At 40.8% G+C, this 72089-nt stretch overlaps 2 protein-coding genes across 2 annotated transcripts; both read left to right on the top strand.

Moving 5' to 3' along the window:
- Window positions 1-42871: 42871 nt before the first annotated feature.
- LOC308304142 (nucleotide-binding oligomerization domain-containing protein 2-like) lies at window positions 42872-43866 on the top strand (the record flags this gene model as incomplete). Its single annotated transcript, XM_080748702.1, has 2 exons — window positions 42872-43610; window positions 43856-43866. 2 exons carry the CDS (start codon window positions 42872-42874, stop codon window positions 43864-43866), a joined length of 750 nt encoding a protein of 249 aa, XP_080604828.1.
- Window positions 43867-49617: 5751 nt separating this feature from the next.
- Window positions 49618-66637, top strand: LOC308304141 (uncharacterized protein). The gene is made up of 15 exons (XM_080748701.1): window positions 49618-49955; window positions 50829-51254; window positions 51888-52322; window positions 52937-53359; window positions 53956-54378; window positions 55086-55520; window positions 56845-57267; window positions 57617-57880; window positions 58234-58485; window positions 58609-58788; window positions 58917-59177; window positions 60796-61116; window positions 63629-63898; window positions 64633-64716; window positions 66238-66637. The coding sequence occupies exons 1-15, from the start codon at window positions 49849-49851 to the stop codon at window positions 66356-66358; spliced, it is 4425 nt and encodes a 1474-aa protein (XP_080604827.1). The 5' UTR covers window positions 49618-49848; the 3' UTR covers window positions 66359-66637.
- The last annotated feature ends 5452 nt before the right edge of the window (window positions 66638-72089 follow it).

Genomic DNA, 72089 nt, shown 5'->3' with positions numbered 1-72089 from the left:
GTGGAGGGTTAGTCAAAGTATCACTGAAACCAATTTTATTCCAATCGGCCAAAGGGGGGCGCTATACGAAGCGTCTGAAAATTCAAACTTCAAACGGGCATAAGTCATGACTCGTTTCGTTTGAAGACATGCAACTTGTTACACGCGTGCTTTGACTCAAGCGGAAGACATCTGTGTCGTTGTTAAGTAAGCTCCGCCCTTCGATTTTCCGCCACTTTGAGCAGTTTGTAAAACGCGTAAACCCGCTTTTATTCTGGAATTTTCGCGTCACGTGCACAAAACATTTTTTACGTGAACTTTGGACCGATATCTAAAGATCTGTCAGATCGGATTTCTTTAACATTGAAACATGCTTTTTTAAATAATTCAAACAATATTGCATTTTTATGCAAATTATTCTTCTGCCTCTAAAACATACATGCAAAGTCACATTTTCATGACAAAATAGTGTAGAGGGTTAGTTCAAATATCACTGAAACCAATCTTACCCCAAATGGCCAAAGGGGGGCGCTATATAATTTTGAGCAGTTTGTAAAACGCTTAAACCCGTTTTTATTCTAGGATTTTTTTTGCAATTTGCATGAAACATTCTACACGCAATCTAAGGACCTTTATCTAACATGCCTATGAAGTGCACACAAAAAAATTATAAAATAATAATAATAAATATAGCTGCAAGCAGCGATAAAGTGTCCAAAGCCAAAAACACCTCAAATCATGAACACAGCCTGGGATGTGCGTGAAATCTTGCAAGCACATTCCCAATAGGTCAAGGAACAGATACCAACCTTCTCACATTGGCCTGTTATAGCGCCACCAGCGGGTCAACTTTTGCACAACACATTTTTGGAACAAAATGGACCAATCTTTGACGTCAGTAACGTCAAAGAGAGCACTGCCTGCGATCTTGACATTTTGTGCTTTTATAGCCATTGTTTTCTGGCTTGAAGCGAGCCCACAATTGTTTCGAAGGAACAATATTTTTCTAGTTGTGGGCTCGCCTAAAGGCGAGCACACTTTAGATATTGTCATTATTTATTTATTTATTTATTTATATACTATATCAAGTTTTCCTCAATACTTTGGCACCTTTCTACTCCTACATACTTAGTGAGAAAATGAAAATAAAAACATCAATGTGTTCAGCTTACAGTGGCGACGTGTGCTATTACTTTATACAGCAATCGGCCAAATGGTGGCGCTGTAGGAAGCCTTCGAAAGTGCGATCTTTGAACAGGTATAGCTCATGCTGTGTTATACATACAGCCATGAAACCTGTATACACTTATGCGTCTCCTCATGCCGAACAACTTTTACCCTCTAACTTTTGACCTCTGACCTTTAGGTCTCCCACAATTCGGAATTATATGAAAAACAGTAAAAATCTATCTCCTCCTGGGTTTTTTTCGATACGCGCACGAAACTTTTTTCACATGAACTTTGGACCAATACGGTCAGATTTATCTCGGCGGATTTCTTTTAAAGTGAAATATCATTTTTTAATAATTCAATAAATATTGCGGTTTTATGCAAATTATTCTTCTGCCTCTAAATCATGCATGCAAAGTTACACGTTCATGGCATTTGGCAAAGATGTGGAGGGTTAGTCAAAGTATCACTGAAACCAATTTTATTCCAATCGGCCAAAGGGGGGCGCTATACGAAGCGTTTGAAAATTCAAACTTCAAACGGGCATAAGTCATGACTCGTTTCGTTTGAAGACATGCAACTTGTTACACGCGTGCTTTGACTCAAGCGGAAGACATCTGTGTCGTTGTTAAGTAAGCTCCGCCCTTCGATTTTCCGCCACTTTGAGCAGTTTGTAAAACGCGTAAACCCGCTTTTATTCTGGAATTTTCGCGTCACGTGCACAAAACATTTTTTTACATGAACTTTGGACCGATATCTAAAGATCTGTCAGATCGGATTTCTTTAACATTGAAACATGCTTTTTTAAATAATTCAAACAATATTGCATTTTTATGCAAATTATTCTTCTGCCTCTAAAACATACAAGCAAAGTCACATTTTCATGACAAAATAGTGTAGAGGGTTAGTTCAAATATCACTGAAACCAATCTTACCCCAAATGGCCAAAGGGGGGCGCTATATAATTTTGAGCAGTTTGTAAAACGCTTAAACCCGTTTTTATTCTAGGATTTTTTTTGCAATTTGCATGAAACATTCTACACGCAATCTAAGGACCTTTATCTAACATGCCTATGAAGTGCACACAAAAAATTATAAAATAATAATAATAAATATAGCTGCAAGCAGCGATAAAGTGTCCAAAGCCAAAAACACCTCAAATCATGAACACAGCCTGGGATGTGCGTGAAATCTTGCAAGCACATTCCCAATAGGTCAAGGAACAGATACCAACCTTCTCACATTGGCCTGTTATAGCGCCACCAGCGGGTCAACTTTTGCACAACACATTTTTGGAACAAAATGGACCAATCTTTGACGTCAGTAACGTCAAAGAGAGCACTGCCTGCGATCTTGACATTTTGTGCTTTTATAGCCATTGTTTTCCGGCTTGAAGCGAGCCCACAATTGTTTCGAAGGAACAATATTTTTCTAGTTGTGGGCTCGCCTATAAGGCGAGCACACTTTAGATATTGTCATTATTTCTATACTAGGCAGGCAGTCAGTGCAAGTATCAAAAAACTTCGGTTCCTTTCTACTCCTACATACTTAGTGAGAAAATGAAAATAAAAACATCAATGTGTTCAGCTTACAGTGGCAAAGTGTGCTATTATTTTTTATAGCAATCGGCCAAATGGTGGCGCTAGAGGAAGCCTTCGAAAGTGCGAACTTTGAACAGGTAAAGCTCATGCTCTGTTTGAGGTACAGCCATGAAACCTGTATACACGTATGCGTCTCCTCATGCCGAACAACTTTTACGCACTGACTTTTGACCTCTGACCTTTAGATCCCCCAGAATTGCGAATTATATAAAAAACAGTAAAAATCTATCTCCTCCTGGGATTTTTGCATTACGCGCACAAAACTTTTTTCACATGAACTTTGGACCAATACGGTCAAACTGTCTGGTCGGATTTCTTTTAAAGTGAAATATAATTTTTTAATAATTCAATCAATATTGCGGTTTTATGCAAATTATTCTTCAGCCTCTAAATCATACATGCAAAGTTACACGTTCATGGCATTTGGCAAAGATGTAGAGGGTTAGTCAAAGTATCACTGAAACCAATTTTATTCCAATCGGCCAAAGGGGGGCGCTATACGAAGCGTTTGAAAATTCAAACTTTAAACGGGCATAAGTCATGCCTCGTTTCGTTTGAAGACATGCAACTTGCTTACACGCGTGCTTTGACTCAAGCGGAAGACATGTGTGTCTTTGTTGAGTAAGCTCCGCCCTTAGATTTTCCGCCATTTTGAGCAGTTTGTAAAACGCTTAAACCCGCTTTTATTCTGGAATTTTCGCGTCACATCCACAAAACTTTTTTTACGTGAACTTTGGACCGATATCTAAAGATCTGTCAGATCGGATTTCTTTAACATTGAAACATGCTTTTTTAAATAATTCAAACAATATTGCATTTTTATGCAAATTATTCTTCTGCCTCTAAAACATACATGCAAAGTCACATTTTCATGACAAAATAGTGTAGAGGGTTAGTTCAAATATCACTGAAACTAATCTTACCCCAAATGGCCAAAGGGGGGCGCTATATAATTTTGAGCAGTTTGTAAAACACTTAAACCCCTTTTTATTCTAGGATTTTTTTTGCAATTTGCATGAAACATTCTACACGCAATCTAAGGACCTTTATCTAACATGCCTATGAAGTGCACACAAAAAAATTATAAAATAATAATAATAAATATAGCTGCAAGCAGCGATAAAGTATCCAAAGTCAAAAACACCTCAAATCATGAACACAGCCTGGGATGTGCGTGAAATCTTGCAAGCACATTCCCAATAGGTCAAGGAACAGATACCAACCTTCTCACATTGGCCTGTTATAGCGCCACCAGCGGGTCAACTTTTGCATAACACATTTTTGGAACAAAATGGACCAATCTTTGACGTCAGTAACGTCAAAGAGAGCACTGCCTGCGATCTTGACATTTTGTGCTTTTATAGCCATTGTTTTCTGGCTTGAAGCGAGCCCACAATTGTTTCGAAGGAACAATATTTTCTAGTGACAATATCTAACCGTCATATCAAGTTCTCCTCAAAACTTCGGTTCCTTTCTACTCCTACATACTTAGACAGAAAATGAAAATAAAAACATCAATGTGTTCAGCTTACAGTGGCGAAGTGTGCTATTATTTTTTACAGCAATCGGCCAAATGGTGGCGTTGTAGGAAGCCTTCGAAAGTGCGAACTTTGAACAGATAGAGCTCATGCTCTGTTATACGTACAGTCATGAAACCTGTATACATGTATGCGTCTCCTCATGCCGAACAACTTTTACGCTCTGACTTTTGACCTCTGACCTTTAGATCCCCCAGAATTTTGAATTATATAAAAAACAGTAAAAATCTATCTCCTCCTGGGATTTTTGCGTTACGCGCACAAAACTTTTTTCACATGAACTTTGGACCAATACGGTCAGATTGATCAACCAGATTTTTTTTAAAGTGAAATATAATTTTTTAATAATTACCCCAATATTGCGGTTTTATGCAAATTATTCTTCGGCCTCTAAATCATACATGCAAAGTTACACGTTCATGGCATTTGGCAAAGATGTGGAGGGTTAGTCAAAGTATCACTGAAACCAATTTTATTCCAATCGGCCAAAGGGGGGCGCTATACGAAGCGTCTGAAAATTCAAACTTCAAACGGGCATAAGTCATGGCTCGTTTCGTTTGAAGACATGCAACTTGTTACACGCGTGCTTTGACTCAAGCGGAAGACATCTGTGTCGTTGTTAAGTAAGCTCCGCCCTTCTATTTTCCGCCATTTTGAGCAGTTTGTAAAACGCGTAAACCCGCTTTTATTCTGGAATTTTCGCGTCACGTGCACAAAACTTTTTTTACGTGAACTTTGGACCGATATCTAAAGATCTGTCAGATCGGATTTCTTTAACATTGAAACATGCTTTTTTAAATAATTCAAACAATATTGCATTTTTATGCAAATTATTCTTCTGCCTCTAAAACATACAAGCAAAGTCACATTTTCATGACAAAATAGTGTAGAGGGTTAGTTCAAATATCACTGAAACCAATCTTACCCCAAATGGCCAAAGGGGGGCGCTATATAATTTTGAGCAGTTTGTAAAACGCTTAAACCCGTTTTTATTCTAGGATTTTTTTGCAATTTGCATGAAACATTCTACACGCAATCTAAGGACCTTTATCTAACATGCCTATGAAGTGCACACAAAAAAATTATAAAATAATAATAATAAATATAGCTGCAAGCAGCGATAAAGTGTCCAAAGCCAAAAACACCTCAAATCATGAACACAGCCTGGGATGTGCGTGAAATCTTGCAAGCACATTCCCAATAGGTCAAGGAACAGATACCAACCTTCTCACATTGGCCTGTTATAGCGCCACCAGCGGGTCAACTTTTGCACAACACATTTTTGGAACAAAATGGACCAATCTTTGACGTCAGTAACGTCAAAGAGATCACTGCCTGCGATCTTGACATTTTGTGCTTTTATAGCCATTGTTTTCCGGCTTGAAGCGAGCCCACAATTGTTTCGAAGGAACAATATTTTTCTAGTGACAATATCTAACCGTCATATCAAGTTCTCCTCAAAACTTCGGTTCCTTTCTACTCCTATATACTTAGTGAGAAAATGAAAATAAAAACATCAATGTGTTCAGCTTACTGTGGCGACGTGTGCTATTACTTTTTACAGCAATCGGCCAAATGGTGGCGCTGTAGGAAGCCTTCGAAAGTGCGAACTTTGAACAGGTATAGCTCATGCTCTGTTATACGTACAGCCATGAAACCTGTATACACGTATGCGTCTCCTCATGCCGAACAATTTGTACGCTCTGACTTTTGACCTCTGATCTTTAGATCCCTCAGAATTTGGAATTATATGAAAAACAGTAAAAATCTATCTCCTCCTGGGATCTTTGCGATACGCGCATGAAACTTTTTTCACATGAACTTTGGACCAATACGGTCAAACTAGTCTCGGCGGATTTCTTTTAAAGTGAAATATATTTTATTAATAATTCAATCAATGTTGCGGTTTTATGCAAATTATTCTTCGGCCTCTAAATCATACATGCAAAGTTACACGTTCATGGCATTTGGCAAAGATGTGGAGGGTTAGTCAAAGTATCACTGAAACCAATTTTATTCCAATCGGCCAAAGGGGGGCGCTATACGAAGCGTTTGAAAATTCAAACTTCAAACGGGCATAAGTCATGACTCGTTTCGTTTGAAGACATGCAACTTGTTACACGCGTGCTTTGACTGGAGCGGAAGACATCTGTGTCGTTGTTAAGTAAGCTCCGCCCCCCGATTTTCCGCCATATTGAGCAGTTTGTAAAACGCGCAAACCCGCTTTTATTCTGGAATTTTCACTCCACGTGCACAAAACTTTTTTTACGTGAACTTTGGACCGATATCTAAAGATCTGTCAGATCGGATTTCTTTAAAATTGAAACATGCTTTTTAAAATAAATTCAATGAATATTGCAGTTTTATGCAAATTATTCTTCTGCCTCTAAATCATACATGCAAAGTAACATGTTCATGGCATTTGGCAAAGATGTAGAGTGTTAGTCCAAATATCACTAAAACCAATCTTACCCCAATTGGCCAAAGGGGGGCGCTATATCATTTTGAGCAGTTTGTGAAACGCTTAAACCCGTTAGGATTTATTTTTGCAATTTGCATGAAACATTCTACACACAATCTAAGGACCTTTATCTAATATGCCTATGAAGTGCACACACACAAAAAAAATAATAATAAATAATATAGCTGCAAGCAGCGATAAAGTGGCCAAAGCCAAAAACACCTCAAATCATGAACACAGCCTGCAATGTGCGTGAAATCTTGCAAGCACATTCCCAATAGGTCAAGGAGCAGATACCACCCTTCTTACATTGGCCTGTTATAGCGCCACCAGCGGGTCAACTTTTGCACAACACATTTTTGGAACAAAATGGACCAATCTTTGACGTCAGTAACGTCAAAGAGAGCACTGCCTGCGATCTTGACATTTTGTACTTTTATAGCCATTGTTTTCTGGCTTGAAGCGAGCCCACAATTGTTTCGAAGGAACAATATTTTTCTAGTGACAATATCTAACCGTCATATCAAGTTCTCCTCAAAACTTCGGTTCCTTTCTACTCCTACATACTTAGTGAGAAAATGAAAATAAAAACATCAATGTGTTCAGCTTACTGTGGCGACGTGTGCTATTACTTTTTACAGCATTTGGCCAAATGGTGGCGCTGTAGGAAGCCTTCAAAAATGCGAACTTTGAACAGGTATAGCTCATGCTCTGTTATACGTACAGCCATGAAACCTGTATACACGTATGCGTCTCCTCATGCCGAACAATTTTTACGCTCTGACTTTTGACCTCTGATCTTCAGATCCCTCAGAATTTGGAATTATATGAAAAACAGTAAAAATCTATCTCCTCCTGGGATCTTTGCGATACGCGCATGAAACTTTTTTCACATGAACTTTGGACCAATACGGTCAAACTAGTCTCGGCGGATTTCTTTTAAAGTGAAATATATTTTATTAATAATTCAATCAATGTTGCGGTTTTATGCAAATTATTCTTCGGCCTCTAAATCATACATGCAAAGTTACACGTTCATGGCATTTGGCAAAGATGTGGAGGGTTAGTCAAAGTATCACTGAAACCAATTTTATTCCAATCGGCCAAAGGGGGGCGCTATACGAAGCGTTTGAAAATTCAAACTTCAAACGGGCACAAGTCATGACTCGTTTCGTTTGAAGACATGCAACCTGTTACACGCGTGCTTTGACTCGAGCGGAAGACATCTGTGTCGTTGTTAAGTAAGCTCCGCCCCCCGATTTTCCGCCATATTGAGCAGTTTATAAAACGCGTAAACCCGCTTTTATTCTGGAATTTTCGCTCCACGTGCACAACATTTTTTTTTACGTGAACTTTGGACCGATATCTAAAGATCTGTCAGATCGGATTTCTTTAAAATTGAAACCTGCTTTTTTAAATAAATTCAATGAATATTGCAGTTTTATGCAAATTATTCTTCTGCCTCTAAATCATACATGCAAAGTAACATGTTCATGGCATTTGGCAAAGATGTAGAGTGTTAGTCCAAATATCACTAAAACCAATCTTCCCCAATTGGCCAAAGGGGGGCGCTATATCATTTTGAGCAGTTTGTGAAACGCTTAAACCCGTTAGGATTTTTTTTTTGCAATTTGCATAGATAGATAGATAGATAGATAGATAGATAGAAAACTTTATTTAGGTGTCACTCCTCAGACTGTACATTTTTAAAAGCAGACAACATTTCATTTCATAGTTTGAGGACCACTCACTTGGAGTTGTGAGACACCATAAAATAGACAAAAATTAAAACGTACATTAAAGTACATACATATAAAGAGTTACACATTTAAAACGAGAAATAAAGCGAATCAGGCAGTACAAAACAAAAATAAAATAGAAAAATACAAATGCATAAAGTAAACAAAATACATGGTTGCATGAAACATTCTACACACAATCTAAGGACCTTTATCTAATATGCCTATGAAGTGCACACACACAAAAAAATTATAATAATGAATATAGCTGCAAGCAGCGATAAAGTGGCCAAAGCCAAAAACACCTCAAATCATGAACACAGCCTGCAATGTGCGTGAAATCTTGCAAGCACATTCCCAATAGGTCAAGGAACAGATACCACCCTTCTTACATTGGCCTGTTATAGCGCCACCAGCGGGTCAACTTTTGCACAACACATTTTTGGAACAAAATGGACCAATCGTTGACGTCAGTAACGTCAAAGAGAGCACTGCCTGCGATCTTGACGTTTTGTACTTTTATAGCCATTGTTTTCTGGCTTGAAGCGAGCCCACAATTGTTTCGAAGGAACAATATTTTTCTAGTGACAATATCTAACCGTCATATCAAGTTCTCCTCAAAACTTCGGTTCCTTTCTACTCCTACATACTTAGTGAGAAAATGAAAATAAAAACATCAATGTGTTCAGCTTACTGTGGCGACGTGTGCTATTACTTTTTACAGCAATCGGCCAAATGGTGGCGCTGTAGGAAGCCTTCGAAAGTGCGAACTTTGAACAGGTATAGCTCATGCTCTGTTATACGTACAGCCATGAAACCTGTATACACGTATGCGTCTCCTCATGCCGAACAATTTTTACGCTCTGACTTTTGACCTCTGATCTTTAGATCCCTCAGAATTTGGAATTATATGAAAAACAGTACAAATCTATCTCCTCCTGGGATCTTTGCGATACGCGCATGAAACTTTTTTCACATGAACTTTGGACCAATACGGTCAAACTAGTCTCGGCGGATTTCTTTTAAAGTGAAATATATTTTATTAATAATTCAATCAATGTTGCGGTTTTATGCAAATTATTCTTCGGCCTCTAAATCATACATGCAAAGTTACACGTTCATGGCATTTGGCAAAGATGTGGAGGGTTAGTCAAAGTATCACTGAAACCAATTTTATTCCAATCGGCCAAAGGGGGGCGCTATACGAAGCGTCTGAAAATTCAAACTTCAAATGGGCATAAGTCATGACTCGTTTCGTTTGAAGACATGCAACTTGTTACACGCGTGCTTTGACTCAAGCGGAAGACATCTGTGTCGTTGTTAAGTAAGCTCCGCCCTTCAATTTTCCGCCATTTTGAGCAGTTTGTAAAACGCGTAAACCCGCTTTTATTCTGGAATCTTCGCGTCACGTGCACAAAACTTTTTTTACGTGAACTTTGGACCGATATCTAAAGATCTGTCAGATCGGATTTCTTTAACATTGAAACATGCTTTTTTAAATAATTCAAACAATATTGCATTTTTATGCAAATTATTCTTCTGCCTCTAAAACATACATGCAAAGTCACATTTTCATGACAAAATAGTGTAGAGGGTTAGTTCAAATATCACTGAAACCAATCTTACCCCAAATGGCCAAAGGGGGGCGGTATATAATTTTGAGCAGTTTGTAAAACGCTTAAACCCGTTTTTATTCTAGGATTTTTTTTGCAATTTGCATGAAACATTCTACACGCAATCTAAGGACCTTTATCTAACATGCCTATGAAGTGCACACAAAAAAATTATAAAATAATAATAATAAATATAGCTGCAAGCAGCGATAAAGTGGCCAAAGCCAAAAACACCTCAAATCATGAACACAGCCTGGGATGTGCGTGAAATCTTGCAAGCACATTCCCAATAGGTCAAGGAACAGATACCAACCTTCTCACATTGGCCTGTTATAGCGCCACCAGCGGGTCAACTTTTGCATAACACATTTTTGGAACAAAATGGACCAATCTTTGACGTCAGTAACGTCAAAGAGAGCACTGCCTGCGATCTCGACATTTTGTGCTTTTATAGCCATTGTTTTCTGGCTTGAAGCGAGCCCACAATTGTTTCGAAGGAACAATATTTTTCTAGTGACAATATCTAACCGTCATATCAAGTTCTCCTCAAAACTTCGGTTCCTTTCTACTCCTACATACTTAGACAGAAAATGAAAATAAAAACATCAATGTGTTCAGCTTACAGTGGCGACGTGTGCTATTACTTTTTACAGCAATCGGCCAAATGGTGGCGCTGTAGGAAGCCTTCGAAAGTGCGAACTTTGAACAGATAGAGCTCAGTCTCTGTTATACGTACAGTCATGAAACCTGTATACACGTATGCGTCTCCTCATGCCGAACAACTTTTACGCTCTGACTTTTGACCTCTGACCTTTATATCCCCCAGAATTTTGAATTATATAAAAAACAGTAAAAATCTATCTCCTCCTGGGATTTTTGCGTTACGCGCACAAAACTTTTTTCACATGAACTTTGGACCAATATGGTCAAACTAGTCTCGGCGGATTTCTTTTAAAGTAAAATATATTTTTTTAATAATTCAATCAATATTGCGGTTTTATGCAAATTATTCTTCGGCCTCTAAATCATACATGCAAAGTTACACGTTCATGGCATTTGGCAAAGATGTGGAGGGTTAGTCAAAGTATCACTGAAACCAATTTTATTCCAATCGGCCAAAGGGGGGCGCTATACGAAGCGTTTGAAAATTCAAACTTCAAACGGGCATAAGTCATGACTCGTTTCGTTTGAAGACATGCAACTTGTTACACGCGTGCTTTGACTCAAGCGGAAGACATCTGTGTCGTTGTTAAGTAAGCTCCGCCCTTTGATTTTCCGCCATTTTGAGCAGTTTGTAAAACACGTAAACCCGCTTTTATTCTGGAATTTTCGCTCCACGTTCACAAAACTTTTTTTACGTGAACTTTGGACCGATATCTAAAGATCTGTCAGATCGGATTTCTTTAAAATTGAAACATGCTTTTTAAAATAAATTCAATGAATATTGCAGTTTTATGCAAATTATTCTTCTGCCTCTAAATCATACATGCAAAGTAACATGTTCATGGCATTTGGCAAAGATGTAGAGTGTTAGTCCAAATATCACTAAAACCAATCTTACCCCAATTGGCCAAAGGGGGGCGCTATATCATTTTGAGCAGTTTGTGAAACGCTTAAACCCGTTAGGATTTTTTTTGTTGCAATTTGCATGAAACATTCTACACACAATCTAAGGACCTTTATCTAATATGCCTATGAAGTGCACACACACAAATAATAATAATAATAATGAATATAGCTGCAAGCAGCGATAAAGTGGCCAAAGCCAAAAACACCTCAAATCATGAACACAGCCTGCAATGTGCGTGAAATCTTACAAGCACATTCCCAATAGGTCAAGGAACAGATACCACCCTTCTTACATTGGCCTGTTATAGCGCCACCAGCGGGTCAACTTTTGCACAACACATTTTTGGAACAAAATGGACCAATCTTTGACGTCAGTAACGTCAAAGAGAGCACTGCCTGCGATCTTGACATTTTGTACTTTTATAGCCATTGTTTTCTGGCTTGAAGCGAGCCCACAATTGTTTCGAAGGAACAATATTTTTCTAGTGACAATATCTAACCGTCATATCAAGTTCTCCTCAAAACTTCGGTTCCTTTCTACTCCTACATACTTAGACAGAAAATGAAAATAAAAACATCAATGTGTTCAGCTTACAGTGGCAAAGTGTGCTATTATTTTTTACAGCAATCGGCCAAATGGTGGCGCTGTAGGAAGCCTTCGAAAGTGCGAACTTTGAACAGATAGAGCTCATGCTCTGTTATACGTACAGTCATGAAACCTGTATACACGTATGCGTCTCCTCATGCCGAACAACTTTTACCCTCTAACTTTTGACCTCTGACCTTTAGATCCCCCAGAATTTTGAATTATATAAAAAACAGTAAAAATCTATCTCCTCCTGGGATTCTTGCGTTATGCGCACAAAACTTTTTTCACATGAACTTTGGACCAATACGGTCAAACTAGTCTGGTCGGATTTCTTTTAAAGTGAAATATAACTTTTTAATAATTCAATCAATATTGCGGTTTTATGCAAATTATTCTTCGGCCTCTAAATCATACATGCAAAGTTACACGTTCATGGCATTTGGCAAAGATGTAGAGGGTTAGTTAAAGTATCACTGAAACCAATTTTATTCCAATCGGCCAAAGGGGGGCGCTATACGAAGCGTTTGAAAATTCAAACTTCAAACGGGCATAAGTCATGACTCGTTTCGTTTTAAGACATGCAACTTGTTTACACGCGTGCTTTGACTCAAGCGGAAGACATCTGTGTCGTTGTTAAGTAAGCTCCGCCCTTCGATTTTCCGCCATTTTGAGCAGTTTGTAAAACACGTAAACCCGCTTTTATTCTGTAATTTTTGTGTCACGTGCACAAAACTTTTTTTACGTGAACTTGGGACCAATATCTAAAGATCTGTCAGATCGGATTTCTTTAAAATTACAACATGCTTTTTTAAATAAATTCAATGATTATTGCAGTTTTATGCAAATTATTCTTCTGCCTCTAAATCATACATGCAAAGTAACATGTTCATGGCATTTGGCTAAGATGTAGAGTGTTAGTCCAAATATCACTAAAACCAATCTTACCCCAATTGGCCAAAGGGGGGCGCTATATCATTTTGAGCAGTTTGTGAAACGCTTAAACCCGTTAGGATTTTTTGCATGAAACATTCTACACACAATCTAAGGACCTTTATCTAATATGCCTATGAAGTGCACACACACACAAAAAATAATAATAATGAATATAGCTGCAAGCAGCGATAAAGTGGCCAAAGCCAAAAACACCTCAAATCATGAACACAGCCTGCAATGTGCGTGGAATCTTGCAAGCACATTCCCAATAGGTCAAGGAACAGATACCACCCTTCTTACATTGGCCTGTTATAGCGCCACCAGCGGGTCAACTTTTGCACAACACATTTTTGGAACAAAATGGACCAATCTTTGACGTCAGTAACGTCAAAGAGAGCACTGCCTGCGATCTTGACATTTTGTACTTTTATAGCCATTGTTTTCTGGCTTGAAGCGAGCCCACAATTGTTTCGAAGGAACAATATTTTTCTAGTTGTGGGCTCGCCTAAAGGCGAGCACACTTTAGATATTGTCATTATTTATTTATTTATTTATTTATATACTATATCAAGTTTTCCTCAATACTTTGGCACCTTTCTACTCCTACATACTTAGTGAGAAAATGAAAATAAAAACATCAATGTGTTCAGCTTACAGTGGCGACGTGTGCTATTACTTTATACAGCAATCGGCCAAATGGTGGCGCTGTAGGAAGCCTTCGAAAGTGCGATCTTTGAACAGGTATAACTCATGCTGTGTTATACATACAGCCATGAAACCTGTATACACTTATGCGTCTCCTCATGCCGAACAACTTTTACCCTCTAACTTTTGACCTCTGACCTTTAGGTCTCCCACAATTCGGAATTATATGAAAAACAGTAAAAATCTATCTCCTCTTGGGTTTTTTTCGATACGCGCACGAAACTTTTTTCACATGAACTTTGGACCAATACGGTCAGATTTATCTCGGCGGATTTCTTTTAAAGTGAAATATCATTTTTTAATAATTCAATAAATATTGCGGTTTTATGCAAATTATTCTTCTGCCTCTAAATCATGCATGCAAAGTTACACGTTCATGGCATTTGGCAAAGATGTGGAGGGTTAGTCAAAGTATCACTGAAACCAATTTTATTCCAATCGGCCAAAGGGGGGCGCTATACGAAGCGTTTGAAAATTCAAACTTCAAACGGGCATAAGTCATGACTCGTTTCGTTTGAAGACATGCAACTTGTTACACGCGTGCTTTGACTCAAGCGGAAGACATCTGTGTCGTTGTTAAGTAAGCTCCGCCCTTCGATTTTCCGCCACTTTGAGCAGTTTGTAAAACGCGTAAACCCGCTTTTATTCTGGAATTTTCGCGTCACGTGCACAAAACATTTTTTTACATGAACTTTGGACCGATATCTAAAGATCTGTCAGATCGGATTTCTTTAACATTGAAACATGCTTTTTTAAATAATTCAAACAATATTGCATTTTTATGCAAATTATTCTTCTGCCTCTAAAACATACATGCAAAGTCACATTTTCATGACAAAATAGTGTAGAGGGTTAGTTCAAATATCACTGAAACCAATCTTACCCCAAATGGCCAAAGGGGGGCGCTATATAATTTTGAGCAGTTTGTAAAACGCTTAAACCCGTTTTTATTCTAGGATTTTTTTTGCAATTTGCATGAAACATTCTACACGCAATCTAAGGACCTTTATCTAACATGCCTATGAAGTGCACACAAAAAAATTATAAAATAATAATAATAAATATAGCTGCAAGCAGCGATAAAGTGGCCAAAGCCAAAAACACCTCAAATCATGAACACAGCCTGGGATGTCCGTGAAATCTTGCAAGCACATTCCCAATAGGTCAAGGAACAGATACCAACCTTCTCACATTGGCCTGTTATAGCGCCACCAGCGGGTCAACTTTTGCACAACACATTTTTGGAACAAAATGGACCAATCTTTGACGTCAGTAACGTCAAAGAGAGCACTGCCTGCGATCTTGACATGTTGTGCTTTTATAGCCATTGTTTTCTGGCTTGAAGCGAGCCCACAATTGTTTCGAAGGAACAATATTTTTCTAGTGACAATATCTAACCGTCATATCAAGTTCTCCTCAAAACTTCGGTTCCTTTCTACTCCTACATACTTAGACAGAAAATGAAAATAAAAACATCAATGTGTTCAGTTTACAGTGGCGAAGTGTGCTATTATTTTTTATAGCAATTGGCCAAATGGTGGCGCTGTAGGAAGCCTTCGAAAGTGCGAACTTTGAACAGGTATAGCTCATGCTGTGTTTTAGGTACAGCCATGAAACCTGTATACACGTATGCGTCTCCTCATGCCGAACAACTTTTACGCTCTGACTTTTGACCTCTGACCTTTAGATCCCCCAGAATTTTGAATTATATGAAAAACAGTAAAAATCTATCTCCTCCTGGGATTTTTGCATAACGCGCACAAAACTTTTTTCACATGAACTTTGGACCAATACGGTCAAACTAGTCTCGGCGGATTTCTTTTAAAGTGAAATATATTTTTTTTAATAATTCAATCAATATTGCGGTTTTATGCAAATTATTCTTCGGCCTCTAAATCATACATGCAAAGTTACACGTTCATGGCATTTGGCAAAGATGTGGAGGGTTAGTCAAAGTATCACTGAAACCAATTTTATTCCAATCGGCCAAAGGGGGGCGCTATACGAAGCGTTTGAAAATTCAAACTTCAAACGGGCATAAGTTATGACTCGTTTCGTTTGAAGACATGCAACTTGTTACACGCGTGCTTTGACTCAAGCGGAAGACATCTGTGTCGTTGTTAAGTAAGCTCCGCCCTTCGATTTTCCGCCATTTTGAGCAGTTTGTAAAACGCGTAAACCCGCTTTTATTCTGGAATTTTCGCTCCACGTGCACAAAACTTTTTTTACGTGAACTTTGGACCGATATCTAAAGATCTGTCAGATCGGATTTCTTTAAAATTGAAACATGCTTTTTTAAATAAATCCAATGAATATTGCAGTTTTATGCAAATTATTCTTCTGCCTCTAAATCATACATGCAAAGTAACATGTTCATGGCATTTGGCAAAGATGTAGAGTGTTAGTCCAAATATCACTAAAACCAATCTTACCCCAATTGGCCAAAGGGGGGCGCTATATCATTTTGAGCAGTTTGTGAAACGCTTAAACCCGTTAGGATTTTTTTTTGCAATTTGCATGAAACATTCTACACACAATCTAAGGACCTTTATCTAATATGCCTATGAAGTGCACACACACAAAAAAAAATAATAGTAATGAATATAGCTGCAAGCAGCGATAAAGTGGCCAAAGCCAAAAACACCTCAAATCATGAACACAGCCTGCAATGTGCGTGAAATCTTGCAAGCACATTCCCAATAGATCAAGGAACAGTTACCACCTTTCTTACATTGGCCTGTTATAGCGCCACCAGCGGGTCAACTTTTGCACAACACATTTTTGGAACAAAATGGACCAATCTTTGACGTCAGTAACGTCAAAGAGAGCACTGCCTGCGATCTTGACATTTTGTACTTTTATAGCCATTGTTTTCTGGCTTGAAGCGAGCCCACAATTGTTTCGAAGGAACAATATTTTTCTAGTGACAATATCTAACCGTCATATCAAGTTCTCCTCAAAACTTCGGTTCCTTTCTACTCCTACATACTTAGACAGAAAATGAAAATAAAAACATCAATGTGTTCAGCTTACAGTAGCGAAGTGTGCTATTATTTTTTACAGCAATCGGCCAAATGGTGGCGCTGTAGGAAGCCTTCGAAAGTGCGAACTTTGAACAGATGGAGCTCATGCTCTGTTATACGTACAGTCATGAAACCTGTATACACGTATGCGTCTCCTCATGCCGAACAACTTTTACGCTCTGACTTTTGACCTCTGACCTTTATATCCCCCAGAATTTTGAATTATATAAAAAACAGTAAAAATCTATCTCCTCCTGGGATTTTTGCGTTACGCGCACAAAACTTTTTTCACATGAACTTTGGACCAATACGGTCAAACTAGTCTCGGCGGATTTCTTTTAAAGTGAAATATATTTTTTTAATAATTCAATCAATATTGCGGTTTTATTCAAATTATTCTTCGGCCTCTAAATCATACATGCAAAGTTACACGTTCATGGCATTTGGCAAAGATGTGGAGGGTTAGTCAAAGTATCACTGAAACCAATTTTATTCCAATCGGCCAAAGGGGGGCGCTATACGAAGCGTTTGAAAATTCAAACTTCAAACGGGCATAAGTCATGACTCGTTTCGTTTGAAGACATGCAACTTGTTACACACGTGCTTTGACTCAAGCGGAAGACATCTGTGTCGTTGTTAAGTAAGCTCCGCCCTTCAATTTTCCGCCATTTTGAGCAGTTTGTAAAACACGTAAACCCGCTTTTATTCTGGAATTTTCGCTCCACGTGCACAAAACTTTTTTTACGTGAACTTTGGACCGATATCTAAAGATCTGTCAGATCGGATTTCTTTAAAATTGAAACATGCTTTTTTAAATACATTCAATGAATATTGCAGTTTTATGCAAATTATTCTTCTGCCTCTAAATCATACATGCAAAGTAACATGTTCATGGCATTTGGCAAAGATGTAGAGTGTTAGTCCAAATATCACTAAAACCAATCTTACCCCAATTGGCCAAAGGGGGGCGCTATATCATTTTGAGCAGTTTGTGAAACGCTTAAACCCATTAGGATTTTTTTTTGCAATTTGCATGAAACATTCTACACACAATCTAAGGACCTTTATCTAATATGCCTATGAAGTGCACACACACAAAAAAAATAATAATAATGAATATAGCTGCAAGCAGCGATAAAGTGGCCAAAGCCAAAAACACCTCAAATCATGAACACAGCCTGCAATGTGCGTGAAATCTTGCAAGCACATTCCCAATAGGTCAAGGAACAGATACCACCCTTCTTACATTGGCCTGTTATAGCGCCACCAGCGGGTCAACTTTTGCACAACACATTTTTGGAACAAAATGGACCAATCTTTGACGTCAGTAACGTCAAAGAGAGCACTGCCTGCGATCTTGACATTTTGTACTTTTATAGCCATTGTTTTCTGGCTTGAAGCGAGCCCACAATTGTTTCGAAGGAACAATATTTTTCTAGTGTAGAATTGGTACTCAAACTTTGTCATGTCAAGGACCCCCAAAATGATATATGTATTTGGCCGCGTACCCCCATCTCAAAATATTTTGTTCCAGGGACCCCCAGGGCCCCAGAAGCAAAGATTTGAGTTAAAATGTCTTGCCTTAAGCTAGATGCAGAATAGATACTCTTAGGCAAGCAGCCTCCTAAACGCTATAGAGCCCTAGCTGGTTCCCAAGCAGTGGGTCGGGACCCATTTGTGGGTCGCGGACACAAACATCAAGGGACCCCCATATATGGAGTGACAATAAGGGGAAAAAAAGATGAGAAAGAGAAAACAAATATTTCCAAGCAAAAACATTTTTAAACAGAGCAAATTGGATTCAAACAGCAATCAAAAACATTATAGCCTAATTGCAAACAAAAAAAAGAAATATTTTAAATGTAAAAAAGTGTCCCAAAACATCGTGCTCGGTTCTGAGAAAGAGAAACGTTTATCAATAAGTCACTTTGCAGGTTGTAGATCCGGCCTGGGGATACGGAAACGATGTTTGAATGTATGTGTGCGTGAAAATGACCGGATACGAGAGGGCGGGCTCTAGACCGGATCACACTGGTGGTTCATTAATAAAAGCCAGGCTTTCTACAGCTCTGCCGTGACGTCAACTTAACCGCCAATGTAGACTATACCTCGCCGTGCGACGGTGTCGCCAGCCGAAACGGCAGATCTACAAGCTCACAGAGCGACGCGTCCGAGACGCGCTGTGAGCTTGTAGATCGGGCATTTTCGTACGACGAGGAAGAGGAACTTTTAGGAAGTGAAAGTTAACAGTCACATGAGGACAACTGACAGTCTGACACGATGATATGGAGAAGAAATATACTTTTAAAAACGTAAGGTTGGTTACCATTTAATATGTGAATACGATGTCATATATGTTCTGTTATTATAACTAGGCCTATAGTTTATGGCAGTTTAGTGGTGAGCTTTTTAAATATTCTTATTCAGTAGACTAGACTAGATCAGGGTTGAAGTGAATAGGCCTATACATGTTATTATTATTATGCTCTGTGTGGTAGGCCTATATCAGTTTATGACACCACATCAAAATAAAATATGTTGGTTTACCACATAGATAGCCTTTTTTCCATTCTTGATTTGTGTAAGTATTTTATTTTATTCCATCAGGATTAGACTATAACCACATATCAGAGTTTGAATAAATAGAATTACATGCTGAATAATTTGCATAGGCCTACAGATGTGAGGGAACTTGATTACATTTAGGTCTACTATATTAAACTTTCAAAGACAATCCTCTCTCAATCATGTAGTGTTAGGCTAATACTCTCCCATGGGCCAAGGTTTTTTTTTTTTTTTTTTCCCTCAAGTTCAAGAAAGAAAAAGAAAGAAAGAAAGAAAGAAAACGCACATGTTTATCAATGGGGTTTGTGCATAGAGTTAGGTTTTGTGTAGCAATGGCGCCATCTTGTGGATACTGGAGAGACATTTAGGGGTGGAATCGAATAAGTCGCTTTACAGGTTGCAGATCCGGTCTGGGGTCTAGAGCGGATACGGAAACGGTGTATAGACCTACATGTATGTGTGCGTGGAAATGACAGGATACGGGAGGGCGGGCTCTAGACCGGATCACACAGTGACTGGTTCATTGGGAACAAGAGCCAGGTGAACGTGAGGTTAACGACGTACGACGGTGCCGCGGGCCGAAACTGCAGATCTATAAGCTCACAAAGCGACGCGTCTGAGTCTCTGAGACGCGCGTTGTGAGCTTGTAGATCGGACATTTTCGGCGCTCGGCGCCGCCGTACGACGAGGCACAAGCGGAGCTTTTAGGAGAAATCTCACTTCCAGTGAAAGTGAAAGTTTGTTACACGAGGACGACTGACACGATGATATATGGAGAAGAAATATACTTTTAATAAGGTAGGTTATGAGAAAACATGATGTCAGTGATACTGTTATTAAAATATGCATAGGTTATGTGTCATAGTTTAGCCTATAGGCCTAGTAGTTGTGACTTGTGAGCTTTTTGAACATTTACAGTTTGATTGATTGATTGATTGAAGAATTTATTAGAAGTTTGCAATAGAAGAAAGTACAGTTTCATGACAGTACAAATCACTGGTACAAGGTCAACTAAAAGGAGATCCTAGAAAGCCGAGGCTTATTTCCACAGGAACCACACTTTAAGTATCTCATATAACATTGAAAGACAGACGGATAGAACATAGTACTTTATCTAGGATAATATCAGTTTCAAAAGCATAACATCAAATACAAAAGGCAGAATACAAAGAAAAAGGGGGGGGAGCAATGGGGGCTTAGTCTGTTTACAAGTCACGGGTAGCTGCTGTCTGAAGGTGACTTTTCATACCAATTTTGAAGGAGGCTAGGGATTTGCTCTCCTTTAGGGCTTGTGGAAGGGCGTTCCACATGTTGATGGTATAGCAGGAGAACGAGTTAGCGCCTTGTTTAGTGTTAAATCTACGCTGATGATGATTAGTGGAGCTGCCTCTGGTGTTATGATCGTGAACATCCTTGACCTTTAAGAAGTAGTTTGTCAGGTACATGGGAATCTTGGAGGTGTAGTGTATCTTGTACACCAGGCCCATTGCAAGATGCTGTACTCTGTCAGCTACTTTGAGCCACCCCACGCTTTCGTGGTGATGCTCGGTAAGGTGGGTCAGAGGAGGGAGACCAAGCACAACCCTAATTAGTTTGTTTTGGGCTGTTTGGAGCTTTAGCTTTAAGGCAGCTGGGGCGTCGCGATACCAGACAAGGACTCCGTAATCAATGAGGGGCCCAATAAGAGCACCTCCTAGTGTCTTTCGGGATTTAATATTGATCAGTGGGGCAACTCTTTGCAAGAAGCGAATTCGTTGATTGACTTTATTGATTACCTTGGTGGTCATTTTTTCACTGGATAGGTTAGCCTCCAGGATGCAACCCAGGTAGCAGATGTGGTTTTTTCTTTCTATCACAGTGTCACCTACTTTAATTGTGAAGTTCTCAACTAGGCTAAGTTTCTGACTAGATCCAAAGAGGATACATTCAGTTTTGCCTAGGTGAATTGAGAGTCTGTTGTCATTGAGCCAGGTGCAGATCTTGTTAAGTTCACAGTTAAGGGCCTTTTCAACCTGCAAAATGTCTCTGCCTGAGACTAGGAGAGCCGAGTCATCCGCGAACAGAAACAGATTGCAGTCACAAGCAGATGACATGTCGTTTACGTATATTAAGAACAACAGTGGTCCTAGTATACTCCCTTGAGGTACTCCACAGTTTACTGGGAGGGGGGGGGACAGGGTTCCGTTGACTTCCACCATCTGTTCCCTCCCCACCAAGTAAGAGTGCATCCATCTCACTGCTGTGCTATCAAGACCAATAGCTTTGAGTTTTTCAATCAGAATAGAATGATCGACGGTGTCAAATGCCTTCTGGAGGTCCAGCATGACCATGCCGCAATATTTGCCATCGTGAATTTCACGTTTGATGTAATCATTCAAATAGATGAGGCATGTATCTGTGGAATGGGACTCTCTGAAGCCAGACTGGAACTCGTAGATCAGTTTATTCTCTTCAAGATATTTAGCCACCTGTTCATAGACAATTTTTTCCATTACCTTAGAGATGGAACTAAGGATTGAGATTGGCCTGTAGTTGCCAGGGTCAAGTTTACTGCCTTTTTTGTGCAGGGGGGTTACCTTGGCTAATTTGAAGTCCTGGGGGACATAACCCTGCTTGATAGATAGATTAATAATATGGGTAATGATTGGGGCAATGGTGGCAGTCGGAGTTGAAGGCTAGAAATAGGCTACACTACAGGATGTAGTGTGCATAGATGTGAGGGGACTTGATTTGTATTGTATTTGTTTTTTTAAATATATATTAGCCTAAACAACTTTCTAAGTGTGCCAGTGATTTGGCTACTCTCCCCTGTGCCAATGTTGGCACCATGCTTAAGGTTGCCTACCGCTGGCTGGACTAGAGTTTCAGTTGTGGCGTTTTGTACCAGTTGACATTTGTTTTTAGTTTGTCCTTTATTTAATTTGGTCTGTTGGTGTGTGTGTGTGTGTGTGTGTGTGTGTGTGTGTGTGTGTGTGTGTGTGTGTGTGTGTGTGTGTGTGTGTGTGTGTGTGTGTGTGTGTGTGTGCGCGCGTGCGTGCGTGCGTGCGTGCGTTTGTGCACCGTGCTTGCGTGTGTGCTTGCGTGCATGTGTGCATTTGTGTGTTAGTTGTTCAGTAGAGACATGTTTATTAACGTTTTTAATTGATTGATTGATTGATTGATTGATTGATTGATTGAACATTTTACTAGCATTTTGCAATAGAAACAAGTACAGTTTCATGACGGCACAAATCACTGGTATAAGGTCAACTAAAAGGAGATCCTTAGTAAGCTTTAAGGCTTATTTATTTGTGTATGTCATATAACATTGAAAGACAGATGGATAGAATAGGATAACATCAATTACAAAAGCTGAAAAGAAAAATAATAAAAATAACAGACAGGGGCTTCATCATTTTACAAGTCACGAGTAGCAGACGTCTGAAGGTGACTTCAGACAAATTTTGAAGGAGGTTAGGGATTTGCACTCCTGGCCTGCGTAGGGCCACATGTTAAATTATTACACGGCTTGGTTGAATGCTTGATTCTGATTGGCCAAGCTCTGAAATCAGGTGAATAATGACTGCTCTGCTCTATAATGCACTGCCAATCAAATTGGCTCAGAGCACCAGGTGTGTGATATTGGCGAATATAAGGACTGGCAAATAAGACATCCGTTTTGAATGAGTTGTATTCAAATTAGAATGATAGTGTTAATGTTTTTAAAGAACATTCATTCATTAAGTGTGCCTGCCATGTAATGGCAAAACACTTATTGTAATCCGCCATACTTAAGTAAGTAATTAATTAATCCCGCCACAAATTTCTGCACGTAATAACTGCCGCACAATTTACACCACCCACGCAATATATACATCAAAACGTGCGGCTCGGCCGGGAATAGGTTGCTATTACTTTTCTAAGAGAAAAGTTGTATCGTTTAATTGATATTAATTTATTAGTGAATACATTTTACCCATTGACTTATAATGGGAATCGCAAAAACTCACATTCAATATTTTTTTTCTCGCAAACCATAGGGGCTACAGTTTCAAAACTTGGAGAGGAGATTTATAATGATATCAAGGATTAAATAAAAAATAATTTCGTCAGTTGGCCTCATGGTGGCGCTATAACAGTCCACTTTACCTTTCGGCATGTAACTCTTGAACCGTGGGTCGGAAAATTAAAATTCCTTTTTCCCTGGATTCCTTGGGTCATGACGCATCTCCTCACATAGGCCACGCCCATTTGCGTCAGGATAGATTTTCCGCCATTTTGAATTTTCTTCAAAACACACTTTTTGCTCCTTTTCCTACATATTTTCTCCAAATGTCACAAAAATCGATGCACACGATCTATGGACTCATGCAATAAACATATTTAAACGATATTTTGATAGTCGATACCGTTCTTCCGTAACAGGGTTCCAAAGTTAGCAGGAGGAGCCCGTTTTGTAAGAAGTAGACATAAATCACAAACGAAACATCCAGTCAACACCAAATTTTAACCACAAGTGGGGGGCGCTATACTGAACATATACCCAAAAGCATTTCCACTTCGACCCATAGGGGGCACCACAAACGCGCAAAACGTAACCGTTTCATGCCAAAACGTGTTTTTCAGGGGGAACGACCCTCTCAAAACGAAACACAAACGATCTCGGGAGCGACGGGACAACGTAATCGCCTTGCGGAACTTGTGGGAGGAGCCTATTTCTTAAAAACAAGAAACCATATTGCTAATACTAACACATGCTAATGCTAACAAATGCTAATGCTAACAAAGATGCTAATGTTAACACATACAAGGTTGCACACACTTAGCGAGCTGCAGGCACACTTAAAATTTCTTCGAAATTTTCTTTTCTAGTTTTAGAAATACTTTTACGATTTATGTATTTTTAAATTGCTTATGTTGGTGTACTTCTAAGTTCCCTAACAGGTTTTTACCGATTTAAATTTGCTATTAATCCCCAGCAAATGGGTACTTAGCATATGTTCCATTGAACACAATGTGATAATTGCCACACTTCCTTTCTTCTGCTGTTATCAGATGAGTTTCTGATCCTGTTTTGCACTTTATCTGGATATTGTGTTAATTTGTGTGTTTGTTAGATAGACCTGTTGTTTTTGTAATGTTTGTCCATTGTTGTAATAACGCTGCCTCTAGGCAAGGTTGCTATGGAACATTTATGTAATATTAAAGCAAACAAAGAATGATAAAACAACATCAAAATATGCCCCAGATAATAATACTAGATTGTGCAAGTGAGATACAATAACAATGATATTTATGATAATAAAAGTGTATATTATTTAACAACATACATACACCATGTAGGTTGTAGCTCACATTCACCTTGTAGCAGGGATCCTGATTCAGCCCGGGAAAAAGAGTTGGAGAGGCCCTCATTGCAGCGCTATAGAGAGAGATCTCTCTCTCTCTCTAGCGCTGCTGCTACTTTGTCATTTCAGATCATGATAAAGTGACAAGCCAGTGGACCAATTACATGAGTTATATTTCGTCGTTGTCGGGTGGAAACCTTGTATGTCCAAAACCGTTTGTTTTGTATTCATCATTTTAAAAATGATTTAAACTAGTGAAAACAGCCGATCTACAAGCACACAACGCCTCGCACCGCGTAGATCTGCTGTTTTCACTACTATTGTGCGACAGCCTTGTACGATGAAGCAGGGCTGTGCTTTGCGGGGAAAAAAATTACAAATTTGAAACTTGGAGATACGAGGTTTCTGCACAACAGTGACAATTTACTTTGTTGGCAGACCCAGCCCCCAAAATGGAACGAAGGCCGACATTTTATTTTTATTTTTTTCCCTAATGGCCGGCCTGGGCCGTCCGGGAATGAACCGGCCGTTCGGGAGCTGTCCCGCTTTTCCCAATGGCCAGCACGTCCCTGCCTTGTAGTCTAGTAAATCTAGGGAAACAATACACTCAGGTTGGACAAAATTGTATTAATTCGTTTTTCAACTGATTCTGACAGGAAATTAGGTCTACTAGCCAGGATAATCTACCCTGATCTGCTCACCGCAAATACCCACAGTGGCCAAATCAAGTTGGGCTCCCATCGACTTTCTATAAAGGAGGAAAATACCCAGAAAAAATAAATCTGCTTTAAGTAGGATGTGAGGGGTCTAACTAGGGGGTTGTCATGATGCTGAATCCATTGCAAGCATTTATTTTGCACAAAAAACATTCCTTGGGCTAAGAATGACCCCAGAAAATGATGGTTGAGTGATGAAAAGGGATGAGTCATCACCTTTTGTGGGCGTTTTCTGGGGCCAATGAATGTTTTTTTTTGTGCAAAACAAATGCTTGCAATGGATTCAGCATCATGACAACCCCCTAGTTAGACCCCTCACATCCTACTTAAAGCAGATTTTTTTTTCTGGGTATTTTCCTCCTGTATAAAAAGTCGATGGGAGCCCAATTTCATTTGGCCACTGTGGGTATTTGCCATGAGCAGATCATGGTAGATTTTTTATCCTGGCTAGTAGACCTAATTTCCTGACAGAATCAGTTGAAAAACGAAATAATACCAGACTATTGTGATAAATGGTATGATGAATTGTGTACAAAAAGGCCTCAAAAGACACAATTTTCGGACTCTAATTGTGTCCCAGCACCCCCAGCAGCCAGTCATTGCAATTTTTTTCATTTTCATTTTTTCATTTCATTTGAAAGCTGGGGATCATAGCTACAAAATGATATATTGGTTGTGGAGATTGACCCAACAGTTTTGAAGATATGGCTTATAGAATGATGCCATGCTGAAATAGGACTTTTGAGATATTCAAGTTTTAAATAAATTTCTAACCTGCAATGACCTGACTCCGCCACATGGGGAGCAATCTTCAATTCAATCTTCAATTCAAAGAAGCTTTATTGGCATGAGAACACAAACGTTTACACAGTGGTGGAAAAAGTACCAACATTTTATAATTAAGTAAAAGTATCAATTCTGCAATGTAGAATCACTCTGTTACAAGTAAAAGTCCAGAATTAAAAATGTACTTGAGTAAAAGTACAAAAGTATTGGTATCCAAATGTACTTAAAGTACCAAAAGTAAAAGTACAAAATGTTTGAAAATAGCAGATCTACAAGCTCACAACGCGTCGCACCGCAATGCGTTGTGAGCTTGTAGACCGGCTATTTTCAAATAGCCTTGGTATAACATAGGGCTAAAGTGGTTTATGTATGTTTTAAAATGTAGTTATTGCTCTCTAAAAAGATAATGCCACAACAGCATCTCAAGCATTATTGGGCTAAATGTAAAGACGCTACGCTGCGCCAACCGTGAATTCAACACAATCTGCTGTTACGCAGTTTAACCAATTTGCTACATACGTCTACACAAACGGTCAGATTACAAAGATAAATTGCTTATTGAAGGCTCACAGATGTCACCATAGGGTACGCTCCAGCAGGATGTCCCGTAATGATCGTATTATTTAATGAGGAGCATTTTAATCCGATCGGTCGTCGTTTCCTTAAAAAGGTATTAATGTATCTAAGTGCAGTACACCTCGCAACCGATGGGGTCGCATGGCTGAAAAACAACAGAAAATGGCATCTGATCGGATTAAAATGCAGTTTATTAAACAATACGAAAGATACGGGTAATTCTGCTTGAGCGTACCATACTGTGACATCTGTGAGACTTCAGTAAGCACGTTATCTTTGAAATATGAAGGTTTTTGTAGACGTACGTAGCAAATAGGATTAACTGCTCAACACGAGGTTGAAGTGAATGTATTACGTGCGCAACAGGGCTAACTGTGCTAAATGTAGCATAATCAGTGTTTGTGTAACTTTAGTCAGAAGGATTATCTGACCTGATAATAAAACACAATCTACAGGCTTAACCGCCTCGCGTTGTGAGCTTGTAGAAGAGAGCAACAATAGAGTTGGGTCACGTTTTATTTGTTTATAGCCTGCAGCTAGCGCTGCAGCTAGCGCTAGCTAACGCTAGCTAGCGTTAGCCGTTAGCCACTCATAGCCAGTCAACCAGAATAGTCTACTCTAAAGTCAACTTTCCGACGGCGAGTGAACGATTGCATTCCATCCATGTTTTCTTGGCTGTCAATTTATTGTCCAAAAAAACAAACGCCCTGAACGTTAGAATTAGATAGTTTAGGATGACACTGATCTATTGCCATACCCAATGCTAAGCTAACTCAGTGACAAAGGAAGCTTCCGCACGCATACGTCACAGACGTCTCCAGGCCGCTCCAGGCAGGAACGGATCATTCACCAGCGTAGAAGAAGAAACAGCGGAAGAACGGCGGAAGAATAATAAATAAAATAATACACTAAATCATACATTACGTGGTTAATAATTGTTCATTTGGAACACACGTGGCATTAAATTAATGGGATAAATACTGTTGGTTGCATCGCTAAGTAATGGAGTCCCGATATTACCGCATTTGGCTACAAACGGCTAACAAAGGCTGGCTAGTTAGCATTTTAGCTAATATAAACTGGGAGGACTAACAGAATTATGTACCGATCTCTCACATTAATTAAAAAAAGTCTTATTTACATGCAGAGTTAAGCTCTGGCGTTTAAGTGAAATGTAGCCTAGATATTATGAGATGCTGTTGTGGCATTATCTTTTTAGAGAGCAAAAATAAATAAAAAATCATTTTGGCTGTAGGGAATAATGACAGTCCCCGAGATGACTGGCTGCTGGGGGCGCTGGGCCACCTATAGTGGGCGCTGGACAGCAGGCGGCTCTTCGTGTCGGCACTTTTGACACATGCACTGACAAAAACACAATTAAAGGACAACTTTGTTTTTCTACAGCAAGGGTTCATATTTTAGATTGTAATTAGAGAAAAGAAAAAGTGAGTGTTAAAATGTTTTCATTTGCTTTGTTCTATTGTCTTATCATGTTTACCGTGCTAAAATGTGGGGCATGCGTACGCATGGGGGCATGCGTACAAGTGGCTAAATATGTCTTTTTAGACACAATAAGCCAGCAGTTTCTTTATTGCTATTTACAGTAACACTTCTAGCCCCCATAAGTCACATCCAACCATGAAAGGTTGCGTTGTATCTTTGGAATGGGCTTATTCTGTGTAAAATTACATATTTAGCCACTTGTACGCCTGCCCCCAACCACTGAAATAAGAATCTCTAAAACAATGGAATCAATTTAACACTCATCTTTTATATTCTTTAATTACAATCTAAAATATGAACCCTTGTTGTAAAAAACTAAAGTTGTCCTTTAAATCATTAATTGCAATTCATTTACTATTAATCTACCGATTCTCCCACTTAGCAGAGAGTGTGGTGTGGCAGAGAATGTCTCCCCGAACACTTTCGTATGTCAAAAGTGGCGACACGAAGAGCTGCCTTTGTCCAGCGCACACTCCAAAAAGGGCACATATTGAGGCCTTTTTGTGCACCTGGCTGCACTGGATGGCTGATAATCAGCCCGTAGTGTCCATATTAACACATAATGATGTCATTGCATACATAACTTGTATATAGGCCTACAGTAGCCAAGATGCTGAGTGCTGAGCAGAACAGATATGTAGTCCAGGGGTCATCAATATGTCCATACACGGATAGTCTCGCGTAGCCAAACAACTATTCCACAATCTCCAAATGCTATATGGAGTCTGGAACTACTGCTCCCGAAATCTGAGTAATGGAAGCTGGCATTTCCATTCATGAAAATATGTTTTATCATTTCATTTTATATCATTTCTGCCGAGCAGCAAGCTAAATACTTAGGTTATTTTTATTGCGACCGTCAGGGAGCAGTTTACTACCAAAACCTCCACCGGCCGTCCGTCCGTCCGTCCGTCCGTCAGTCACACGTCACACTTATCCCCAACTCATAGATACGATGACATCACAGAGTCCACAGCTGATGATGTGGCGACATCACAGAGTGCACAGCTGATGATGTGGCGTGATGTCATACAATACACAAACAAGCCCTATATAAAGGGGCAATTCTCACCAGGGAAGAGAGCATTCCTCGACTCAGACCTTATCGCCAGGATCAACTAAGCTTATAGCTTATCATCACATCCAACCATCTTAAGATACTCAGCTAGTGGGGAATGCTCTCTTCCCTGGTGAGAATTGCCCCTTTATATACCGGTAGGGCTTGTTTGTGTATTGTATGACATCACGCCACATCATCAGCTGTGGACTCTGTGATGTCATCGTATCTCCATATATGGCCATCTCCGTATATGGAGATATAAGTCGTCCATGCCCAAGTATGGGCTGGTGAGGTCAGACTTTGTGTGATGCGTAGGTTATCTCCATATATGGAGATTCAACATTCCAGGTGTAACTATGGCTGCCCGTATGACGTGAGAGGTGGAGGTTGTGGATTGGCAGGCAAGGAGTGTGTGTGCAAAGTTTGGCATGTGTATTGTATGACATCACGCCACATCATCAGCTGTGGACTCTGTGATGTCATCGTATCTCCATATATGGCCATCTCCGTATATGGAGATATAAGTCGTCCATGCCCAAGTATGGGCTGGTGAGGTCAGACTTTGTGTGATGCGTAGGTTATCTCCATATATGGAGATTCAACATTCCAGGTGTAACTATGGCTGCCCGTATGACGTGAGAGTTGGAGGTTGTGATATTTGTGGAGATAATCTCCCGATTAGGGAGTCTTACTGGTTTATATTAGGATAAATACAATGTGCGCAATGTGAAACAAAACGGAAGTGGGCAGGAGGCTTCACTTCCGCTTTAACCGGTACTCATCATTAGACCACAGATCTCCGCCAGGTCAGGTGGGTTGTTGTGTTAGGCCTAGCAAAATAATTAGTTGGGTTCCGGTAGGCGACCGACCCTATTAAATACGTGCGACCCAGATGATTTTATTGGCATTTGGAGTGAAAATAAAAAAATAAATAAAATTAAGTCAAAATCCGACCGAGTCGATCAAAACCTCTTACAAAAAATATATTTGGTGCGACCACACTCGCGAAGTCAGGACCTGTCCCCGGTTCCCGAGGCTAAACTAATGTGAGTTTACGTGACAACATGTATTCCTCCAGACACACACGCGCACACACAATCGGGGGACAGACTGAGTGGCGCTCAGTCAACAAGTGGCAGCGATGCTAACAACATTAGCAGCTCAGACACCAGTACAGCTCAGCCCTGCACAGCCACAGAGAGACGTGATATGGAGACTAAACATTTATGACAGCGTGGCATTCCTCTGAAAGACTGCGCGGCAACAGTGCTTGTGTTGCGGACCCCATGTGTCTCTCTGCCTGGGTTACGGTGCGTCTGCGACTATCACTGCTCGCTCGCTCACCAAGCTGTGTTCCTTTGTCAAATCTAAGCTGGAAAATCTAAGACTTCCGGTGGCCGATCTCTTCAGAATAAGATATGTTGCTTAGCAGCAATAAGACTTCCAGATGGTGGTCGATTTCGTAATGCAATTATACTTCCAGACGGTGGTCGACTTCTTAATCTCTTCAGAATAAGAGAAGACATTGAAATATGTTTTCATTTGTATAATTCATTAAAACTGTAAATTAAACATTAAAATGTAATTCAAAATTGCTGTTTTAAATGATTAATTAAAACTGTAAAGAAAAAGAAAAAAAAAAAACTACCTACCCATTGTGGTGGAAATTCACAAAGGACTAGATACTAGACAGGTATCATGAAGAAGACAAACTCAGAACAAGTTGAAGGTCAAGTGTATAAAATAAATTTAATCCAAGAAGTTGAATCCAAACTGATCATGATCAGGGTCAGAAGCGAGAATGGCAAATGACAATCTGATGCAGGGTGAGCAGTCCTTATATACGATCTCTCAGGACTGTAGAACAAAGGTGCACCTGCATGGGAAACATCCTGGGTGGAAATGACAGATGTGGTATGGGGTCAGCATAGGTCATAAAAATTGTTTATCAGAACGGAAGGAGTGGAGGCAGTCCCAAGGGACAGGGTGGGATGTTGCGGTTTTACCTGTCGTCTCATATAACATACGACTTGGGATTTCACCTAAACAGGCGACTCCGGGGGTCCGGGGGTGAGTGAGAGACAATGTTTTGTTTTCTTTGGAACAGTGCCAGATGATCTACAGGGGAGAAAGCATTTTATCCGGTGACCGCTGCCAGCCCCTACTTCAGTGTCTCAGTTAACCCAATCTGGGAACCCATCATCAAAGAAGTGTGACACCCCTCGGTCTGTCTCTCTTCCTTTGACATACAGTTAACATTATGTTGACACAGTACACTATATTTTGCCACTACATTCCCTCCTTTTAAACAATAATATTCTTATTGATTAACATACAAAATATAGGTTGATTAATACGTATGAGATAGATAAACCAAATGATAACAAAACCAAACATGCATAATAACCAATGTACTAATGACTAAATAAAATAACTAGAATGAATAATATAAATCATACATTTTCAGGAAAAACACCTGTAATATCATTTTATCAAACACATCACACTTAATACAAGTTTCAAGACATGTCATCATTGGAATACAGAGAAATAGCAAGGGCTGTTTTTCTGAGGGGAACGTCCCTCTAGGTTATAGCAAGCTTTATGAATATATAAAGTAAGGAAGCTTTATTATGGTTTTACACTAGATATTTACTGAGAACATAAAAAGAATAAAAACAAGAAACAAGAAACAACCCATTTGGAAGTAAGAGCCATACATTCGGACAGATGTAATTCTAAATGTTGCAGTTAAGATGTTGACAGAATGCTCACACAAGTGTCTCTTTCGTGAATCAGAGAATCGCGTGACATAGTCAGGTACATAATTCAAATGGCATAACCACAGACTGTCCTTCAGAGCCTCGGCGATCCAGTTGGCACCGAACGGGTTGAGGTGGCCTCCGTTTAACCTTTGGTCAAAGACAGGCAGGTTGGTAGAGCGTTTGCTGCCTACGGGCCGTGCCACTCCTAATAACCTTGAGTGTCACGGGCAGGTCTTTTGAGATGTACAAGAAAAAGCAGTGTACAGGTTAGGGTAGTGGTAACACCACTTAGCTGTTTATGGAGGGACGGTGATAGGGAGGGGCGTAATGCAAACTGCGACTTGAGAGCGCTGTCCTCACGTCATCCGTTGTTGTGTTGCCAAACACAATTCATCTAGTCGGTGCATGCCAATGCACTTCATCTACTTCTCATCCTTGTGTGGGCACGTGTCAACGTGCTTTCATCTACTTCTCCTCCTCACCCTCCTTTTGTCCTTCCACTGGTGGCGGTGGGCAGTAGCACTTTCAGTGGGACGTGTGGATCCTGGTGTTCCTCTCAGCTACCTTGACGGCGATGTAGGTGATTAACAGCACCTGGAATAGATTTTGAACAGAGACATAGCTGCCGATGGCAGCCGAAAGCAGCTTCCAGCTATTACCGGACCCAATCTCTGAGTCCCCGGAAGATGAGCCGCCACAGGCCAATTCTAGGTCAGCGTCTAGGAGGGGGTTGTCCCTCAGGTCAATCCTAGGGATGCAAGCAGCGTTAACAGTTTGGAGACAATTATGATCAAGCAATTCTTCGTCAACAGTGAATTCCTGTTTAACAACGATGCAGATCTCTATGTTAACAGAGAATAGGAAGCAACATAGCAAGTTTAAGAACATTGCAACATTTCACAGTGATATATGCAAAGCAACAGTGTGTTATAGCATAGCCAACATGGCAGTGACAGGTGGCACATTTTAGAGTCATTAAGCAACAGCAACACAGCATGGAGTGCATACCCAGTCAGGGTGACTGCTCTCCATTCCGACATGTAACCCACAGTCAGGTGCAAATAAACCATGTGAGGCACTCACAGGCCGTCCACGCAAAACAACAATACTATCTAGGTCTGCCTTTAAGGCAGTGTTAAAGAAATAAGGAACGTTGCAAGAACCCTTGGCTAAACTTAGTCCAGGTATTACCTTGGAAGATGAACTCAACCCAGTACTGACTCGCCTCATCCGCTGGACGCTATGAAAAGGATTCAAGAAGTTAATGGTACAACACTCTGGTGTTATTTGGGCGAGGATGGTGTATGAATTTGGCTTCACAGCCACCCTCTCAAAGACGACACTGCTTACATCATGCGGGTCCTCTCAGAATCTCCATGCGGTGGGTTTCTCCCTCGACAGGTGCCTTATAGACAAGTAAAATTGATTGATAGAAGATTCATCACAAGGAACAATCACTGCTGCAGCTAGAAAAGATTGAAAACAGGCCTATAAGTGCTCTTGGGTGTAAAGACACCCGGTTGTGTAATTTTAATGAGGCCAACATCATATTTGTGTTTCGCCAGAGTCCCTCAAGGATCGTGGCAATTTAGAGATTTCAGTGATATCACATTTCGCCATAGTTGTGTCCAGTCCAGTGTCACAGTCCCAACTACCATGTACCCATTTTGAAAAACCTTCTGCTCTAAGATTGTAGCTGTTTGTATTTTAGGGTGATCTAGTTAGTGAAATGTTAAAAGTAGTCCAACTTTACTTAAGTAAGGTATCAACACTACAACATATAAGTACCGTACTCTGTACTGTTACAAAAATAAAGTTCTTCAAAATTGTATGGATGTGACATATTCACATACTAATAGGTGCTTATTGGCATGGGAGCATTGATAAACATAAAGGGATTAGATCCTGTATAAAACATGCACTTCCTGCATCTAAATATAGATCGGCGGTCAGAATGAAGAAATACATTTTAAAACCAAGTTATTCATTGTTACACATTTTTTTTTTTTTTTTTTTTTTTTTTAAAGCATTATTTATTTACCGTGTGTGGTTATTCACCCTGTCAACGTTAACCAATAATCTACATTTTGGGACATGGTTATTTCAGACCTTCCATCTAGCATAGGTCCCCTGTTCAGCGGTATCATCATTTTGAACGTTTCTTTTTCTTTTTAAGGCATCAATTACATCACAGAATTACTTGGTCAATAGTTTCCTGGCTTAAGTGTGTTGTTTGCATGGCTGTATGTTTGTGTTGTCACCTGAACTTTCCCTGTCGCAGTGCGAAGCAGAAAGGACTTCCCCAGGCCCGGATTGCAACACCTGGTCAGGCCATCAATCAGCCTGGACACACCCACCTCTCCTGTCGTCTCTGTCGTCTCTGCGCCCCTCTCTCCTCAATCTGGCCCGGTAACGGCGAGGATGTGGAGGCTCTGGGCATTCGTTTCGCCAGTGGCCCTGGCGACCGCAGTTGCGGCAGCACCCTGGCTCCCACAGTTCTTCAGTGTAGTCAGCGTTGTCGCCATTGTCGGGGCCGTCATCAGAGCTATCATGGCCTCTCCTTTTCCAGCCTCTGTTTTCCCTGCCTCCTCCGCGGACGGAGTTGTGAATCAGCTGGAGCATACCCTTCTCTATCGTGGCCTCTATCTTCTTCTTTGCTCTGACAGCCTTGTCATTAATCACTTGTTCATAATGTTCAGCATGTGCTACACAATCAGCAAGTGTCGCAGTAGACCAGCCAACAAATCTTTGTTTAATTTCAGTTGAAATGTCCGGACGGAGGTTGGCTATGAAGTGGCTTCTCAAATGTGCCTCATATGGTGTAATCGGAATGACCCCCAGCTGGCCAGTAGGAATGCCACTGTTGACCCTGAATGCAGTTGTCAGACGGTCGAGGAAAACTTTGACTGGCTCGTCCTGTCTCTGTAGACAACCAGTCACTGCATTCACGTCCATCCTAGCTGGGTATTTCTCCCTAATGCTGTCACACAGAGCTCTCAAATAAGCCCTAAACTGGATGTTGTGGTGTGAGTCATAGTCGGCTTCTCTCAGGCGGACGTCTCGGGCTGGCCATCCATCTGGCCTGACAGTATTCCAAATAGTTCCCCCCTCTCTCTGTACGATCACACGCTGGAGCTCGTGAAGTGTGGGTTTCACATAGCGTACAGTGTCTGCGAGCTCTGTGGCATATACCTCACCATTGTTCTCAAGTTTAGGCAGGTGGGAGAACACTTGGGCCATCTCGTTGATTGCCTGTGCACGATAAACAAGAGAGACACCTACCGGGCCCTGTACTTCCACCATAGGCATGGTAGTGCGAGCTGGAATTATGTCCTCACCTTCTTCTTCCTGGCACATCTGGCTGGGAGCGTCATCTCTCTCGTCAAGCATCTCACTCCTCCCTCCGACGGCACCTTTCAGGAAACACGTGTTCTGGTCCCATTGTTCAGCGCTTGGGCGATGCTGCATTCTCTGTCTCTCTCTCAAACATGTGTGTCTATAAGGACCAGAGTCAGGGCTGGAGCCCCAAACTGCATCAGCATAACCAGGAGGGGCTTGGTAGTTGGGGGGTGCCCTGGGGAGTGACTGCAGAAGTGGGTGTATTTCTTCTCGGCCAGGCGGGGCAGGGGTCATGACCATAGGCACTGAGTCATGACGTGTTTGATCCCAACCTGGGCTGCTGGGCGGTGGTCGAGACAGCAGTGGCATGAGGGGGGTCTGGAGTTGGGGGGTGCTCTGGGCAAAACCTTTTCTCAGCGTCTCCATCATGCTGGTAATGTCTCTCTGCAATGCAGCACGGAGGTCAGAGGGGTTAGGAGCGGATGCCCCTGAAGCCGACGCCCCTCCTTCTCCCGATGATGTGGCAGTGGCTATGGCTTGCTGTGCGTCGGCATACAGGCTGTTGGGGGTGGAGGCCGCTACGGGAGGCTGCTGGGGAGGCTCTTGGCTGGAGGAACTGGACGAGGAGGAGGCTGTTGAAATCGTAGGTGACGGTGATGGTGGTGGCGGCGGCGTTGGAGGGCTGGCTCTTGGCTGGGCAGCAGGTGGGGGTGCGAGCGGCGTGCAATCCAGGTCTGGGTCCACCCTTGAACAAGAAAGCAAAGCAGAACCAGTGCTGGGGTTACTTGCTCTTTGATAACCCCCTCTCAACATGTTTCTCTCCCTACTCTCTGCGACCTCTCTCCACTCAGAATAAGCCTTCCAGTTTGCAACAAACCTTTTTCCTTTCTCTCTCTCTCTATCATTCAGTCTGGACTTGAGTTTGTCTAGCTGAGCTAAACTAAAACTTCCTCCCTCAGGGAATCCCAGGTCATCAATCCAAACCTTTATTTGTGCTAAATTATTGGGGTCCCTGTCCCACATGAGCTTGAACTTTGGGTTCGTTTCAATCAAATCCCTTTGATCTTTAGATATGGATTTCCCCATAATGAACAGTAGAGAAATACACTTTATAAAACAGCAGTACTTATTTTATTTTTTTAACAATTAATAGGACAACAATAATGTTGAATAGCAGCAGTACCTATAGTGGTGTTTTGGACAATAATAGCAGCAATGTTTTTTTATTATTATTATCTTATTATTATTTAATAGTAAATGACTAATTAGACCATTTGAAATGTCTAATAAAATGTGAAAATAGTTTTTTTTGGCAGAATTATAACTCCAGATAATGGTGGCACTAAGAATAGCCCTAGATAGCACCCCACACTTTTTTTTCTTTTTTTTTTTTTCTACAATAAGTCAGACAAATAAAAATGTCAAGTCAGTAGTCCAGTCGGGGAAAAGGGCTAGTCAGGAGGAAGCCCCTGGCTCGGGGTGCAATGCGCGAGGTAATACTCAATTATATCAACGAGAGTATCGTGAACATAGCGAAGCCCATCAGAGCGAGGGCTAAAAGTATGAAACTCAGAACCGATAGCGTAGTGGAGTGTCCAGGAGGCAGAGAGCCTATGGAAGCACATCAAAGCAGCGAGAGCTTCGATGTCAAGCAACTCAAGCAAAACAGAAGAAAACCGTATCCAAGACAATCCACCAATGGGAGTCTGAATAAGAATGGTATGGCATAAGCACACTGCTGCAACCACTGAAGTACCGCAGAAGAAAAACGTAGACAAGATTCCGCATCACTAAAAAGAAAAGTAATAAAACGAGTAACATGAGAGTGATAGATAACCACCCAAAAGGATTTGTGGCACAAATGCGCACAGACAAGACAAAGTCTGGGTCCTTGGGGTCAAAATGATCACACAAATCTATGACAAGGGCTAAAGGCATAAGCTTATGGCTGGCACTGAGACACAGATTTCAACTGTCGACAGATATTTTCTCGTGCAGGTTCCACACCGCAACTTTTTCGATGTGAACGTCTTCAACACCGCCCAGACTAAGGTGCTGGGTTAACCCTAACGTGCTTACTATAAGTTTCACACCAGGTGTGATTTCACAAAAATCACACCGGGAACACTCCACATTTACTATATTCCACAAAAATAACTGTGCGAGTTTCACACCAGGTGTGATTTCACCAAAACCCGGTGTGATTTTTCACCAAAATCACTCCACATATAATTAAATGTGCGGGTTTCACACCGCGTGTGAACCCACCCACATAGGTTCCACGTAGCCGCAGCGCGTGGTGGACCGATGGCAAAGTAATGCGGATTTGACAAAGTTCACACTGGGAACACCCCACATGTAACACGCACGCGCCTGTGTCTCAAACTTCACACAAACCAAAGCTCAGAAAAGCACCCAACAGCATGCCCTACACGGAATAATAGTAATAATATAACAAAGGCAAGAAGAAATAATAATAAAACAATTACAAGAAACAACCTAGTCCAGGCCCAGGCCAAAAGAGAAAAAAAAGAAAAAAATGACAATTTTCCGTAGAATAAAGAGAATTTGTCAGGACCGAAAAGGAGCATGTGGTTCTAATTATAGTCTTCAAAACAATTGTGTGAATTATCTCACCGTGTGAAGATTCCAGCGCCGTTTCCCCCGCGGAGAGCCTGGAACCGTGCCCGTGTCCACCCTTAATCCCTCCTCGGCAGATCGAATAGTTTTGGAGCCGTAGACGGGATGGGTGGCTGGCCAGTCAGGGACCGCACCAGGCTAGCCGCGGCGTCCAGTCGTGGAATCCCACTCTGACACCAAATGTGGTGGAAATTCACAAAGGACTAGATACTAGACAGGTATCATGAAGAAGACAAACTCAGAACAAGTTGAAGGTCAAGTGTATAAAATAAATTTAATCCAAGAAGTTGAATCCAAACTGATCATGATCAGGGTCAGAAGCGAGAATGGCAAATGACAATCTGATGCAGGGTGAGCAGTCCTTATATACGATCTCTCAGGACTGTAGAACAAAGGTGCACCTGCATGGGAAACATCCTGGGTGGAAATGATAGATGTGGTATGGGGTCAGCATAGGTCATAAAAATTGTTTATCAGAACGGAAGGAGTGGAGGCAGTCCCAAGGGACAGGGTGGGATGTTGCGGTTTTACCTGTCGTCTCATATAACATACGACTTGGGATTTCACCTAAACAGGCGACTCCGGGGTCCGGGGGTGAGTGAGAGACAATGTTTTGTTTTCTTTGGAACAGTGCCAGATGATCTACAGGGGAGAAGGCATTTTATCCGGTGACCGCTGCCAGCCCCTACTTCAGTGTCTCAGTTAACCCAATCTGGGAACCCATCATCAAAGAAGTGTGACACCCCTCGGTCTGTCTCTCTTCCTTTGACATACAGTTAACATTATGTTGACACAGTACACTATATTTTGCCACTACACCATCCTTCCCATGAGGAAATAAAATAAAATTCCTTGCTACCCATCATGCCCACAAAAAAATAAAAATAAAAAATAAAATAAATTCCCTACCTACTCAGCCCTAAAATGACAGCCTACCCAACAATTTATTTTGCTAGGCCTTATAATGTTTGAAAGTCGCTAATCAAGATGGCATATGAAAAATCGGACAGATCTGTCTTGACCACATGACTATAGAGATAGTGAATATAGAGAGTAGTATAAATCAAACCTCGGTTCGAAGTGAAGCAGTGAACTTTTATTCTATGTGTTCTAGAGTTATGAACTCTGTGATCTATACATTCTTTATATATTCTGAATGAATGAATGATTTTATCTGGAGGGCCGAATTATCATGTGAAGCTTGACCAATCCTCATAGTATCCAATCATCAGACCGGGAGGGACACTACACACATATTCTGGACGTACAGGACAGATAAAACCTGTTCATTCTGAACTGAAATGGCCATATATGGACATGGGACACACATTTTGCTTTTTGAAAAAGCCTATTCATTCTGGACTGGTATTCTGGACGTACGGGACAGATATAACCTGTTCATTCTGGACTGTAATGACCATATATGGTCATGAGGTGACATACATTTTGTTTTTGAAAAAGCCTGTTCATTCTGGACTGAAATGACCATATATGGGCGTGGGACACACAAAGCCACTCATTGGAAGAGGTTTTCACCGCTTCAAAAATGTCTTACAGGTCCAGTTATAGAGCATCGCAGCGGAAGTGGTTTACTGGTGTCACTTAAAATCTCTGTTCATTTTCCCCATAGACTTTTACAAAAATATTTATAACAATTATGTAACGCAGACATGGCATTGGTCCGAAGGTTCATTAGTCCGAAGGTTCATTAGTCCGAATTTGTTAAGAATACTATGCCTACTAACCCTAACCCTAACCTTAACCTAGGGGTGGGCGATACTGGAAAAAAACATTATCACGATACTCTTCATGCAGTATCACGATACACGATATTATCACGATACTGTTTTATGCGAGTTTTTAGGTTTATTATGATTATTAGACCCACACAGATATTCTATTGATAATCTATTCATTGTTATGCTGCATATAGAAAGATAGATATCCTAATCTATGATTTTTTTAATGATAACATTTTGATTTTTGATTAAACAATTAACATCTTTTACCTCAAAATATTTACTAGTTGGTGTGATGATGGTTCAGGTCATTCAAATGGGTCCAAGAAATGTTTTATGGGTTCCCATAAAATGTTTTTGAGTGTTGTGAGCTTGTAGATCGGCTATTTTCAAAACAATTTGGCTAAATCATTTCGGGACCTCTCTGGGGGTCTCGACCCACGGGTTGACAACAACCCATGCCTTACCATTGAAACTTGGGGGAAAACAAATTACCCTACGACCAACCAAAGTCAGGAGGTTTGTTATGATACAAGCTTTCTTTTTACAGAATTACTCCGTATTTTACAATACAGTTATCATCCTAGCTTTTAGCTTTTCTACTAAACAAAAATGGCATGGTTTTATAACTAAGCCAATTATGAAATAGACGCGAAATAGACGCTACGATTTCACCGCGAGACACACGCATGCTTCAACGGTGAAAGCGTAACAAACAAAGCACTTTATAGCTTCTTGTTTGTAGTTAATAAAAACAGAAGCATGCATTTACAAGGCGATCTAAATCACCTCATCAATACTGCCAGAACACACAGCTGTGGACTCCACTCCAGCACGCACGCACACACACACACACACACACACACACACACACAGCTCAGCAGTTTGCAGTGAGATGGCTGATAGCGATAGCAGGACGGATAAAGTAGTTTGCGTCCTGTTAGTTTAATGCATCCATTATTAAAAATATGCTTCAAAGAATGCAGGGCAAGCTGCATCACTGCTTTATAAAGTCCCGTGAAAGTGAAACTAAATCGTGGTCGTGGACCAGTGTGCCGTGCTGCTCGGTGCTCCGGTCAGTCACTGTAGAGTGTAGACACTCGGAGCCTGTCTGCGTGCTGCCTGGGGGCGGGGCCGTGAAAGCAAAGGGACAGATCCTCAAGCCATATGACACGTTGAGCCGCGACATGTTGTTAGCTTGTAGATCTGTTCTTTTTGGTGTGTAATTCACCAAAAAGACCGTACTATAGAAGTATAAATTAAGCAATAGAGCAGCGACTCATAGAACGTGCACTCGCTGTATCCAGAGCCTTTTCTGTATGACTGTTTGTATCACGAGAGAAACGATAATCTGAAAAGGCATATCGTGGCAAAGCTGTATCGTCGAGACGATAATTATCGCCATATCGCCCACCCCTACCTTAACCTCAGTAACCCTAACTAAATTCGGACTAATGAACCTTCGGACTTATGGGCAGTCCCCATACAGATATCTCCATACATGGGCATAAACGGACACAGGCAAACAGATGGTCAAAACGAGTCCTATGACAACAGGTATAATGGGGTTTGCATTAAAGGGTGGGGCATTCATTCCCTATTGACATCGTTCCCGAGTAGGCCGGTCCCCAACTAGATGCTCGGCCACCCGACAGACAGATACAGAGATCTCCATATATGGGCATAAAATGGACGCAGACAGACAGATACAGATATCTCCATATATGGGCATAAATGGACACAGGCAAACAAATGGTCAAAACAGGTCCTATGACAACAGGTATAATAGAGTGTGTGTGTGTGTGTGCGTGCGTGCGTGCGTGCGTGCGTGCGTGCGTGTGTTTGTGTAAAAGACTGCTTATCACAGGACATTTCTGTTCTTGTTTTATTGATTTGTACAGAGACACAACCTCCATCCAGTTCCATCAGAAGAGCAACCAGCAGATGTTTGAGGTCTGGGTCTGAACTTCAATCATAGAACACACCATGCATCACACAGAAGATAACGGATGTGCATCCAGACAGATATAAGACTTGAGCGAACCAGAAACATGTTAAACCCTTGCAGTATTATCTTCAATATTTTTTCAACAGAAACTGAAATAAGAATGGACAAAATATCATTCATCATTTGACATAGCACGACTAACAACATATGGACTCAGGTTAGTATAGACTATAGACTTGAGAATAAAGTGACATGGCGTGTACAAGTCAGTCAGCTGTGGAATACATAGAGAATGCCAGAACCCACCTGGTGGGGGGGCTACAGAATCTCTCTGTTATCCTGGAGAATCTGTATCAGCGAAAAGTGTTCTCTGAAGAAACTGTCAGTGACATAAACTCAGAGAAAACTGACTTTGATAAAACGAGAGCAATACTGAACTTGGTCACAATAAAAGGGGAGGAAGTCGGCTATGAATTCCTAAAGGTCATTTACATAACTAGAGAGAGGACCTTAAAGAGACCACCTGTTTCTGAAAATATATCCTCCACGTCTACTCAGAAGAGCCATTTTGACCTTCACTTTTGGATCAGCTGCTTTTCTTTCAAAGATGATGTGGAAATGGATATCAACTATTCTAAAGGTATTGTACTGTATATAAAGGAAATATTGACAAATACTATTATTCAACATTTATATCCTGTTTACTTGTTGCATTATGAAGAGTGGTTAACACTGGTTACAATTACTTACAATACTTTCATTTTAGGTCCACGTCCATGCCACAGATACCAGGAAAAGTTAAAGTCCAAAGCTCTTAAGCTATCAGAAGACGTGTGGAAAGAAGGTGCAGAGATTCTAGACCTACCAAAGGAGTGTCGTCTGTCTTACACTCCACTGGTATTAGATACATATGAAAATGAAAAAACACCGTATAAAAAGGCGATATTATTCAAGAGCAAAAAATGCAAGAAATCTCGCCCCAAAAAAATGAAGACCTACATTCCCGAGGATAAACAGCAACCATCTGTAGATGACTTACTCAAAACACGCGAGAAGAACATTCTCCTGGTTGGTAAGCCTGGAGTTGGGAAGACAACAGCTGCATGTCAGATGCTTAAAATCTGGGGAGGAAGAGACAACAAGGAACTAGATTACATGTTCTATTTTGATATGAGAAAAATCACAAATCCCACAGGTTTGGAGGATCTTCTCTTCAGTACGTTTATTGAACCAGATGAAGTTAAAGAAGAGGTCTTGAAGGACATAAAGAGTAATTCTGAAAGTGTTACCATCATTTTTGATGGAATCACAGATCTCAATTCCTCAGTGATAGAGAAACTTGTTAAAAGGGACCTGCTTCCTGATGCAAAGATTGTGATCACATGCAGACCAGAGGTTGAATCAGAAAACTTCCTTTTAGACTGGGCATCTCTCCGAGTGGAGGTGAAAGGCTTCAGCACAAAGTCCATCAGATCATATCTAACTAAGATGTTGAACACTGAGCAGTTGAGAAATGTTGAGAACAACCTGGAGTTGTTCAGTCTTTGCCATGTCCCAGTATATGCATTGATGGTGGTTGCCTGCTTTTCTTTTACCAAATCTATGGCTTCACAAGAATCATGCACAGTATCTGAAATATACATCAACATTCTTCGTGGTTGCATCCAAAAGCACAGTGGCAAGGCAATACCAAACACAAAACTAGACAACTACATCAGAGACAAAAGTGACGCAATATTTTCTTTGGCAAAATCCGCTTTTCAGGCAACTCAGTTGAAATGTGTTAACTTAACAGCACTGTCTTGTGAAGAAAGCCCTGTTCATTCAGCATTCCTGAAGACACTAACTGTTAAAGTTAAACCTACAAAATGGGAACCCAACTCTGCATTTCTCCACTACACGATACAGGAGTTTTTTGCAGGGTTGTGGTTTTTGAAGAACCCCGTACAAATATCTGATCTTCTGCAACAGTTCTGCACTGAAGAGATGAAACACATGAAGCATGTGATCCCTTTCGTGTGTGGTTTGTTTAGTGAGAAAAATCTTGACATGTTGGAATGTCTAGGTCCAGATCAGCAGGTGAAGGACATATCTAAGTCTTTCATCAGAGCCGTTGTAACCACATTTCTCCCTTCTCCAATGAATCAAGATCCCAGTGACACTGATGAGAGCAACATTCTCTTCTTATGCCAATGCTTGCATGAATCTCAGTCCACTGAGGCCTGTCGTGACTTTCTGGACAAACTGGATTACTGCCTTGATTTGAGTGAAGAGAATCTTGACCCTCACCATTACTGTGCTGTGTCTTATGTAATCAGTCAGGCCATAGATAGAAAAATAAAGCTCCAACTTGAGGACACTGTACCAGAACAAGGACTGAGATTAATACTTGGCTGCCTGAAAAATGTCCAGTTGGATGGGTGAGTATGAATTAGATTTTTCAGTCTTATGGTCTTCAGTTGATCTAATTAGGTATTTATTTTACATTTTACATTTTATACCTCTCATAATATACATTAGATAGTTTTTTTTTTTTTATAAACAAAATGTTATGAGAATATTAATAATTCTACTCCAATGGGATTCAGATAGAAAGCTCTTAATTCTACCAACTGGTAGAGAACCCTTGTACCGTGTTTAAAATGACACAACAAAAATTGACCTATTCTAATTATGTTTTAACATGTATATATTTACCTGTATATTGAGGGGAAGGTCTCACTTCAGGAAAAAATGTTCTTCCAGGTGTGACACCTTGCAAAGCCAGCTCTGGAAGGCTTTACTCCTCAGTGAGGAGGAGATGGACTACAGAGGTTTACTTGTCCTTGGTGGTCATGAGTTGCACCTCCCAGTCGGTTGTGGTAAAACACACATGTTTAAAAGAGCAGTAGAGGTCATGCAGAACAGTCCAGAGACGGTCAACCTCTGCCTCCTCTGGGACAGGAAGTCCAGTGCCTGTCAGGATCTGAGATGGAGCCTGTTAGAGTCTCTGCCTCATATCAGAACACTCCGGTATGTGATTTAGTGTCATGTTAATACTTAGCTTATTTTTCATTCAAAATGTAAGGTTCTGTAAGTAATAATTGTAAAATCTGTCTCTCCTGCTCTTTAATTAATAGAAAATACAATTACTTTTATAGTTGATTGTGATTTCAAGGACTGAGCACTCCTTCAGTGGTCTTACCGCCTTATTAAAGATAATCTGTATGATTTACTCTAATCACCAACACATCTTCAAAAGCCTATATTTTAGATATATTTTGGCAACTTCAAATATGTTTTTGTGTTTGGATACACCCCCTTTAAGTTTTGAATTTAGTTGTACTTTTAGAAGAATATTGTGAAAAATTCTTGATGGATAAGAGTCATACTAGAAAGTTCCACAAATTTGTTTTGTGACCAATGTTTGTTTGAATACTGCAATTAAGTTTCAGAGACCCATCCAGAGTTGCAGACTCACTGGTTCAGGAGGAATTCCCTGGATTACTTGACGGGAAGGAAAAGAAGCTGTTACTAGACTTGTGCCTGGATGCAGCATATGATAAGAGCAAAGTATTTCAGAGATCAGTGAATACACTCCTCGCATTGTTCTCTGTTTACACTACGAGATATGACATCTTGCTTGATCTTTACCTTCATGTCAGGAGTAAAGCGCATACTGACATTCTTCCCATTCTGAAGCCACTTTACCCACCAGCTCCTACAGTCTGGTCCATAGACCTCTCAGAGAGAAAGGTCTCTGTCCTCCTAGAATGCCTAAAACTCCAACCAGGGAAGAAATCAGTAGAGCTGAGAGGCTGGTCAGATGAAGAGAGTGAATTGAGGAACTTCCTTCAGTGTCTACCCTACATCTCACAGCTCCGGTAACTGGGATCATGTTATGTATTGAATAATTCCTCATTAGATTTAAAATCCATTTACATTTTAATAAAGGTTAGCGGACAGTAGCTCTCACAAGGTGCATTTGAATGATTAACATGAATCGTCATTTACAGTTGTTATACAAACCCCATATCAAATCTGGTTTATTGGAAAAAAGTCTCAAACTGTCAACTGTAAAAGTATATTTCAGGTTAATGTATCAGCTTTTTAATGTGAATTCCTCTTGTTTGTTTGTTTTTATTTATTTTGTTTGTTTTTTTATTATCCACAGATTTACTTCTCAGACTCAAAGAGGACACAGATTTCTGATGAATCTGTGTGTGCAAGCAGCTCTCTATGAGAAGTTAAACACACAAACAATAGAGAAAGTGTTCTCTCTCTCAGTATATTGGCAACACAAATGGGACTTCCTTCTAGACCTGTATTCCCATGTCAGAGACTATGAGACTCAAACAGGCAGAAGTGTTTTTCCAGCATTACAACCAGTGTACCAGTCAACTCCTATAGTCTGGCCCATAGACCTCTCAGAGAGAAAGGTCTCCCTCCTCCTAGAGGTGCTGAAAGTCCAACCAGAGAAGAAACCAGTAGAGCTGAGAGGCTGGTCAGATGAAGAGAGTGAAGTGAGGATCTTCCTTCAGTTTTTACCCTACATCTCAAAGCTCAGGTAACTAGGATTATACTTTTATATCATTTACATTCGAAAAACATTAAAGTAGCTCTCACAAATGTGTATTTGAAAAATTAACCTTAATATACCCTAACCCTTAATATGACTCAAGTAAAGAAGTTATAGTTATTCATTATGTGGAACTCCTAGCTCGTTGACAACTTCCCAGACTTAGAGCATAATAGTGGTATCTATCAAAGTTATATATTAGCATACCGCTAAAGATACAGTATGTTGACAATGATATATCTTGTTATGTTTCTTTCATACTCTATCTATATTAAAGAGTTAGGTTTGATCAAATCTAGTTCAAATTGAATTGTGGCGTTTTAGCTGCACAGGTTTAAGTTTTTGACTTATATCAAAATAGTATGTTTAACGTTCATTAATAAGGTTTTTTTATGTTAATATCCCTTATTTTTCATAATCTACAGGTTTACTTCTCAGAATCAAACAGGACACAGATTTCTGATGAATCTGTGTGTGCAAGCAGCTCTCCATGAGAGGTTAAAAACGCAAACAATAGAGGAAGTGTTTTCACTGTCTGAATATTGGAAACACAAATGGGACTTCCTCCTAGACCTGTACTCCCATGTCAAAGACTATGAGACTCAAACAGGCAGAAGTGTTCTTCCAGCATTACAAGCAGTTTACCAGTCAGCTCTTATAGTCTGGTCCATAGACCTCACAGAGAGAAAGGTCTCCCTCCTCCTAGAGGTGATGAAACTCCAACCGGAGAAGAAACCAGTAGAGCTGAGAGGCTGGTCAGATGAAGAGAGTGAAGTGAAGATCTTCCTTCAATGTCTACCCTACATCTCACAACTCAGGTAACTGGAATTATGTATATTTTCTAACTGTATCTCATTATTAGATTTAAAATGTCAGTAAATAATACGAATTTCTATTTAGAGAGGATATGTGTTAAACGAGGAATCATATTTACTTATAGTTGGCACATTGCCTTTCTAAAAAAATGAATTCAGAGCTTATTGAAAACATCTAAAACACTTTTCTAAAATCACAAATATAAAATGTCTTTAGATTTATCATCATGTAGTTGACATTATGTTGACATGTTTTATTGTTGATAATTAAATGTGTTTTCTTACAGGTTTACTCAGAATCAACCAGGACACAGATATCTGATGGATCTGTGTGTGCAAGCAGCGCTCCATGAGAGCTTAAACACACAAACAATAGAGGAAGTGTTTTCTCTCTCTGAATATTGGCATCACAAATGGGACTTCCTCCTAGACCTGTACTCCCATGTCAGAGACTATGAGACTCAAACAGGCAGAATTGTTCTTCCAGCATTACAACCAGTTTACCAGTCAGCTCCTACAGTCTGGTCCATAGACCTCTCAGAGAGAAAGGTCTCCCTCCTTTTAGAAAGCTTGAAACTCCTGGAACAGAAGGGACCAGTAGAGCTGAGAGGCTGGCCAGATGAAGAGAGTGAAGTGAAGACTTTCCTTCAGTGTCTACCCTACATCTCAAAGCTCAGGTAACTTGGATTATGTTGTATATTTAGTAAGATATGAAATCAACTAAGATATCAAAAATATATTCCCAGATTATGGAAAGCAGTTAAAACACACTTTTAAAGAGAATGAGTAGTAAAACACCTGTTTCTAAAAACACAAGTAGTATTAATTACTTGGATTTTTTTAAAACACATTGGCTGCCATCAAAGGGTTAATGGAATTTACCAGCACGCATGCATTGTGCGTGCGGACCTCGGCGTGTGTGATGGGCGTACATGCGATCGTTAATGCTGAGATGATATATTCCAACCCCGGCGCGTATACAAAGCTCCATTCGATCATAACATCCGCCATTTTACATGCATTCTCAACGGGGTGAAACAATGCCTGTCTTTGCAGAGGTGTGCGCACGTGTTGCAAACCAGGAAATGCGTGAGACCGACCTGGCCGATAAACAAGCCTTATTGATTATTAATTATTTACTGGTAAAAATGCAAGCATTGCCAGCTTTGAGTTAAAGATGTCCCCAAACGTCTTTTAGCAGCCTACAAGATCCTTACCTGTCCAATCGCTAAAGATCTAAGATCACCTATTTATAATCAGGTTGGCCGAAATGTCACGTGAAGCTTCACCAATCCTCAAGCTAGAATAAGGGCATGTCAGACATATGCCCGTTTATGCCCAGCTGATTGGCTACGGGCAATGTCCGGCATAAACTGCTCCTCTCTGATTGGCTACTTGCATAAACACAGACACATAGAGCATCGCAGCGGAAGTGGTTTCCTGGTGCACACTTAATATTCCCCATTCATTTTCGCCATAGACTTTTACAAAAATATTTATAACAATTATGTTAAGCCTCGAACCAAGCCATCCAGGATGGCAGTGAATCATGACCATACAACCTTTGTTTCTATGAAAAGAACATTTTGAAAATCGCTAAACAAAGGGTAGTTATTAAACGTAGTATATCAAATAATGTAATATTAAAATATGTTTTCACATAGAAACAAAGGTTGTATGGTCATGATTCACTGCCTTCCTGGATTGCTTGGTTCAAGGCTTAACATAATTGTTATCAATATTTTTGTAAAAGTCTATGGCGAAAATTAATGGGGAATATTAAGTGGCACCAGGAAAACACTTCCGCTGCGATGTTCTATACTGTAGACACACAGAGATTTGTTAATTTATAGATACTAGAGGTTTGTGCCCGCTCCACTCGTTTTACCGTAAGATACTATGATGTTACGTGAAACATTTATAGTCTGGTTGGCTGAAATGTCATGTGAAGCTCACCAATCCACCAATCCTCAAGATCTTCGGCCATACGCCCGTTTCTGCCCATTCGATTGGCTACAGACATAGACGGCCACTCTCGTGGCCCTTATATATGCATTGATATTATGACATCACCCTTTAGCCCTCTGTGATTACACATAGGTTTGGCTAATCTATGTATGGCCCGTATGGCCTAATTGTGTCCCAACAGAGCGTTCCTTGTTATTTATATCAGGTGGCACTTATTGATGGTGGTGTCACCAAAGATGTGATGATTATTATTTTGACGCATTCTTCCCCCGGAAAGGGGATTCTAGGGTACAAGGGGTTAATGTTGCTTCTTGAACATATTTCTCATATTTTACAGGTTTACTTCTCAGTATCAAACAGGACACAGATTTCTGATGGATCTGTGTGTGCAAGCAGCTCTCCATGAGAGGTTAAACACACAAACAATAGAGAATGTGTTCTCTCTTTCTGAATATTGGCATTACAAATGGGACTTCCTCCTAGACCTGTACTCCCATGTCAAAGACTACGAGACTCAAACAGGCAGAAGTGTTCTTCCAGCATTACAACCAGTTTACCAGTCAGCTCCTACAGTCTGGTCCATAGACCTCTCAGAGAGAAAGGTCTCCCTCCTCCTAGAGGTGATGAAACTCCAACCAGAGAAGAAACCAGTAGAGCTGAGAGGCTGGTCAGATGAAGAGAGTGAAGTGAGGATCTTCCTTCAGTGTCTACCCTACATCTCAAAGCTCAGGTTACTGTGTTTCCTTTAAAGTCTATTGAACTACGCTATTTTATCATTTTATATACGTAAATGTTGTTTCAATGATTGCTTATTTTTTCATAGGTAACATGTCATGATTTATTTACAATTGGTGAAAAATACCAAAAACAGCAGATCTACAATTTCACCACGCAGTTGCAAAGCTTTTCATTGTGATTGTTGTCAGTCTGAGTTTTAATTTAACACTCAGAGTGTAGAAATGTAACCAAACTGACCCATAAGGGTCCATTTGGTTACATTTGTACACTCTCAGAGTTAAGAGTATAAATGAACACTGAGGACACTTTTTTTTTACATTGAAGCCTCTTCTTACTTCTGACTAAGCTGAACCCCCACATACTGTACACACACACACACACACACACGCACGCATGCACACGCACGCACGCACGCACGCACGCACACACAAACACACACACACACACACACACAAACAAACACACACACACACACACACACACACACACACACACACACACACACACAAAAACACACACATGCGCGCACGCAAACATTTTTTCTCTCCTCTCTTTCTCTCTCTCTCTCACACACACGCGCGCGCTCACGTACGCACGCACACGCACGCACGCACACGCGCACACACGCGCGCGCGCACACACACACACACACACACACACACACACACACACACACACACACACACACACACACAGACACACATACTTGTGTTTTCAGACATTTAAACAATTTAAACATTTTAAAAATGTTATTAGTGTGCTCCACAATGTTTTATTTCAACAAAAATGTGATGAATACAGTATATGTTATTGTTTGGTTCTGTTTATGATGCAGAGATCTTTCATGTTTTTTTTATTTGAACAGTTGCAGTGTTAGTGGTCCAGAACCAACCAAGGTCCTGGGGAAGCTCTTCTGTGAAGCAGCAGAACAGGAAGAAGAAACAGGAGAGAAGATTCTGGAATTGTTGTCTTCTGTGTGTAATTACAAAACTTTCCTCTTCTTTGACCGGGTTGACAGCAAGTCTCAAAGTGATGTACTACTGGACCTATACTCCTATGTGAAGAACTATGAGACTCAAACAGGCAGAAGTGTTCTTCCAGCTTTACAGCCAGTTTACCAGTCAGCTCCTACAGTCTGGTCCATAGACCTCTCAGAGAGAAAGGTCTCCCTCCTCCTAGAGGTGCTGAAACTCCAACCAGAGAAGAAACCAGTAGTGCTGAGAGGCTGGTCAGATGAAGAGAGTGAAGTGAGGATCTTCCTTCAATGTCTACCCTACATCTCAAAGCTCAGGTTACTGTGTTTCCTTTAAAGTCTCTATTGAACTACGCTATTTTATCATTTTATATACGTAAATGTTGTTTCAATGATTGCTTATTTTTTTATAGGTAACATGTCATGATTTATTTACAATTGGTGAAAAATACCAAAAACAGCAGATCTACAATTTCACCACGCAGTTGCAAAGCTTTTCATTGTGATTGTTGTCAGTCTGAGTTTTAATTTAACACTCAGAGTGTAGAAATGTAACCAAACTGACCCATAAGGGTCCATTTGGTTACATGTGTACACTCTCAGAGTTAAGAGTATAAATGAACACTGAGGACACTTTTTTTTACATTGAAACCTCTTCTTACTTCTGACTAAGCTGAACCCCCACATACTGTACACACACACACACACACACACACACACACACACACACACACACACACACACACACACACACACACACACACACACACACACACACACACACACACACTTGTGTTTTTCAGACATTTAAACAATTTTAAACATTTTTAAAATGTTATTAGTGTGCTCCACAATGTTTTATTTCAACAAAAATGTGATGAATACAGTATATGTTATTGTTTGGTTCTGTTTATGATGCAGAGATCTTTCATGTTTTTTTTATTTGAACAGTTGCAGTGTTGATGGTCCAGAACCAACCAAGGTCCTGGGGAAGCTCTTCTGTGAAGCAGCAGAACAGGAAGAAGAAACAGGAGAGAAGATTCTGGAATTGTTGTCTTCTGTGTGTAATTACAACACATTCCCCTTTGACCGGGTTGATACTCTGAACAACAGGAAGTATCAAAGTGCTGTACTACTGTACCTATACTCCTATGTGAAGAACTATGAGAGTCAAACAGGCAGAAGTGTTCTTCCAGCATTACAACCAGTTTACCAGTCAGCTCCTACAGTCTGGTCCATAGACCTCTCAGAGAGAAAGGTCTCCCTCCTCCTAGAAGTGATGAAACTCCAACCAGAGAAGAAACCAGTAGAGCTGAGAGGCTGGTCAGATGAAGAGAGTGAAGTGAGGATCTTCCTTCAATGTCTACCCTACATCTCAAAGCTCAGGTTATTTTTTCCTTTAATTTCTCTATTAAAATATATGTTATTATCTGTTTATATATACGTAAATGTTGTTCAATGATTAATTCATTTTTTATAGGTAACAAGTCATGATTTATTTACTCTTAAACAATTGGTGAAAAATACAAAAAATAGCAGATCTACAAGCTCACCACGCAGTTGCAAAGCTTTTCATTGTGATTTTTGTCAGCCAGAGTTTTAATTTAACACTATGAGTGTACAAATGTAACCAAACTGACCCATAAGGGTCCATTTGGTTACATTTGTACACTCTCAGAGTTAAGAGTATAAATGAACACTGAGGAGACTTCTTCTTCACCTTGGAGCCTCTTCTTACACTGTACACACACACACACACACACACACACACACACACACACACACACACACACACACACACACACACACACACACACACACACACACACACACACTTGTGTTTTCAGACATTTAAACAATTTTAAACATTTTAAAAATGTTATTAGTGTGCTCCACAATGTTTTATTTTAACTAAAATGTGATGAATACAGTATCTGTTATTGTTTGGTTCTGTTTATGATGCAGAGATCAATATTTCATGTTTTTTTTAATTTGAACAGTTGCAGTGTTGATGGTCCAGAACCAACCAAGGTCCTGGGGAAGCTCTTCTGTGAAGCAGCAGAACAGGAAGAAGAAACAGGAGAGAAGATTCTGGAATTGTTGTCTTCTGTGTGTAATTACAACACATTCCCCTTTGACCGGATTGACAGCAAGTCTCAAAGTGCTGTACTACTGGACCTATACTCCTATGTGAAGAACTATGAGACTCAAACAGGCAGAAGTGTTCTTCCAGCATTACAACCAGTTTACCAGTCAGCTCCTACAGTCTGGTCCATAGACCTCTCAGAGAGAAAGGTCTCCCTCCTCCTAGAGGTGATGAAACTCCAACCAGAGAAGAAACCAGTAGAGCTGAGAGGCTGGTCAGGTGAAGAGAGTGAAGTGAGGATCTTCTTTCAGTGTCTACCCTACATCTCAAAGCTCAGGTAACCATGATTGTGTATATTTTCTAATTGTATCGCATTATTACATTTAAAATGTAGAAGATAGAAGCAAAGTGCAGAGAGAACAACATAAACGATATGCTTTAAGTATATGCAGTACATCAGTGGTTCACAACCTTTTTACTTTGGAGACCCCTTCTTACACTTGACAAAGCTGAGACCCTCCACACCCTCCACACACACACAGACACACACACACACACACACACACACACACACACACACACACACACACACACACACACATACACACACACACACACACACACACACAAACACACACACACACACACACACGCACACACTCTCTCTTTCTCTCCTCTCTCTCTATCTCACGTGCACACAAACGCGCGCGTGTGCGCGCGCGCACACACACACACACACACACACACACACACACACAAACACACAATTGTGTTTTTGAGACATTTAAACAATTTTAAACATTTTAAAAATGTTATTAGTGTGCTCCACAATGTTTTATTTTAACTAAAATGTGATGAATACAGTATCTGTTATTGTTTGGTTCTGTTTATGATGCAGAGATCAATATTTCATGTTTTTTTTAATTTGAACAGTTGCAGTGTTGATGGTCCAGAACCAACCAAGGTCCTGGGGAAGCTCTTCTGTGAAGCAGCAGAACAGGAAGAAGAAACAGGAGAGAAGATTCTGGAATTGTTGTCTTCTGTGTGTAATTACAACACATTCCCCTTTGACCGGATTGACAGCAAGTCTCAAAGTGCTGTACTACTGGACCTATACTCCTATGTGAAGAACTATGAGACTCAAACAGGCAGAAGTGTTCTTCCAGCATTACAAGCAGTTTTCCAGTCAGCTCCTACAGTCTGGTCCATAGACCTCTCAGAGAGAAAGGTCTCCCTCCTCCTAGAGGTGATGAAACTCCAACCAGAGAAGAAACCAGTAGAGCTGACAGGCTGGTCAGATGAAGAGAGTGAAGTGAGGATCTTCCTTCAGTGTCTACCCTACATCTCACAACTCAGGTTATTGTGTTTCCTTTAATTTCTCTATTGGACTATTATGTTATTATCTGTTTATATATACGTAAATGTTGTTTAAATGATTACTTTATTTTTTATAGGTAACAAGTCATGATTTATTTACTCTTATACAATTGGTGAAAAATTCCAAAAACAGCAGATCTACAAGCTCACCACGCAGTTGCAAAGCTTTTCATTGTGATTTTTGTCAGCCTGAGTTTTAATTTAACACTATGAGTGTACAAATGTAACCAAACTGACCCATAAGGGTCCATTTGGTTACATTTGTACACTCTCAGAGTTAAGAGTATAAATGAACACTGAGGACACTTCTTCTTTACCTTGGAGCCTCTTCTTACATCTGACTAAACTGAAACCCCCACATACTGTACACACGCACACGCACGCACGCACGCAGGCAGGCCGGCAGGCAGGCACGCGCACGCACACGCACACGCACGCACACACACACACACACACGCACACACACACACACACACACACACACACACACACACACACACACACACACACACACACACACTCGTGTTCTTCAGGCATTTAAACAATTTTAAACTTTTTCAAAATGTTATTAGTGTGCTCCACAGTGTTTTATTCCAACTAAAATGTGATGAATACAGTATCTGTTATTGTTTGGTTCTGTTTATGATGCAGAGATCAATATTTCATGTTGGTTTTAATTTGAACAGTTGCAGTGTTGATGGTCCAGAACCAACCAAGGTCCTGGGGAAGCTCTTCTGTGAAGCAGCAGAACAGGAAGAAGAAACAGGAGAGAAGATTCTGGAATTGTTGTCTTCTGTGTGTGATTATGAAACATTCTTCTTTATTGACTGGGATGATTATGATGACAGGGAGTATCAAAGTGATGTACTGCTGGTACTATGCTCCTATGTGAAGAACTATGAGACTCAAACAGGCAGAAGTGTTCTTCCAGCATTACAACCAGTTTACCAGTCAGCTCCTACAGTCTGGTCCATAGACCTCTCAGAGAGAAAGGTCTCCCTCCTCCTAGAGGTGATGAAACTCCAACCAGAGAAGAAACCAGTAGAGCTGAGAGGCTGGTCAGATGAAGAGAGTGAAGTGAGGATCTTCCTTCAGTGTCTACCCTACATCTCACAACTCAGGTTATTGTGTTTCCTTTAATCTCTCTATTGGACTATACGTTATTATCTGTTTATATATATATTTAAATGTTGTTTAAATGATTACTTTTTTTTATAGGTAACAAGTCATGATTTATTTACTCTTATACAATTGGTGAAAAATATCAAAAACAGCAGATCTACAAGCTCACCACGCAGTTGCAAAGCTTTTCATTGTGATTTTTGTCAGCCTGAGTTCTAATTTAACACTATGAGTGTACAAATGTAGCCAAACTGACCCATAAGGGTCCATTTGGTTACATTTGTACACTCTCAGAGTTAAGAGTATAAATGAACACTGAGGACACTTCTTCTTTACCTTGGAGCCTCTTCTTAAATCTGACTAAGCTGAAACCCCCACATACTGTACACACACACATGCACGCACACACTTGTGTTTTTGCACAGGAGCTGGTAGTTCCGTTATCGCCCATAGACTAATCATTGCAATGCGCATGCGCCAACGCACGTTCACTGGAACAAAGTACTGGTCGCTCCCTCAGTGAGAATCGAACCCCGGGCCGTCGGATTACCAGTTCCTGTCGCTACTGACTGAGCTAACCAGGCAGCTGGCGGACTTTTTTTTTTTTATGCTTTCTTTTACACATGACTCGGTAACGGAACGCGACGTGGCGGTGAAAAATACTATGCCTAACCCTAACCCTAAACCTAACCCTAACCCTAAACCTAACCCTAACCCTAAACCTAACCCTAACCCTAACCTTAACCTCAGTAAAACTATGGCTAAACCTAATGCTAAAAAATTATGTTGGAGCGGCGCATCCATCTCAGTAGCGTCCTCAGTAACAACGCATGGCTAGAATTCCCAACCCTGTAGTCTCGAATCCCACGTGACTTATTTTTTTCCCCTCGTGTGTTGGCGCATGCGCATTGCAATGCCAAGACCAAGGCTGATATTAAGGCTGATATTGGGTCTACCCAGCTCCTGGTAGTTGGTAGTTTGACTACTGAGCCTTGGCTAAGGCATGACAATATTGATTACAGTCCCATCCCAAGGATATGATAACACGTGTATCAGGTGTACCAGCTCCTGGTAGCTGGTAGTCCGACTACTGAGCCTTGGCCAAGGCATGACAGGGGTGATAACAGACCCATCCCAAGGGAGGATAACACGAAGATCGGCTGTTTTTTCAGACATTTAAACAATTTTAAACTGTTTCAATGTTATCAGTGTGCTCCACAGTGTTTTATTCCAACTAAAATGTGATGAATACAGTATCTGTTATTGTTTGGATCTGTTTATGATGCAGAGATCAATATTTCATGTTGGTTTTTATTTGAACAGTTGCATTGTTGATGGTCCAGAAGCAACCGAGGTCCTGGGGAAGCTCTTCTGTGAAGCAGCAGAACAGGAAGAAGAAACAGGAGAGAAGATTCTGGAATTGTTGTCTTCTGTGTGTAATTACAACGCATTCCCCTTTGACTGGGTTGACAGCAAGTCTCAAAGTGCTGTACTACTGGACCTTTACTCCTATGTGAAGAACTATGAGACTCAAACAGGCAGAAGTGTTCTTCCAGCATTACAACCAGTTTTCCAGTCAGCTCCTACAGTCTGGTCCATAGACCTCTCAGAGAGAAAGGTCTCCCTCCTCCTAGAGGTGATGAAACTCCAACCAGAGAAGAAACCAGTAGAGCTGACAGGCTGGTCAGATGAAGAGAGTGAAGTGAGGATCTTCCTTCAGTGTCTACCCTACATCTCACAACTCAGGTTATTGTGTTTCCTTTAATTTCTCTATAGGACTATACGGTATAGGACTTACTATTGACAAAGATAAAAATAGACGATCCTCACAATGCGTCATTGTTTTAACAATGTCATTAATGTGCTCAACGATGATGTGTCATGTTTGATTTAGTTGATCTGCAATGTTCGACACCATCAAATGAGAAAGTATAAAATAAATATGTAACTCTTTATCCCATCTAAAGATACACAGTTATTCTTATTATAGTTTTAGAAGTAAAATCTGTATTCATTCTTAACAAATTAAGATTATTATGTCTGTGTTCATATTGCTGATGGATAATTATTCTTCCATAACTAATACATGTTTCAGATGTGATCCAGGATTCTTCCAGCACACGTGTAAATCCATCACTGTTAGATCCAGAGTGGAGGTGGAACAGCTGGTCTCTCTCCTCCGTCTCCTTGGTTTCACCCTGCAGCTGACAGGAGAGTTATGGACAAACACCTGCAAGACTGTGGGGAAGGTTCTGCAACTCTGTGGCTCTAGAGTGGATCTGGTCCTGAAACCCAGCAAGATCTCTCTCAAAGGAGTGTCACTGCTTTTTAGACATGCAGCACAAATCCAACGTCTTGGGTAGGCTATGTCTATTAGATTTCTTTATTCTTCATCACTCGGGATAAGAACATCTGCTTGATGCCTAAATTGTAATTGTCTAAATTGTCGATTCTGTCTACTAGATACTTACTTACTTGATCCTTAGATTCTGTAAAGATCTTGGCTTTCTATTCCCAGTGTTGGGAATAACAGGTTACGAAAAAATAACAGCGTTATGTAACGCAACTAAGTAAGTATCTAGTACTTATGTAAAGATCTTGGCTATTATTCATATAGCTATAATATTATCTTGGCTCTTAAACATGTAGCTGTGTAGTTAAGACTAGCAGTTTTCATAAGTAAAAGTTTGTCCTTTATTCCTTTCTTTTCAGGCTGTCTGAAAGCATGGTGTTGCTCCTTGTTCGCTGTGTAAGATCAGAACATTTGCCCTGTCCAGTGGCTGTTGAAAAGCTTTCCCTCCTGAAGACCACTCCACAGTCAGAGAGACTGTTGTCCAGGGTTGTCAGTAATGTGGCCTCCCTGCTGAGACACTGGTCAGTCACATGTTTGGACATGACCAAGTCCAGCATCCATTCATACCTCCTGCTTCCACTGTTGACTCACCATGGTCAACTGACAATCAAGTAAGTCAATTTGATTTGTTGAGTCATAAAACACGTCAGTGATAAAAACCTTAACCAACATTTCATTCTACACATGTTTATTAATGTATCTACATGCTGTTCTCTGATCCATATTCTCAACAGACTGTGTCCAGAGGTTCTGCAACAGCTAGCTGCTGTTGTGTTCACAGCTCAGGATGAGGACTTGACAAAGTGTTTTCTGGAGAGGTTTGGTAGTATTACCGTGGACTTGAGGAAGAACAAGATCTCAGAGAGAAGCATCACAGCTCTTTTACCCTTTCTGGACAGAGTTTCATTTAAAAGGTGAGTTTAAAATGACTTGTGCTACTAAATAGAAAATAAAAGCTAATACTTTACATTTTACATAGTCAGTGTTACTGTAATTGTAATTAAAAATAATCTAGAAGACTAACAATAATCCATGTTTTCAGAGCCAGTCCCAGCTTCACATTGAGTGCCCTCAGAGAGACATATAAATGTGGTTCCAGTGAGCGTGTGTCCAGTTTGTTGAGCTCATTAGAACATGTCATCAACCTGAACAACACAGAGCTGGACACAGTGGACTGTGACGCTCTGCTCTTTATTCTCAAACACTCTGACAAAGTGACACAACTCAGTCTGCTGTGGACCTCCATAGCACTAGAGGCAGTGATGAGCATCCTGTGCTCCCTGGACAAAGTCTCTCATCTCAGGTAAGTAGCTTGCATAGACATAGGCAGATTATCAAATCAAATACTTGGTGACTTTGACTTCTCTCCTTGGGAGTTCAGACTAGCAAGTTCTCCTTGGGAGAAGGGACTTCCGAGGACGGGAGGACGGGAGGAGGGTAGTTCTGCTATTGGAATAGCAGCATACTCAATGATGTCACAGTCTCAGCTTGCTTCAGGGCATTCCACTGTTTCTGTGAATAGGCCTATATTCTGGGCAGATCTACAAGTTGGATGCATTCAGCAGTAGATCTGTTCTTTTGTTCCAACAGAGGATAAAATGTGCTCATTCAACAGTCATTGTGCACTTTACAACTAAACATATATATTAGAAAAAATTAAATAAAACACAACACTGGCTCTGTTCTTTCTTTCCTTTTTTTAAATGTCAACCTACTGTTACACAGTATATTGTTTTTAAAAAAGCGTACAGAAATGTGCATATGAATATCCTATATTATTAGCTGAATTATAAATATAATATAGCCCACTGTGTACAGCCCTGGGTGATTATCGTAATATGCCATTCTCACGGAAATCTTACTGCAAGTGGCCAAAAATGTAATAATGAAAAATAAAGTCAGATATAACATCTAAGCTACTCTTCAATAAATGACTTTTCAGGGCTTAATGTGCATTTACAATAAAACAAAAAATTAAATACTGAAACAGCCTTTCTAATTCATTTGTTCATTAAAGTGTAGCCTATATTAGGTCAATATAATTATAAAATTGATTGATTGAATATAATGAAATGAAATACTGCAGAGTATTTTAAGCATCAAAGCCAACAGTAAAAACAAGTTGTGGGAGATTGCACATACTGTAGCGTAGATGGTGCTGTTTAACAGTTTATTGACAGAGAAGCAAGAGAAGAAGAAATGGTGAAAGGCATTGTGGGTAATTTGCTCTGAGAAGTCTGTGCAAGTCTTGTCCAGAGCAGACTTGGTAAAGTGGGAGGATCGGGGCGGATCAAGTCTACATCCTGGTATTTCGTCTCTACTTGCTCAGATGCAGACTTGAGGATTGGAATGGTACTTGGCACAGACTGATGACGTATCACAAGTTCACAAGGAGGCAAGTAGAGACAAGTAGGGATATTGAGAAAGACCCATAGAAAATGTAGACGCCTCCTTCGGCTCTGGGGCCTAAGCTCGCGGGACTCTGCAACCGTTCGTTTCCGGTCGGTACCCACTTCCATGTGCGTCACAGACACGGTAGTTGCCAGGCCAATCAGTCAGGTGGGGGTGGGTCTTTTCGTACGCATCGTCCAAGAACAGCTGTGCTACGCAACATCGGCACTCTGTTGAATTGAATTGATAAGTCCCGGAAAAGGCGCGCTGGGATTGGCCAGTAGTCACTTTGACTGGCAGCGTGGTCTCCAGCATCCCGGCCCCCAGTTGTTGCACGTCGCAAGCCAATTATCATTGCTGTAACATGCATTTTCATTTACATTATGCAATGTGAAGATTATGATCATGAATATATTTTCCTATTCAAGGTGTCTAGTTGCTTTGTATGGTTATGTATTTGTATAATATGTTAATGATATTAATGACTAAAGTAATGATTTAATGTGTAATGTTTTCCATCCTCATAACAGTGTTGACAGGAGTCTGCTGCTGACCTTCCTCCACTGCTGCACTACCTGTCAGACACAGCAGGGGGCAGCAGCAGCAGCAGGTCTGCTCAGAGCTCTACATCACAGACTGGACCTGTCCTGCTCCTCCTCTGTGGACCTGTCAGAGCAACAGCAGGGAGCACCGTCTCTGTCTCTGACTGTCACTCACTGCAGGGACATCTCTACTGTCCTGGGACACAGCAGCAGCAGCAGTCAGGACACCCAGCTCATCCTATCAGACTGCCAGGTGGAGGACAGTGGACTGGAGCTGTTGTTCCCTGTCCTCAACAGAGTCCATCTGAGGTGAGAAGGACAACACTTTGCTGCCTGCTGTTGCTTTTTTATCACTGTTCTTACTGTGTGTCCACTAGAAGCAGCTTTACAACTGTTTGTTAGGGACTTTAAGCAAGGATGGCTACGGCAGTTCGCTACGGTAACCGGAAGTGGAACTGTACTCGATAGATAAAGCTGCTTGCCGTCGAAACTACCTTTCCACGTTGCGTCTACAACGTCTGCTGCATAGACGCCAGAGCATACGAGCGGAGTGGAGCGCGAGCGGTGCGGGGAGCGGAGCGGGCCGTTTTTGACGTGAGCGTGAGCGAGCGACTTTTCAAATGGGTCTGAGCGGCTTTGGAGCGAGGATTTTCCTCCGCTACTTGGAGCGCCGACCTCCTCCGCTCCTAGCCGATCCTGTTGGGGCCGCGCGCCACATGTTGCCAACAAACAGTCCGTGGCAGCGCAGGCAGCCATCATGTCGGCACCGTGTAGAGGAGAGGAGACAGAGAATTCCCTTTATCAAGATTTCACAAAATGTATCTATATCATCCACACAAGTAGGCTAGGCTATGTTATTGCGACCGTCAGGTCGCACTTACTATCAAAACCTCCACAAACTGTAAGTAGTGTCAGTCCCTCTGTCTGTCACACCTCACACGTCACACTCTTGCCCTGCTCATATCTCCGCAACCGTTGCCCCGATCCATGCCAAATTTTGCACACACGCCCCCGGAGCTCCAGGGACCCCCAGGTCCCTGGGGGACCCCCAGATGTAACAAATGACCAAATGTGCAAAAATTACCAAATGACCACCCCAACGGGGCTGCTCACGGGGAATTCCCGGGGACCACCGACTCCTGGTGCTCCAGAACGGATGCAAAAGTGGTGGCGCCCCCAGTGGAGGACCCCCTCCACTGCAGCTCACATAAAATGCCGTAACTCGGGCTAGGAGCGTCCGGGAGAGCCGGGGCCGGTACCTATTCGTCCGCCAAGGCAACGCGGAGACCCCACCCCTCATTTCTCACATGCCCCTCTTCTAGCGCCACCATGAGGCCGATTCTTGCAAAACACATTTTTGGACATTGCTCCTACAGATTTTGCCCTAAAATCACACAAATCGGTACACACTATGTCTACACGTCCCCCTACACCCAGGAACCAATGGCACTTACAGCCCTCTTTGTGTATACATGTCACCTGACGGTCGCTTATCTCCCGATTAGGGAGTCTTACTGGTAATAAGTAGCCTACCTTGTGTCAGTTAAGCCAGTCAAAGGATACGATTTGAAATGCAAGTGAGACTGATTTGGCTGAATGAAAAACACACGCCACAAGTCGCCTCCCTCTCTCGGTTGTGGTGATTAGCCTAATCAATAACCAACAGGATTTAATATTTCCCGTCTTAAAATACAATGCCTTAGATTGCCTAGACAGATCTCCCTCTAGTCGAGGCTCACATTACCGCAGGCGTTTGTGTTGGGAACACACTGGCGAAGGAGAAACTGTTTCGGACATCGTAGCAAACTTTTTTTTTTTCCTTTTCTTTTTTTTCTGCTTTTTGACGACCCTGAGCGGAGCGCGGAGTGCGCGGTGAGCGAGCGATACGCAAATCAAGGTGAGCGGCGGAGCGGGGGGGAGCAGAGCGGCGGTGGGGGCGACATGAGCGAAGAGTGAACGGTACCATAGACCCCTGGAGCGCGGAGCGGCTTTCCGTCCCGCTCCACACGTCCATGGAAACCAAAGAGTTCAGTAAAAGGGGTGGGAAGCCGTCGCGACGGCTGTTTGCTTAAAGGCGATACACCATGCATTTAAAACGTATTTATGTCATATTGTTTATGTCCCAAAAACGTTTTTAAAAAGGTTTGAGGCTAAATTACCACTCCTGAATAGAGAGCCTCTCATTTTTGAATGGCTCTCAGAGCATTTTCAGCTGCAGTACCACCTTTGGCCTGAACTGCGCCACCCCCCCCAACTTTGTGAGGCTAGAAGGTGCTAGTGGGACCCCAAAAAAAGGTTTTAAAATAGGAAAAGTGAAATTCATCACCTTTAACGGTTTTGACTGCTGCGGAGATTGCGTCATAGCAGCTGTACTTCCGCCTAGCGGAGCCGTCCTGAAAACTGTCTTTGCTTAAACTCTCTATTGTCTCCAGCATGGCGGAAACCTTTCCTGCCCCAAATCTTTCACGTGGGTCTGTTATAGTGCCACCAAGAGGCCGATTTGAGCAAAACACATGTCTTAAAAGTACTCCTACAGATTTTGTCCAAACAGATTTTTCATATTCCAACCTGATTGGCAAAGACTGGCTTCCAAAGTTGGCAGGAGTGCTTAATCAAATCATGAACACGGTGTACGATTTCCGTGAAACTTTTTCATGCACATTCCCACTAGGCTGAGGCCTTTTAACATTCTCCTATTATAGCACCAACAGGAGGCAGTACAAACATCACGCAAATCTGTAGTCATGATCTCTACAGTCAAGTGTCATGTGTTATCTATCTATCTATCTATCTATCTATCTATCATGTGTATCCTGTCCAGGTGCAGTAAAGCCCTGCTTCTCCAGCTGCTATCCCTGGTCCCTGTGGGCAGTGAAAGGAACACAGTGATGCGAGCAGGTTCCCTGGCTGGAGCTCTGGCTGGAGAGCTGGACCTCAGTGAGAGCAGACTGGAGCAGAAGGCCTGCAGATGTTTGGCCCTGGTTCTGGAGCACTCTGAGGGACTGACAGAAGTGGACCTCAGTCACTGTCAACTCACTGACCAGCTGCTAGAGACTCTGATCCCCCACCTGCACAAAGCACAAGTCCTGGAGTGAGTACTAGTAAGACGCCTAAGGGTGACAAGCGACCTCGCCATAAAAGGCTTTTAAGTGATGTATATCGGACCAGTTACCCATATGGAGACCCCTGGTACCCATATATGGAGATCCATGTTCTGTATAGGCCTATATGGAGATATGCTGTGGGACCCCAAACATATACTCAGTTATTTGTTACGTGAAAGTCCTATGATGTCTATGACATCTGACATCATACATCATACATACAATTCCTTTTACGCCCAAATATGGAGCTCACTGTCTGTAGAACGAGCCACATAGATATGGGCTGTCTTCCTCCATTTATGGGCAATCCCATATGAAGTCCTGTTAGACATGCGCTCAATATTGATGACATCAGGGATCTCCATATAGGGGCATAAAGGGATTCTGTTAGTGTGGTTCCCCTGACATCACAGTGATGTCAGAGCAGATGTCAGAGCGGAAAACCCATAGACTGTAAAAAAGCACACACGGACGGACGGCCAGCCGGCCGGCCGAACGAACGATGACATGATGTGCCTTTTCTCATACTAAACTGCTACCTTCGGTCACAATTAGTCTTACAGTGTGTGTGTGTGTGTGTGTGTGTGTGTGTGTGTGTGTGTGTGTGTGTGTGTGTGTGTGTGTGTGTGTGTGTGTGTGTGTGTGCGCGCGCGTGTGTGCATGTGTGTCCATATGATACTAATCTATTGCTTTGTCTTTTCTCTTTCTTGTGTTGTTGTAGTCTGAGTCACAACCAACTCACTGATGCTCTGACAGACAGATTAGTCCAGCTGCTCTCCATCAATACCTCCATCCAATCTGTACGGTGAGTAGAATGATCAATACCTCCATCCACACTGTACGGTGAGTTAATGATCAATACCTCCATCTAATCTGTACGGTGAGTAGAATGATCAATACCTCCATCCTAATGATCAATACCTCCATCCACACTGTACGGTGAGTAGAATGATCAATACCTCCACCCTGATGATCAATACCTCCATCCTAATGATCAATACCTCCACCCTAATGATCAATACCTCCACCCTAATGATCAATACCTCCATCCAATCTGTACGGTGAGTAGAATGATCAATACCTCCACCCTGATGATCAATACCTCCATCCTAATGATCAATACCTCCATCCTAATGATCAATACCTCCATCCAATCTGTACGGTGAGTAGAATGATCAATACCTCCACCCTAATGATCAATACCTCCATCCTAATGATCAATACCTCCATCCAATCTGTACGGTGAGTAGAATGATCAATACCTCCATCCTAATGATCAATACCTCCATCCAATCTGTACGGTGAGTAGAATGATCAATACCTCCACCCTAATGATCAATACCTCCATCCTAATGATCAATAACTCCATCGTAATGATCAATACCTCCATCCTAATGATCAATACCTCCACCCTAATGATCAATACCTCCATCCAAACTGTACGGTGAGTAGACTGATCAATACCTCCGTCCTAATGATCAATACCTCCACCCTAATGAGCAATACCTCCATCCTAATGATCAATACCTCCATCCAATCTGTATGGTGAGTAGAATGATCAATACCTCCACCCTAATGATCAATACCACCATCCTAATGATCAATACCTCCATCCTAATGATCAATACCTCATCCTAATGATCAATACCTCCATCCTAACGATCAATACCTCCATCCTAACGATCAATACCTCCACCCTAATGATCAATACCTCCATCCTAATGATCAATACCTCCATCCTAATGATCAATACCTCATCCTAATGATCAATACCTCCATCCTAATGATCAATACCTCCATCCTAATGATCAATATCTCAATGATCAATACCTCCATCCTAATGATCAATACCTCCATCCTAACGATCAATACCTCCATCCTAATGATCAATACCTCCACCCTAATGATCAATACCTCCATCCTAATGATCAATACCTCCATCCTAATGATCAATACCTCCATCCAATCTGTACGGTGAGTAGAAGGGACTTAATATTAGAGCTTAATGTTCTCAGGTGTGTAGAGAAGTCAATCATCAACATTTTACTCCCAAACTGTGGATCGGGACCCATTAGTGGGTCATGAAGACATGTGTATGGGTCACGACTCCAGTAAAAATAAAAAAATACATCTAAGAAACTTCCATAAATCTAAGAAAATAATCATTAAGAAGTAGTGAGAATAGCCGATCTACAAGCTCTCAACGCAAAGCAAAGCAACGTGTGGTGAGCTTGTAGGTCTGCTGTTTTCAGCTGTGTTGACGAGCAGTGTTGAGCAGTGTTCAGCAGTGTTGAATAAAATGTTCCATCCTTTGATGTCTTTCCAGACTCTTCAACAACTGCTTCAAGGACATAACCCCCTTCCGGAAAGACAAGCGCTTTGAAATATGGTGGACCAATCAACAGCAGGCTCTGAGATGTGGTGAACCAATCAACAGCAGGCTCTGAAATGTGGTGAACCAACCAACAGCAAGTTTTGAAATGTGGTGAACCAATCACCAACAGACTTTGAACCAAGTAGAACAAGTGGAGAAAATTGTCACAGTACCTCAGAAAGACGTCCACAGACATCTTACCTGGTTACCATGGTAACTGATAGCCTCTGCGCTGCGGTGGCCGCTAGAGAGCGAAAAAAAAAACTCAATATCCCATGATGCCTTGCGAAAGCTGCCTCGGTTGACTTCCTTTTTTTCCCTCATCCACTTCCATTCCATCTGGCTGCAGTAAAATGGCTTTTTTCTCAGTTTGTTTTCCCACAAGGCTACTTTGGTCAAAACTTCATTCTCTATGGACTGTATATGAGTCATGGATCATTCTCTATGGACTGTATATGAGTCATGGATCATTCTCTATGGACTGTATATGTTTCATGGATCATTCTCTATGGACTGTATATGAGTCATGGATCATTCTCTATGGACTGTATATGAGTCATGGATCATTCTCTATGGACTGTATATGAGTCATGGATCATTCTCTATGGACTGTATATGAGTCATGGATCATTCTCTATGGACTGTATATGAGTCATGGATCATTCTCTATGGACTGTATATGAGTCATGGATCATTCTCTATGGACTGTATATGAGTCATGGATCATTCTCTATAGACTGTATATGAGTCATGGATCATTCTCTATGGACTGTATATGAGTCATGGAACGCCGTGGTTGTATTTTTTCTTCTCCGCGTGAAAGAAGACAAGTGGGGCGGCCGTGAACGGGAGCGGCCGCGCGCACAATGGGCACACGTCGTGCAGCGTGCGCGGATCGATCAAAAATCTGGTAAATAACAAAGGGTTTGATTATGGCAGTTACCCTGTTTATGTATGGAAACCTCTGGAATCCTGAGTGTTAATAGATCAACTTGAAAGTTTTCATCCAAAACAGTCAAACCTGCTGTGTCCATTTAAATCAATTAATGTATATTTCCAGTTATTAGTTGTGTCAACAGAGTTTGTGTCTCTGGTGATTGTGGCTTGTATTGTATCTTTCCTCGAAAAGGTTCATTGCTAGCAATGTTTTATACGTAAGCATTTTACTCAGGTTGTGTGTTGTACAGTTTTAGTGTAAATTTTGCCCATATACTGTATGATGGAATTTGGATCATATTCCATATGGATAAACAGTTTTCCCCAACCATAATAAAGTACTCCACACACAAGAAATGATGAATGTCCACACCAGGGAATATGCGTTTTGTGTTGAAGTTTAGTCAGAGTTCAAATTACTGTACAGCAGTACAGTAGAGCAAAATCACCCATCGTTGCTTCTCTCTGAGTGACAAGCATAATGATTTCACAGATATATGGATTTACAGAATACATTAGTCACATTCTGATTGGACAAAGTTAAACATGACAAGTACAGTAGAGCAATGGATATCAGATGTTTTCGTGTTACAGGCACCAGTCGTAAGGGCAGATAGTATGTTTGGCGTTTTGTTATCCTGTGTCCTGTACATAATGACCTGATTGGCATCTCTCAGTGGTCATTCTCCTGCGTTAGTTAGTTGTTCAAAACATCATGACATTGACACTGAAAATGGTATCTATACCATGTTAAACAACAATAACATATTTTACTATCAATTCCCTCCTGAGATAGCATTTGAAGTGTTAAATGTCAAGGCAGCATAAACAACAAGGGAAGAAAACATGGGTTAAACTTTTTAAAAGTATTTGAAACGGAAAACAATCATTGAAAATTTTAAGTCAACATAAACATTTCGATAGCTTTAAGTTTTAAAGAGGAGAGTTAAAAGAACTGTATATTTCCAAAGGTATTTAAGTATTTTTAAAGGTATTTAAATCAGAATACAACCAAAGGTGAAAATACTTTGACAACGAAAGATACAGGACTGTATATTTTGGAATCATTAGGGGGAGTGCGTCAAAGGGCAGTCAAATAGGCCTGTTTAATTTGGGGCCTGTAACGTTTAGTTAACATGAGTTAGAATATTTTTATGAGTGAGGAGAAAATCACACGTTCCTTAAAATATATTGATAGGAAAAGGAAACCTTTGATCCATCAATAACAAACATTGTCCTGTCGCACCATGACAAACTTTATCACTAAATTTAGAATCTTTCCAAAGTTTCTTCATAGCCTCACCTGGGTTTGGTGGAGGTGCACTCCAGAGAGTGCATTTAATGGAAGAGAAGGATATTTTTTTTCTTTAGAAGTTTTGATTTATTTGGTGAAGTCATCACCTGAGATTGACGAATGTAGAATTTTGAAAATTTGATTAGTGTGGTGGAGCGTCATGGTCCATTCCTTGCTTGACCTATGACCTTCGCCAGGGTGTCCCAGCCAGGGGGGACTTTTTGACTCCACAACAGTAAGGTAGGACCTCTGTCCTCATCATTTCGAATATGACATTTCAGTATTTAACATTTCCAGGACGAGGCTATGAGATCTTATCAAAAGAAGAGAGCTGTATGTTGGGACAAGACAACTGTAAATATTAACAAAAATGATATAGGAACTCATGTGACTTGAATCCTCGTACTCACGAAAAATGATCCTTCGTCACAGATCATGGGAAGAGATATGGACCGTCTGTCATAGATAAGTCAATTAATCTGAAAAATAAAATACACATCAGAATTACTTGGAAGTTAAGACAATTGTGTGTATTTATGTATAGAAAGGTTTGATTTGTTTTAGATATACATCACCAAAGGACACGATTTGTGTCGAATTGTAATAAGTTTGTTCTGTTAGGGGGGGGCAGATTTAAACATGGTTAAGCAAAAATGAAATATATATATATTCTGAAATAAAATGAGATGAAAACAAAATGAAATATGTAAATATGAAATCAGAAAATATGAAAATATGAAAGAAATAAATTAAAATGAAAAAAATATTAATTCTAAATATTAATTCTCCAAACAGAAATATTAATTCTCCAAACACATTCCCTCCCGTTTGCCACGGCCAAAAATATTGGGTGTGACAAAAATAGTTTTGTTGATGTTTGGAGAATTAATTTGTTAAAATATGGTCAAATGAGAAACAGATGGTACAGAGGTACAGTAAACCTTGTGGATGGACAGTGATTCTGCTCACTGTCAGAGTTAGTGAGCTTCCAGGCCTGTGGGGGGGGGGGGGGGGGGGGGGGGGGAAGTGTTCCATAACATAGATAGGCTTTCCCAAAACAATAGTTAGCTGCTGAAAGCCTCTCTACTGAAAGTGTCCGAAACCCAGAGAGAGACTTTAAAGAAATAAAATACATAACATAATCATAATGTCATTCTTTTTTTTTTTTTTTTTCATAATGTGTAATCCCGTATAAGCACAGTAGGGTTGTAATAATTGTGGAATTTGACTGAAAAAAAAATGTTAAAATGGAGCCCAGCTATATCTGGGGGAGTAATCGAAGTACCTTTACTCAAGTAAAGAGGATAAGGGATTACCCAGAATAAACGATAGAAAGATAAATTAAAGGTCGAATAAGACAGGGCAAGGTTGAAAATAGAGATAACAATAATATTGATAATAATGATTATGGACATGATTACTGATAAGCCTCTCTTCCCTTTTAACACATACTGCAGTTATGTGTCAAAAATGGATTTTGGCAAATATTGGTGAAAGTAAACGTTTTTGGTTCATGTCCCTAAGATGTGGTTTAAAAGAACAGGATTACGAAATAATTGAGGATCTGAGTTAAAATGTTGAGTTGGCTGGGGAGAGAAGGAGAGACCATAACAAATCTCACACACACAGACCATTTGACCTTGAAGGCCTGTCTTCCAGCAGACAGGCACACTATCAGTTGTTTTTGTTGTGTTTTGAAAGGAATGAAAACAATCTCAACAAGTCAGCCAGCGTTCAGTTGTTACAGGAAATAGTGTCTTTCACGACAAAACAGAAGGACAGAAGAAAACCCGTTAAAAATAAAATTGAAATAAAACAGTCAGTCAGTCAGTCAGTCAAGTTGGTTAGCGAGTGTAGTGGAGTTTCCACTATACCTGTCTATCCAGGTCGATTCCATCCTGTCATAATAATGAAATAAATTAAGTAAAAATAATCCCTGTCACCTGTCATTGAAAAAAATAATTAAGGCAGAGGGAGAAAAACCAAAGACAGATTCAAATATAACCCCAGTGCATTGTTATCCAAAGGTCATATGTACACATAATTCAGACAGGGAGGTAAACCGGGCAAGTGGGTAGAACAGAGGGAGAAAAAGAAAGTGAGACCCCTTTTTCGAGAGAGAGCGAGGTCAAACAAATGCTTGTGGCCTCTCAAAATAAAATCAGGAAAATGAGATAAAAACAGATTATCGAGCCATTCCAGCAATCCCCTCAAGTTTTTTCAAAATAAAACAATAATAAACCATAAACCAAAATGTAAGCATCGGTCAAGCGAGCGCGGGCAAGCAGAAGCGCAAGCGAGCCAGCAGCATAAGCAAGATAAGCACAGAACACATGAATCATGTTGCTCCGCTCACTTCACCTTGGTTAGGTTTTTTTTTCCTTCTTTCATAATAGACAGACCAAAATGTAACCACGGGAGGAAAATGGGATTAGAGAGGATTAGACAGACAATATATCAAAAACATTTAACACATGGGTTTGTCAGTCAGAACTTGATATATATATATATTTTTTTTTTCCAGAAGTCGTACTTAGTCAAAAGTAAACGAAATATATAGTACCATTGTCTCGGGGCGTCCCCAGGGTCAAAAGAGTGTTTGTTCTTTTCGGGACATTGTAATCCATGAAAGTCACGTAGCAGATCTACAGGCTCACAACACGTCCCATCACGTTGTGAGTGAAAGGCCAGCCAGGTTCGGCTGGGGGGGGGGGCATTGTCAAGCCCTTCAGCATCTGAAAACATGGTTTGCGTCCTCTGTTCCTTCCTAATGAGGTTTGAACATCCAGTGGCAATAATGTCAGATTTCTCCGCAGCTCCGCACATATCCATTGAAATGTTCCAGGAAAAGTTTTAGGCAGTGTTGATAACTGGGAGTCCCCGATGATCTTCCAGAATGACTTGAGGTCCGGGTTAAAAAGAGGTTCTGGGTTTAGATTGTAACATCTCATCCGTGTGGGTCCAGGTTTTACACGATAAAAACACTGCTTCTCGGAGCAGGGGGCTTTTTTAGCTTGAATGGTCATGTTTCTTAAAAATGTTCTTGGGAGCGCTGAGATAAAAAGCTCATTTTTTTAACATCTCAGCTGGCCTGAGATGGAAAAAAAAAAAAAAAAAAAAAGATAAGACTGAGACAAAAACGAAGACGTGTAAGCATAAAGCAATTATTGGTAAAATAACCACTCATAACATTGCAAATTCATGCAAACTTCAGTTATCCCAGGGGATCAACCGGGAGAATTGTTGCGTTATATCACTTGACCAAAAATCTCCTACCTAACATTGCAAATTCCCCAAAATCTCCTAACATTGCAAATTCATGCAAACTGCTAACTTACGGTTATCCCAGGGGATCAACCGGGAGGGATTTGTGGTGCAAACTGCTAACTTACAGTTACCCCTGTGGGTCAACTGGGAGGGATTTGTGCATATAACGCCAACTAGTTACGTTTCAGCGCCTGGGCATCAGTCCTAACACGAGGACTGAGAGGATGAATCTTATTGCGTAATGAAACGTCAACAGGGAATGCAGTTATCCGTGGCCAAACGGCTGCAAATTCCAAACGTGTAACAA

This window comes from Nannobrachium achirus, assembly GCF_963921795.1.
Source record: "Nannobrachium achirus genome assembly, chromosome: 19".
Lineage (NCBI taxonomy): Eukaryota > Metazoa > Chordata > Actinopteri > Myctophiformes > Myctophidae > Nannobrachium > Nannobrachium achirus.
This window is presented reverse-complemented; position numbering and strand designations above follow the sequence as displayed.

Excerpts from the sequence above, each read along its gene's own strand:
- LOC308304141 (XM_080748701.1), top strand. The coding sequence starts at position 49,849 with ATGAAACTCCAACCAGAGAAGAAACCAGTAGAGCTGAGAGGCTGGTCA. Across the intron at positions 54,379-55,085 it reads CCCTACATCTCACAACTCAG|TTGCAGTGTTGATGGTCCAG; the intron begins GTTATTGTGTTT and ends TAATTTGAACAG. Across the intron at positions 55,521-56,844 it reads CCCTACATCTCACAACTCAG|TTGCATTGTTGATGGTCCAG; the intron begins GTTATTGTGTTT and ends TTATTTGAACAG.